This window comes from Pyrus communis, chromosome 7 (genome assembly GCF_041283825.1).
Source record: "Pyrus communis isolate YQ-2024b chromosome 7, ASM4128382v1, whole genome shotgun sequence".
Lineage (NCBI taxonomy): Eukaryota > Viridiplantae > Streptophyta > Magnoliopsida > Rosales > Rosaceae > Pyrus > Pyrus communis.
Window position 1 is genome coordinate 9248388 of NC_142571.1, and position 62121 is coordinate 9310508.

At 38.1% G+C, this 62121-nt stretch overlaps 4 protein-coding genes and 1 pseudogene across 6 annotated transcripts; 3 read left to right on the forward strand and 2 right to left on the reverse strand.

The window, feature by feature from the left end:
• Window positions 1–1755: 1755 nt before the first annotated feature.
• LOC137733374 (phospholipase A(1) DAD1, chloroplastic-like) lies at window positions 1756–2823 on the reverse strand. The gene has a single exon (XM_068472527.2). It carries the CDS (start codon window positions 2782–2784, stop codon window positions 1756–1758), a length of 1029 nt encoding a protein of 342 aa, XP_068328628.2. The 5' UTR covers window positions 2785–2823.
• A 10265-nt stretch (window positions 2824–13088) lies between these two features.
• Window positions 13089–15483, forward strand: LOC137733139 (glycine--tRNA ligase, chloroplastic/mitochondrial 2-like). Of its 2 annotated transcripts, XM_088697990.1 has the most exons (5): window positions 13089–13443; window positions 13586–13638; window positions 14078–14145; window positions 14972–15053; window positions 15196–15483. In XM_088697990.1, the coding sequence occupies exons 1-5, from the start codon at window positions 13182–13184 to the stop codon at window positions 15262–15264; spliced, it is 534 nt and encodes a 177-aa protein (XP_088554116.1). In that variant the 5' UTR covers window positions 13089–13181; the 3' UTR covers window positions 15265–15483. The 2 variants fall into 2 exon arrangements, 1 of the variants encoding a protein (XP_088554116.1); XR_015964887.1 differs by lacking the exon at window positions 14078–14145 and having other exon boundaries at window positions 13089–13465; window positions 13588–13638.
• A 2685-nt stretch (window positions 15484–18168) lies between these two features.
• Window positions 18169–19412, reverse strand: LOC137733341 (phospholipase A(1) DAD1, chloroplastic pseudogene; annotated as a pseudogene).
• Window positions 19413–35919: 16507 nt separating this feature from the next.
• On the forward strand, window positions 35920–50986 carry EDD1 (glycine-tRNA ligase). 2 transcript variants are annotated; one of them, XM_068474142.2, is made up of 36 exons: window positions 35920–36286; window positions 36429–36479; window positions 36919–36996; window positions 37680–37761; window positions 37943–38006; window positions 38718–38773; window positions 38929–39006; window positions 39089–39163; window positions 39240–39310; window positions 39553–39669; window positions 39764–39865; window positions 40714–40840; window positions 41096–41179; window positions 41312–41398; window positions 42105–42206; window positions 42419–42482; window positions 42605–42660; window positions 43464–43535; window positions 43993–44075; window positions 44978–45026; window positions 45172–45234; window positions 45350–45439; window positions 45517–45603; window positions 45955–46026; window positions 46135–46193; window positions 47230–47323; window positions 47509–47727; window positions 47866–47960; window positions 48365–48455; window positions 48532–48636; window positions 48905–48943; window positions 49321–49410; window positions 49746–49847; window positions 49988–50069; window positions 50166–50251; window positions 50599–50986. In XM_068474142.2, exons 3-36 carry the CDS (start codon window positions 36980–36982, stop codon window positions 50695–50697), a joined length of 2859 nt encoding a protein of 952 aa, XP_068330243.2. In that variant the 5' UTR covers window positions 35920–36286; window positions 36429–36479; window positions 36919–36979; the 3' UTR covers window positions 50698–50986. The 2 variants fall into 2 exon arrangements, with proteins under 2 accessions (XP_068330243.2, XP_068330240.2); XM_068474139.2 differs by having other exon boundaries at window positions 35931–36286; window positions 36919–36986.
• A 1063-nt stretch (window positions 50987–52049) lies between these two features.
• LOC137733509 (RGG repeats nuclear RNA binding protein A) lies at window positions 52050–56664 on the forward strand. Its single transcript, XM_068472657.2, has 7 exons — window positions 52050–52709; window positions 53627–53945; window positions 54038–54103; window positions 54237–54369; window positions 54941–55099; window positions 55201–55254; window positions 56145–56664. Exons 1-7 carry the CDS (start codon window positions 52511–52513, stop codon window positions 56328–56330), a joined length of 1116 nt encoding a protein of 371 aa, XP_068328758.2. The 5' UTR covers window positions 52050–52510; the 3' UTR covers window positions 56331–56664.
• Window positions 56665–62121: the final 5457 nt, after the last annotated feature.

Genomic DNA, 62121 nt, shown 5'->3' on the forward strand with positions numbered 1-62121 from the left:
TGGACATCCAAGATTACCGATTTTGTGATGTCAATTTTTTGAGACCATATATCTCACTCGTGTTTGATGGTATCTTATGTCGTTGGAAAGGTCAAATTACAAAAACTGACTCTAACAGCACGAAAAGGGGGTCACAAAACTTGAAAAGAATCACATTTTTCTCCAAACAAACCTTTTCTAGCAAACGGGTCGGAATTTTTTCACCAAAGTTCATACACAAGTTCATATAACCATGAAGAACATATACCAAGCAACAAAATCTAGAAATTTCAAAGGAAAAAAAACGTGAATAGCTCAAGCAATCTTCCACAGTGGGTCTCATTCTTACGACTTGTTTCACGAACCATGAACAAGAGCATTACAAAATTGAGAATTGGGTTGCATCCAACCCGGCTAGATTGCCTAAGTACCTTGCGCCAATGCACAAACATCAAACTGCCATAGTTCTTATTAGCTTTTTTATACTAGGGTCAAAGGTGATACCACAGAGGGTAAACTAAGAGAGAGAAAGATTACTAGAAGAGTGAACAAGATATTTTCCTCTCATCTCCTCTAGAGCTAAGAGAACTGTTTCTCTTGTAGGTGTGTCTTTTCCCTTCCACAAAGTCTCTTTATATAGTGGCTAGTAGGTAAGGAGAAAATGAAACGGTTGATGTTTTTTGTTGGTGTGTCTTTTCCCCTTCACAAAGTCTCTTATATAGTGGCTAGTATGGAGGGTGAAAATGAAACGGTTGATGTGGGACAAAGAACACACACACGTACACAATATATATATATATATATATATATATATATATATATAACACATCCATATTGGATGACTAATATTGTATTTTATACAATGTAATTATTATATAAATCCTACATATATGTTATTGAAACTGGTTTGCTATTTAATCCTATGTATCAATTATTTGTTTTCTTTTCTTGTTACTCATCACTTATGTCATCCTTTATCTTTCTTCCTAACCAAGTCGTTAACAGAAACACAACAATCCAAATAAAAAAGTTATGAAGTTTATTGTCATATACACAAGTATGACCACAATTTTATGTTGGTGCGTTGAAAAGCTTTAGCTCCGAAGCAGTTAAAATTGGCGCCGACGGTTACTCCGGTCATTTTCGCTTAAACCTACTGAGAAAGTGTTGGGTATGGACGGCGCTACCCACGTCCCGAGTCGGTGCAGTCAAACGGAAACCGCAATGCGTAATAATGTGTCGGTACCAAGGACACGCGTCTTCCGAGACCCCTCCAATAAGAAACAGACAATATTAGCCTTTTTAGGGTTTTAGTCACGCTCTTACGAAAACACGGGCCCCGGTGGTTTACGTATAAAAAGAATCCCACCTGCTTCTGCTGTGAATCTGTGATTGCTCAAATGCTGTATTGCTGCATGTTTTTGGGGAGAGAGTAAAACCATAAGGAAAAGAAAATGGTTCGGTAGCTACTTCAGACTATTACAAATCAAACGTAACAATGACATGTTATTGTAACTGTATCTCAAATTATGTTTTATCAGTCAAACATGACAACGAGATATTATTGAGTGAGTCAATCATCTCGCTTTCACTTCCACTTAGAATAGTCAAACAAAAACCCGTGATTAATTAGTTAATTTATCTCGTTTAGTGATTACAAATAATTGAGACCCCTCTCCTCCAAGATTTGGCGGGAAAAAATTACGTTTATATGGACAAATGAGATGGACGAAACGATGTCGTTAGTGGCTACTCTCTACGGGTTCTTTTTGTTGATTAGTGTTTTTTGCTGAATAATCTCTTGGCCGTGGCTTTGAACGGACATTTTGAGCTCTGGAAATTGTCGACGAGGTGGAGGTACGTGCTGAGCTCGTGACACGTTGACACGTTGGTGCCCATCAGGTACGGCGAGTCCTTGCTACTTAACCTGAGCTCCTTCCCAACCTCCGCGTACGACAACTGCGTGTCCTCCACCTTCTGGTGGATCCAGTTCTGGAACTCCACCGCCTTTCGGAACCCGCTGTAGCACGCCAAGTGGCGCCGTTCATTGTCGTCGACTACGAAACCAGGTACTTTAGTTATTACATCGTCGGAGTTCACAATGCGTAAAACTTTTGGGCCTTTCTTGTCCAGGTTCTGGCGGAAGCTACCGTTTCCTACACGTGGCCCGGCAAACGAAAAGACGGTGACTAGCGGCGACCGGTTAAACGTAGTTTTTATGTCGTAAGCTGTGAGCGTTGCAAGCGCGGCGCCGAGGCTGTGCCCGGTCAATGTTATGCTGAGAGGCTCGGTTCCTGAAGTGTATAAGCTCAAAAATCCACTTTCGACCATTGGCTCACAGTTGTCCAGACCTGAGTTATTAGGGCTGGACGGAAGCTGGGTGAAAGTGGCTCGAAGATTTTCAAGCCACTCCAAGCACGTGGCGGTCCCTCTAAAGGCAATCACTACGTCCCGTCTTCCAAGCCTTGCAATTTCCTCCTTGTCTTGACAGACCGCCACGTAGCCAATCCAGCTGGACTGCGTTGCGACCCAGCTCGGCGCCTTTTCTATCCAGCTTGGAAGCTCGATTCCCGACGTGGCACGTAAATTTTTTGTAATCCGGTAGCCAGTTCCCGGAAGCTCGGATTTTTCAAACAATGAGGCTTTTGAGTACTTGCATGTTGCGTAAAAATTGGAATCTGGATCAAATTCAAACGCCTTGTATGCGGCATCGACAAACTGACCATACCGGATAATCTCACCCCGTAAATTGTCGTCTAGAGGGTCGAGAAGGTTTTCCCAGTTGTTGAAGCCTTGGTAATCCATCCAACTTTTGTGAACGGGTTGTTTACCGGCGGTGGGGTTGGTGGTTATAGGGGTGACAGGGGTGAGTGCTAGGGAGCTAATGTCAACTGGGTTTAGCAATTGCTGCCAGTTGGGAAGGTTGTGAGTCAAGGTCATGTGATTGGGGCTTAGAGTTGGTAATTGAGTGAGGGTGCATGAGGTGATTGTTGCCTTGTGTGAGAAGGGTCTGATAGAAAGCTTCATTGTGATCGGTTTGTGAGAAGTTCAGAGAGAGCTAGCTCTTCACTGAGTCTCTCACTTTGTAAGTGGGTGCCAATTTGTAGTTGCATTTCGAAGGAGCTAGGGATGGTCCTTTTATAATAACAAAAAGTAGAGCCTGTGTATGGATAGAGAGAGAGAGAGACAGAGAGAGAGTTGGTATGACGAAGAGACAGTAAAGAAGCTGAAAGTGTTTCACAATTGGTACTTTAAAAGAGGAGAGAGAACTTCAACATATAGGTCCACTTTTGAGAGAAAAATTTCCACGGTCCGGCTCATTGGCTGACTTGAAGATTCACCCATAATGACTTGACATCTGAAAACATTTTTTACAGAACATACCATTTGATAATTAAAAAAATAAAACATATTGGGGTTTAGGCCCCACTAGTCTCTTCTTCCTCTCTCCCTTCTTCAAGAAAGGGCTTTCATCACTATAGCACCGGCCTTCTCTCTTCCCTGTGGAAATTTGCAGGTTGACGGGCCGAGGGCCCACTCCAACAACACCGATACTGTCCCCACTTAACCACCTGCACAATCCTCAGGTGTGGGGTTTTATCACAAAAGGCCTCAGTGTTAATTAGAGAGGGGTATTTCTATTTAAAGCACTCTTCTCTTCCCCCTCTGTCCGATGTGGAACTGGGGGTTCCAACACTCCCTAGCACGTGAGACCCCACTTATGGGTCACACGTGAATTTCCACACATCGGCAACCACGTGGAGCCATGTCGGGACTCACCCAATCACGCGGGGCCAATGGGGACCCACCCAAACACGTGGCATCTTTGGCCTACGTGGACAATCACGCGAGGCCAATGGGGATCCACCCAATCACGTGGCAGTACGGGCCCGTCCCCTGGCTCTGATACCATGTGGAAATTTTCAGGTTGACGGGCCGAGGGCCCACTCCAACAACACCGATACTGTCCCCACTTAACCACCTGCACAATCCTCAGGTGTGGGGTTTTATCACAAAAGGCCTCAGTGTTAATTAGAGAGGGGTATTTCTATTTAAAGCACTCTTCTCTTCTCCCTCTGTCCGATGTGGGACTGGGGGTTCCAACATTCCCCTCCATCTCTATGCACACCAGCAACAAAGCAATCTCCAACCAAAGCGTCACCACCACCTGCATCCGAACGTCCGCTATTGCCACCACCAAGGTCACCCACTCGATGTTGATGCCTGCCACCCAACAACCACATCATGCCCACCACTATGAACACACACCCGAAACTCCAGTCTTTATCTCCCAATTGAAATATGAATTTGATACCATCTTCTTCTATAGTCTTTCCCAACTGAAATGTGATTTTAAAAGAGATGGCATAATTTTGAAATTAATTGTTGAGTTATAATTTTGAATAATGTAAATGCAAAAATCTTGGATGTTTTCGTCTCAGATTGCTTGGTTGCCGGTGTGCATGGAGATGGCAAAGGGAGAGGAAGAGAAAAGGTTGGCTGGTGTTGAATTCATAAAAAGCCTTTCAGTTTCCCGAAGAAGGGAGATAGGTAGGAAGGAGTGGGTCCAAGCCCCAATATGTTTTTTTTTATTTTTTATCTTTGAATGGTGGGTTGGTGTTAAAATATGTGTAGGTGTCAATTTAAAGTTGGTGGAACTCCAAGTCAGCTAATGAACCCGGAACCTAGAAAAATTTCTCCACCTTTGAATTGGCGGGGAGCAATGAAAAGGTAAGGTACTTTATTAGAGAAAGGTAGGGAGATGAATGATATATATGTTGGTATATGAAATCTAACGCAACGCGTTGGTTTGTCATGTAGTATTAGGATAAGACATAAGTATCTTACTCATTACATTTAAGTAGTTCATTTTTCCTATGTAAATTACAATTTTATTTGTGTGTAACATTTTCCTTTTGACTTTAATGAGTGTTGGCGGGTTTTTGTGTCGAAGGCTTTAATGGGGTTGTGTTGTAAATAGATGAGCTAAAACCTTCACGTTCCTCGTTTCTGAGTTAGCATGGACTAGGTCCAAAGCATCCCAAAGGAAAAGCGAGTTCTAGAGAATGCTTTGTTGTTCTTCCAGTGTAAAAATGAAAAAGAATATGTTTGCCACAATACCTTTCTCTGTTATTGATAGAGGAATATAAACAGCAGTAATTTCTACAATTATGTTTATAGACCTATAATCTAAATTAACAATACAAGACAGAAATCAACTAATAAAAGGGTTAATCAATTACATATTCGCACAGCTAATTATACTCCCAAATACATGGGATATCATTGACTTTCCAACTCTCCCCCTCAAGTTGGATATTGAATGTCAAAAACACCCAACTTGCGTAAGATTCCATTGAATGCAACTTCACCCCAAGGCTTTAGTAAATACATCTGCAAGTTGCTGAGATGATCCGGTGTGCTTAGTTACCATTGAACCATCCTGCACGTTGTCCCTAACAAAGTGACAATCTATCTCAATGTGTCGAGTGCATTCATGGAAGACAGGATTGACGGCTATATGTAGGGCAACCTTATTATCACAATAAAGTGTAACACGTTTAAGATAAGGCAACTGTAATACTCGTAGCAAATAACGCAACCAAGATAATTCATAACATGTCCCTGCCATTGCGTTGTATTCCGCTTCTGCAAAGAAAAGTGAAACGGTCTTCTGCCTCTTTGTTCACCAAGAAATCGATGAATCTCCCAGAAAAATACAATAACTAGTTATCGAACGTCTTATAGTTAGACAACCAGCCCAGTCTGAGTCACAATAGGCCTGAAGTTTTAAATTACTTTGAGATGGAATGAAAACCCTTGTCCAGGAGTATTGTTAAGGTATCCCAAAACGAGAAGCACTGCCTCCATGTGAGGTTTTCTTGGCTCATGCAGAAACTGGCTAAGCATTGCATACATAATGTCGTGTCTAGTAATGGTTAAATAAATTAACCAGCATGCTAACCTTCTGTATTTTGCTGGATCAATAAGCAAATCGCCCTTATTAGATAACTTCACATTTTGCTCCATAGGAAAAGTAGTTGGCGTGCTCAAGTAAGCCTCCATCTTTAAGTATTTCAAGGGCGTATTGTCGCTGAGAAATATTGATTCCCATCTTGGAACGAGACACCTCGATGCCCAATAAGTATTTGAGGTCACCAAGATATGTGATTCGAAGACGAGAGTGAAGGAACTGCTTAAGATAAGTGATAGCAGCGACATTGTTTCTGGTGATCACTATGTCATCAACATATATCAACAATGCAGGGAATGATGTTCCTTTCTTCCGTGTACAAATATTTAGTATATTATTATAATATTCGTCGCTACGAATACGTAAGCGCAAGAGGAACAACATTTGACTTCAAATAAAGTTTTTACGGGACTTTGAATTCATAGGTATTTTCTTAAATTCGTCCCGCCTCTGGAGAACTTTATTGGTTGTTTAGAGTTAGTGGGAACCAGGGGGTATTTTCTTCTCCCTTCCTTTCCCCCCGTGCCTTTTTGGGGATGGGACTCTCACTCTCTCTTGGTTATTCCTCCACCGACACACAACACCAATACCACCATGATTTCAAAATCATCGACGAACCGAGTTTCTAAAATCACCATCATCTTCCTCTCGCAGCCACAGGTTCAACAATAGTTTCCGTTTCTTGAACTTCGAAGTTTGGACACCGTTGCACAAAGCTCCGTCACGGGGCTTTTTTTCTGGTCGAGATAAGGCTTAAAACCATTTTCTTTGTGTTCATCTCGTCGAGTACATGAATTTTCATTTATGGATTGCATGGTGTGGTTGAGAATCAAGTGAGATTGAAGCCGGGATATTCAGAGAAATTTTTGGCAAATTTTGCAGAATCCGATGAGTTTTCCGGTGGCTCGGGTCCTCTCCGACGGCTCAACTCAGCTCGCGTCAACTTTGACGGTTGAATTTTTTTGATTTTTGGCTGGGACCCCCATATATTATTTCAACGCGTTGAATCCAAATTCACATTCCGTTTCTTCAAATTTGATCATTTGAGCACCGTTCCATGACTGACCGCCATTTGAATTTGTAATAGACGGAGATTCGACCGTTTGATTGTTATGAAATTGTAAAGTGTTATTTTAGAAGTAATGTGTTGACCTTAGAAACTCATAGATCGGAAATTTGATGTGCAGATCTTTCAGAATGAGAATAATTAGGGTGATTGACTTTAACAGAAACCATTTTACTGAGGGTTGACTTAGGGCCAACATGTTCGAATAATTCTCGAATATTGACGTTAGTATCACTAGAGGTCTGATAGACTTAGCGGCCAAAATCTTCCCATTGTCACTCTATTTTGTATTTAAGTGAGACATTCATTTCTACTAAGTATGATATTCAAATGTTTCAGAAGTATTTGTTGAAATTTTTTATATGAAGGAACAATTACGATTGGCTTGATCATTTCACACAATACATAGACGGTCTAACTTGAAAGTCTTAAGATTAAATAAACATTAAATATTTCATTCGTCTCGAAATTCAGAATGAGACAATATTATTGTGTCTCGGTCTAGATACAAACTTTACTAGATTTTTCATGCGGGTGATCGGAATTTTTTCTTGATGTGTCAGCAATTTCAAATATTAAGCGGGCTTAGATAAATATGATTTTAGTTACGTTTATGGGGAAAATAGATTTTATGAATTAGAATTAGACCTTATAGTATATGATCATATAATTCAGCTTACACGTGTGTGACATATATACTCAGCTTGTCTACAAATATGATATCCACCTTACACATGTATGATATATCCTCAACTTGTTTGCGAACATGATATTCAGTTTACATGTGTATGATATATATTTAGCTTGTCTACATGCATGGTATTCAACTTACACATATATGGTTATATTATTCAGCTTGTCTACGGACGTGGTATTCAGCTTACATCTATATGGTTATATATTTAGCATGTCTACGGACTTGGTATTCAGTTTATACATGTATGGTTATATATTTAGCTTGTCTACGAACATGGTATTCAGCTTACACGTAAATGGTTATATTAATTATCCAGCTTGTCCATAATACTGACATGGTATTCAATTTACAAGTGTATGATATACTCTCATCTTGCCATTATGTCGAGATTACTTCGTAATGACATGGTTATATAATTATATTCTCATTTGACATTACCTCGAGATTAGGCGACAATGATATAATTACATAATTATATTCTCAATTTGTCATTGCCTAAAGATTACTTGGCAATAACATGATTATATTATCTAGCTTCCGCTAGTTACGGTTAGTGGATAATATCGTATGCCATGCTACTGGTGAATATCAGTTCTCTATATATGTATCTATCAGCTCTTAGTGCATACATGATTTAGTGGACGTAGCAATCCTCACATTTGGAGTTGAAGCCTCTTCCCAAAGCTCTGAGTCTCTAATACATTCTTACTATGTTATATACTCAGCTTTACTAGTAAAACTCGTGTTTTGATAATTATGCTTTGAACATATTACGAGGCATGTAATAGAAGGTCAGAGAACCATTAAGCGTGGCCCTTCGGGATATGTGGATATAAACATGATTACTTGCATTTGTTTTAATTTGGGCTTATCCCTATTTTATGGGAAGTTCTGCCGAATTTTCGGTAGATTATATTAGTTGATATTTTTAGTTATGACTTCATGCCTATTATGGTTTTGTCACCCATCTGAGTGATGGCTAGCACACCTCGATTTCAATGCCTACTATACATCAAGTTGTGGTGTGTCACCCAAACCCACGATGCCCTGCTTCCTTTCTTTGCTTCCAAGAATAAGGTGTTAGGAAAATATCTATCTTTAAGGACTCTGGCCTATAAGCAGTCTGGTTCATGAATGAGATGCCAACATTGCTTCGCAATTAAAGCTAGATTAAACTCCTGTAAGCTTCTAAAACCCAACCCATCTTACTGTTTTCGCAATCTCAAATATTCCTAACTCACCAATGCATTCTCCTTTCCTCATTTCTTTAACCCCAAAAAAGTTTTGCTAACATGGAATCAAAATCTCTACAAATCGACGGTAGGAATTTGACCTGGTACCGCCCGAGCCACCGCTTTGATAAGAACTTATATGCCCACTTGTGAAAGCAAATTTCGTAACCCTGAAATTTCCTCATTAAATTTTCTTTAACATATGTCAAAGCTTCTCACTTTGACCTCCCCCAAATTGTCGGCATATCGAGATAATTCCCCGAGTCTTCAACCATTGGCATCCCCAAAATTTCACATAATTCTTCACCAAGGCCATTAGAATTGTTTGCATTGAAATAAACGCTGGATTTCTGTAAATTCACCTTCTGTCCCGACACTAAACAGTAGGCATTCAGCAACTTGATAAAATTCTTGTAGTTCTATTGAGTAGCTTGTAAGAAAATGAAAGTGTCATCTACAAAAAGCAAGGGAGAGAGACTTGGCCCATGAGAGTTGATTCGAATTCCTTGGACATAATCCATCTCAATGGTTTTGTGAATCAACCAAGATAAAACTTCACTAACTAGTAAGAAGAGATACGGTTAACAGTGGATCCCCTTGACGTAACTTCCGAGATGGTTGAAATTTGTGACCCGACTGCCCATTAATAATAGGAAGTTTTAACGAAAAGCCCGTAGTATTGTTCACTTTAACGAAAAACCACATTTTTACACTAAAATAAAAAAAGTCAATCCTGATACTATTCACTTTACCCTTTATTTTGTCCTTATAGTTAAAACTCAAAGTTTTTAAGCCATTTTTATTAATTTTCCTTTAATAATAATAACAAAGTCCACTAATCTAACACATTTCACCAAGAAGTTAATTCAAAATATGTGAAACCCCATCCTTACCACCACAACCTCTAAAAAAATCTCACTTGATTCAATTATACGCCTTACTCATATCCAGTTTGATCCCCAACTCCAATTTTCTTCTTGTTTTCCTTAATTTGAGAAAATGGAAAACTTTGTGAGCGATGAGAATATTATCCTGAATTTATTGTCCAGTTACAAAAGCAATTTGCATTAGAGAAATCAAATCATGTAACAAATGCCTAAGTCGATTGGCAAGAACTTTAGATAACACCTTGTATGAGTAGTTGCAACGACTGATTTGCCTGGACTAATCAACCTCCTTTGGAATCTGGATTCTAGATTTCTGGTACCAATGCTATGAGTGGAATTAACTTTCTTGGGGCTCAAGGGCGGAGCCAAGTACAAGGCTCCCCTAGGCTATAGCATAAGGAGAGTTTGGTTCTTCAAGCTTAAAAATATTAATTTTTAGGTTAGTTTATGATTTTTAATTGTCATATTTCACATAATAAATGAAATTTTTTATTAGTAAGCCTATTTTTAAGAATAATAAGAGCTAATAGATGTTAAATAAACTCATCACTTTAACCAATATTATATTTAATAGTAATAAATTAAAACTTCCATACCACAAATGGTTCCTTATTTTATTCACTTGAAAGCTTTGAAAGCTAGAAACCTAGAAAACATAGCATAAAATTCTTGCTTCAAATTACTACTTTCAAGTTTTTACTATTATATAACTTTATGTAGGCAACATATGATTAAAAACTTGATTTCGTAGTAATAATTTTAGCTTAGCCCACCCACCGAATAATTTCTGACTACGCCATTACTGGGGCTGGACGCTCCATTTATGAAATCCTAAGTCATTCCTCAAACTTCCTCATAAATAATAACCCAATAAGACTGATAAAACATTCATTGAAAACCATCCAACCATGATGCCTTTAAGCCTCCCATTTGAAAGATTGTCTCCTTAATCTCTTGACCTGTAATCTGGCATAGGAGACTATAGTTCATCTCAGTTCTAACAGATAGCTCAATGCATTCAAAAATTACTCCCCAGTCTCGAGGCCCCTTAGTAGTAAAAAGGCTTGCGATGTGAATACCACAATACCTAGGGTGCGTTTGTGTAATGGATTATCTCTGATCGGATTAGCTTTAAAGATTAAGTTGAACTGACTTAAAATAAACTAAATTGGACTAATTTAGTAAATCATTTGGTGTAACATCGGACTAAAAACAAGATTATCAAGAAACTTTAAAATTATATTTATTATTTAATCTATATCTATAAAAATTTATTATTAATTCTTTTTTTTTTCTTTTGTTTGTGGACCCTCCTCTTTCTCTCGAGAAATATCAATCCTCTCTGCCAGCATCAACCATGCTTTTGAAAGCTCTTTAATTCAGACACATAATTTTTTTTTTTTCTTCATCAACCATGCTTTTGAAAGCTCTCCAATTCAGACATGCAAATCTGTTTTCCTTCATGAACCATGCTTTCATGGAATTCCCATCTGCAGAGAATTCCCATTGGCAAAAAATCACATTTCAAAATCCCCAATTCCTACTAATGCCATTCCATTTTCTTTCGTTCTCTCTCTTAACTTTTTCACCAACCAAACACCTTTGAAAATTCCCAATTCCTACTAACTACTCACCTTATATGTCGCATAGATTGAGATCATAGTTGGCTAAATTTTCGCGATGGAACACAACTTGTGGGAGAATCAGCAGAAACGGGTGTTTGGCAAGGGAGAAAATTTAGGGTGTTTGTGAGGTTGAGAGAGCGATGTGTGCGTGATCTGGGATAGCAAATGGCCCATCTTTGGTATGTTCGGGTCAACGCAGCTGGCGGAAAACCCCAAATTGGGGCTGGGTTTGAGGGACAGTGGAGATCGGCGAAAGTTGTCTCTGATTTGGTCACTGGAGAAGGTGACTGTAGTTGCTACTCATGTAAACTGGGTCGCTGCTTGCAGACGAGGGAGACGGGACTAACAATCCTGTTGTTATTGGAGGGTCTCTCTAATACCTCCTACTGAGGGACTTAGTTGAGGAGTCCTTGATCCTATTATTAAACTTAGTTCTGCTTGTAACAAACACATGCTTACACTAATATCTAGCTCAATTCAGTCCAATAAAACTTAACGAGGCCAAACAATCGCGCCCGTAACGCCCTCACTGCATTTAGATCCCCTATGTTTTGTGGGTTTTTCCTTTTTGGTGGGTGGGCCCATTCCCAGTTTATTAAGGGGCAAAAAAGGCATTTTGCAAAGGAAAGGGAAGAAAAGTAACACTATTTATCAAATAGAGAGCTGTTAGACCCACCATATTGTCTTATTTTCCTACCCACGTTATATTTACACCCACTATAAAAAGTTAAAAAATTAAAATGCTATTTTTCCACCCACTATTATTCCTAAAATAACCCTTAATATATATATATATATATATATATATATATAATTAGAGATAACAAGTCACAAAGCTATGCTTCAATTATACGATGTCGACAAATCAAAATGACCCACATAAAATTATCTTTTACCTCTTCGATGGAAATATAATGATCTACTTTTTCCATAGAAACATCATTTTCTAATTTCTTTTTTTTTTTTTTGCTTTCTTTGAATGAAAGGAGATGGGAATGATGAGTTAGGCTTTAAGGAAGACAAATTGTCTAAACATAGTGTGAGAGTTATCACGCCCAAACTTTTCTTTTTTATTTTTTTATTAAAAAAAAAGTAATGCAAAAGGGGGTAACTAAGGTCCTTATTGGTCATTTTACATACTGACAAATTTGTAATTAAAAAATTCATAAAAATGTGGGTGGGAAGATAATATATTGAGGTGGGAATAACAGCTCTCATCAAATATAGCCAAAAATTAACTCTTAATTTCAAAAATGTCATTTTTTATAAAAACTTTCAAATATATCCAAACTTTCACTTAAATAGACACAAATACCCTCAAATTTAACAATTAAATAAATTAAAGGTTTTTTAGCTTCTATCTGCTCAAGCTCCGATCCAACTTCACCTTCGCTTCTACACTCCACCACCACAACCCTATCCCCTTTGACCCCCTCATCATCGACATTGAGCGCCACTATAGATATCGCAAGTGGGAGCAACATAATTTCAATCATGCCTTCAAAACCTTTTTTCTTACTAATATCATTTTTAGTTTTAAATATATTTTGGATATATTTAAAAGATTTTATAAAAAATAACATTTTTAAAATTAAAAGTTAATTTTTGACTATATTCGTTGAATACTCGAAAAGTAAAACCCTTGTTCGGATTCAGTTGCTGATAAACCCAAGTGGGTACGGCTGTGATACAAGCCTCACACTCAGAGAGCGGAGCCGGCCATGGCTATCCTCGCTCTCCCACTAGTCATCTCCTTTCTCAAGCCCCACGCTTCCCGCCTCCGCCTCCTACGCCCCGGCAACCCCAATAATCCTACCTGTCTCTACAACCCACTCTGCCACCGCCACTGCCGCCGCTTCACGAAAACCACAGTCTCCGCAGTTAGTACCTCCGCGGTTCCACAGCACGACTCGTCCACAAACCCCAATGATGAGCCCTGGAAAGCCTCTGTCCTTACTTTCCAGCAAGCCATTCAGCGGCTCCAGTTCTCACTCTTCAGTCCAAAGTCGTTTCCTTTTCACTCTGTGTTGCCAATTGCTTGTTATTTGCTTGATTAATTTTGTTGGGTAATCTCAGTTTTCATGCTTTGATATTCCATTGATTGCATTGTCGTTTTCTACTTTGTAGGAATATTGGGCTTCAGTTGGATGTGCCATAATGCAATGCAGCAACACAGAGGTAATGATTAGTGCTTAACTTTTTCACTTGGGTTTACTTATAAGGTTATGCTTTGTTTAATTCTTTCCCTTTTAGTTGTTGCTTGATTTGGAGAAATGTGTTTTTCTGTGTTGAATTATAAACTCTGATCCCCAAAGTGCACCTTTCGCCCTACTGTATGTTCAAAATTGTGTTTTGCGTGTTGTTCTTTATCAAATTGGACTGAAAAGTTATTTTTCCCTTTTGTTGTTTTAATAAGTAAAAAACTCGTGATTAAGAAGAAGAAAGGTTCGCCAGGTGGACGGGGAATGCTGCAAAACTTAATGGGCAAAATAAGCACATATTTCTCTTATAGTTGTTTAGGTGGTTTGAGGCACTAAGCGTCTTAGTTTTTGTCTGGCTGTCCCAAATTTATGCCTAGTTACATATTTTTCTTACTGTGGCTTTGGTTAATGATCAGGTTGGAGCTGGGACTATGAATCCCTTGACATTCTTAAGGGTTCTTGGTCCAGAACCATGGAATGTTGCGTAAGTATGCGTAAGTTTGTAAATTACTACAGTAACATGTATTCAGAGGACTACGGTATTGATTTCCCTGATGTGTGGGGTTTTCTGGTCATAGTCATATTTATTACATTGCCGTAAGTTTCCTTTACCAACTTGGCCTTATAGAATGTTGCCTACCCACCCATGTAAACCCTGTCAGTTCTTATGCGGGATTCTTGTTCTTAACCTTCTCTCCAACTCAAACACTTTATGCCCTCATTGTGGTTGGAGCGCCGGCCTACCCACCCCATCAGCAGGGGATCAGTTATCTATGTGGACCCTCTGTTTAGACGATTCGTGATATATTGGATAAGGAACTAGTCCTGTCGTGATCTTAATATCACAGGTTGTGAGCTTACTGTACTACCTAAAGTACGAACCAAAGTGATAGGTGTCTACCGACCCTTATGAATCCTATATCGAATCTGTTGTGTCAAGGGCTAGACTCCATGAGTGTCCACGACTAAGGCCACCATGCACCGAAATTGTCCCCACTTAACCACCTAGGCCCAATCCCCTAGGTGTTATCAACCCCAATGGACCTCAGGTGTGGGGTTTTATCTCAAAAGGCATCAGTGCAATTAGAAGTGGAACACCCTTCTCCGATGTGGGATTCTCTTCACATCCATCTTGGCTTATATTGAGCCAACCTTTTACACCAACGAAATCCACTTCCTATCTGATGTGGAATTCTTCTTTATGACATTTGTTCTTTGTTTTTTTTTTCATTTTTGTAATTATTACCACATAGAGCAGCTGGTCCTTCAAGTTTTTCGTTTAACTGCCAATGTGGACTTCTTGATAATAGGTATGAGGAGCCTAGCATCCGACCAGATGATAGTCGTTATGGGGAAAATCCAAACAGGCTCCAGAGACACACTCAATTTCAGGTTAAGTTTACTCTTTCTCTCATTTTTTTTCCCCAAGCAAGTTAATGCAATTTTGGATGACACTTGGTTCTACTCTTTTTTGGTACAATTCTTTCATATTACCTGTTGTCATGGACAGTTCCTTTTCATTTATCTATCTCAGGTTATATTGAAGCCTGATCCTGGAAACTCACAAGACCTTTTTCATCCGCAGCTTATCAGCTTTAGGTAGTCAATAAACATCTTTTTCTTTGAACCATTCAAACAAACCATAAATGCGTATGTGTATTGTGACTCTGTTCAAGTGATGGAAAGTGGCCTTGCAAATTGTGTGCACATCACTTCAGTGTTTTCACACATATCTACCTGAATACATTGTATGCGTGTTCATATCTCTTACCGTACAATTCGAACTTCAATTCTGGGTGGATAGTCAACAAATTATTTAATATGCTTAATCTCAGAAAATAAATAAGCACCATAGGAATCCATGCTTATACACATAGTTCATATATATTATTTTAGGCTGCCCATTGCATACACGCCTTTAACTTGGCTTGTGCACCCTAGAACCTTTTATTAATGTTTTTACTTTCAAAGAAAAGGTAAACAAAAAGAGAAAATACTAGTCTTAGATCCGATAAAGAATTGGAACTGATCTTTATCATGGATCAAAATAAGAAAGAGGACTCTCACGTTGTTTGGTACTCAATATCGTGAAGGAAAGAACTCACGAAACAAGAAGATAGATCGTGGAAGTCACACGTAAGGGCCATGAATTCACCTTCAGCTGGCTCTTGTTCTATATCTATGGTTGAGAACCAATCAAAATATGTGTTCCCACACTTAAAAAAAACTTGGGGCATATCGCTCAAATCATTGGTCCGGTACTAGATGTAGCTTTCCCACTGGGCAAGATGTCCAATATTTACAACACTCTGGTATATGAATGTACTCGAGAAAAGAACTAGATTGTGTCCTGACAAGACTAAAAAAGAATACTCACAAAAAATATATGATCCTTTCTTCAATGGACCCTACTATGAACAAATCAAATTGTCCAATTTCAATAATGTGCCGCTCGTTGACATCTAGTTTCCATAATCACGTGCAAGTTACGCGCCAGCCTCTGGTTGTTCATTGACGCCCCCTCCGCCATTCGATTCATCTCCCAAGGACAAATCCAATAGTGTAGATAAACATTCCCAAAATCGTTAGAGATGCAACTGTGAGGCCAAGAGTGAAATCATGACTCACTTTTATCTTCCTCCAAGAAATATGGACATCCAAGATTACCGATCTTGTGATGTCAATTTTTTGAGACCATATATCTCACTCGTGTTTAATGGTATCTTATGTCGTTGGAAAGGTCAAATTACAAAAACTGACTCTAACAGCACGAAAAGGGGGTCACAAAACTTGAAAAGAATCACATTTTTCTCCAAACAAACCTTTTCTAGCAAACGGGTCGGAATTTTTTCACCAAAGTTCATACACAAGTTCATATAACCATGAAGAACATATACCAAGCAACAAAATCTAGAAATTTCAAAGGAAAAAAAACGTGAATAGCTCAAGCAATCTTCCACAGTGGGTCTCGTTCTTATGACTTGTTTCACGAACCATGAACAAGAGCATTACAAAATTGAGGATTCGGTTGTATCTAACCCAGCTAGATTGCCTAAGTACCTTGTGCCAATGCACAAACATCAAACTGCCATAGTTCTTATTAGCTTTTTTATACTAGGGTCAAAGGTGATACCACAGAGGGTAAACTAAGAGAGAGAGATTACTAGAAGAGTGAACAAGATATTTTCCTCTCATCTCCTCTAGAGCTAAGAGAACTGTTTCTCTTGTAGGTGTGTCTTTTCCCTTCCACAAAGTCTCTTTATATAGTGGCTAGTAGGTAAGGAGAAAATGAAACGGTTGATGTCTTTTGTTGGTGTGTCTTTTCCCTTCCACAAAGTCTCTTCATATAGTGGCTAGTAGGTAAGGAGAAAATGAAACGGTTGATGTTTTTTGTTGGTGTGTCTTTTCCCTTTCACAAAGTCTCTTATATAGTGGCTAGTATGGAGGGTGAAAATGAAACGGTTGATGTGGGACAAGGAACACACACACACACACACGTACACAATATATATATATATATAAAACACATCCATATTGGATGACTAATATTGTGTTTTATACAATGTAATTATTATATAAATCCTACATATATGTTATTGAAACTGGTTTGCTATTTAATCCTATGTATCAATTATTTGTTTTCTTTTCTTGTTACTCATCACTTATGTCATCCTTTATCTTTCTTCCTAACCAAGTCGTTAACAGAAACACAACAATCCAAATAAAAAAGTTACGAAGTTTATTGTCATATATATACACAAGTATGACCACAATTTTATGTTGGTGCGTTGAAAAGCTTTAGCTCCGAAGCAGTTAAAATTGGCGCCGACGGTTACTACGTTCATTTTCGCTTAAACCTACTGAGCAAGTGTTGGGTATGGACGGCGCTACCCCTGCTGCCAACAAAGTAGCAGGACGTGCCACGTCCCGAGTCGGTGCAGTCAAACGGAAACCGCAATGCGTTATAATGTGTCGGTACCAAGGACGCGTCTTCCGAGACCCCCCCAATAAGAAACAGACAATATTAGCCTTTTTAGGGTTTTAGTCACGCTCTTACGAAAGCACGGGCCCCGGTGGTTTACGTATAAAAAGAATCCCACCTGCTTCTGCTGTGAATCTGTGATTGCTCAAATGCTGTATTGCTGCATGTTTTTGGGGAGAGAGTAAAACCATAAGGAAAAGAAAATGGTTCGGTAGCTACTTCAGACTATTACAAATCAAACGTAACAACGATATGTTATTGTAACTGTATCTCAAACTATGTTTTGCCAGTCAAACATGACAACGAGATATTATTGAATGAGTCAATCATCTCGCTTTCACTTCCACTTAGAATAGTCAAACAAAAACCCACGATTAATTAGTTAATTTATCTCGTTTAGTGATTACAAATAATTGAGACCCCTCTCCTCCAAGATTTGGCGGGAAAAAATTACGTTTATATGGACAAATGAGATGGACGAAACGATGTCGTTAGTTGCTACGCTCTACGGGTTCTTTTTGTTGATTAGTGTTTTTTACTGAATAATCTCTTGGCCGTGGCTTTGAACGGACATTTTGAGCTCTGGAAATTGTCGACGAGGTGGAGGTACGTGCTGAGCTCGTGACACGTTGACACGTTGGTGCCCATCAGGTACGGCGAGTCCTTGCTACTTAACCTGAGCTCCTTCCCAACCTCCGCGTACGACAACTGCGTGTCCTCCACCTTCTGGTGGATCCAGTTCTGGAACTCCACCGCCTTTCGGAACCCGCTGTAGCATGCCAAGTGGCGCCGTTCATTGTCGTCGACTACGAAACCAGGTACTTTAGTTATTACATCGTCGGAGTTCACAATGCGTAAAACTTTTGGGCCTTTCTTGTCCAGGTTCTGGCGGAAGTTACTGTTTCCTACACGTGGCCCGGCAAACGAAAAGACGGTGACTAGCGGCGACCGGTTAAACGTAGTTTTTATGTCGTAAGCTGCGAGCGTTGCAAGCGCGGCGCCGAGGCTGTGCCCGGTCAATGTTATGCTGAGAGGCTCGTTGCCGTAGGATTGAAGCAACCGCGCAATCTCTTGGCGTAACATTTGTTGCAAGCTCGGGATTAAGTCGGTTCCTGAAGTGTATAAGCTCAAAAATCCACTTTCGACCATTGGCTCACAGTTGTCCAGACCTGAGTTATTAGGGCTGGACGGAAGCTGGGTGAGAGTGGCTCGAAGATTTTCAAGCCACTCCAAGCACGTGGCGGTCCCTCTAAAGGCAATCACTACGTCCCGTCTTCCAAGCCTTGCAATTTCCTCCTTGTCTTGACAGACCGCCACGTAGCCAATCCAGCTGGACTGCGTTGCCACCCAGCTCGGCGCCTTTTCTATCCAGCTTGGAAGCTGGATTCCCGACGTGGCACGTAAATTTTTTGTAATCCGGTAGCCAGTTCCCGGAAGCCCGGATTTTTCAAACAATGAGGCTTTTGAGTACTTGCATGTTGCGTAAAAATTGGAATCTGGATCAAATTCAAACGCCTTGTATGCGGCATCGACAAACTGACCATACCGGATAATCTCACCCCGTAAATTGTCGTCTAGAGGGTCGAGAAGGTTTTCCCAGTTGTTGAAGCCTTGGTAATCCATCCAACTTTTGCGAACGGGTTGTTTACCGGCGGTGGGGTTGGTAGTTATGGGGGTGACAGGGGTGAGTGCTAGGGAGCTAATGTCAACTGGGTTTAGCAAGTGCTGCCAGTTGGGAAGGTTGTGAGTCAAGGTCATGTGTTTGGGGTTTAGAGTTGGTAATTGAGTGAGGGTGCATGAGGTGATTGTTGCCTTGTGTGAGAAGGGTCTGATAGAAAGCTTCATTGTGATCGGTTTGTGAGAAGTTCAGAGAGAGCTAGCTCTTCACTGAGTCTCTCACTTTGTAAGTGGGTGCCAATTTGTAGTTGCATTTCGAAGGAGCTAGGGATGGTCCTTTTATAATAACAAAAAGTAGAGCCTGTGTATGGAGAGAGAGAGAGAGAGACAGAGAGAGAGTTGGTATGACGAAGAGACATTAAAGAAGCTGAAAGTGTTTCACACTTGTACTTTAAAAGAGGAGAGAGAACTTCAACATATAGGTCCACTTTTGAGAGAAATTTTTCCACGGTCCAGCTCATTAGCTGACCTGAAGTTTCACCCATAATGACTTGACATCTGGACATATTTTTCACAGAACACGCCGTTTAATAATTAAAAAATATATATATATTGGAGTTTGGGCCCCACTAGTCTCTTCTTCATCTTTCCCTTCTTCAGGAAAGGCCTTTCATCACTACAGCACCGCCCTTCTCTCTTCCCCTCCATCTCTATGCACACCAGCAACCAAGCAATCTCCGACCAAAGCGTAACCACCACCTGCATCCGAACGTCCGCTACTACCACCACCAAGATCACCCACTCGATGTTGACGCCTTCCACCAAACAACCACATCATGCCCACCACTACGAACACCCACCCGAAACTCAAGTCTTTATCTCCCAATTGAAATATGAATTTGATACCATCTTCTTCTATAGTCTTTCCCAACTGAAATATGATTTTAAAAGAGATGGCATAATTTTGAAATTAATTGTTGAGTTATAATTTTGAATAATGTAAATGCAAAAATCTTGGATCCTTTCGTTGGAGATTGCTTGGTTGCCGGTGTGCATGGAGAAAGGGAGAGGAAGAGAGAAGGTTGGCCGGTGTTGAATTCATAAAAAGCCTTTCAGTTTCCCGAAGAAGGGAGATAGGTAGGAAGGAGTGGGTCCAAGCCCCAATATGTTTTTTTTTTTTTTTTTTTTTTTTTTTTTTATCTTTAAATGGTGGGTTGGTGTTAAAATATGTATAGGTGTCAATTTAAAGTTAGTGGAACTCCAAGTCAGCTAATGAACCCGGAACCTAGAAAAATTTCTCCACCTTTGAATTGGCGGGGAGCAATGAAAAGGTAAGGTACTTTATTAGAGAAAGGTAGGGAGATGAATGATATATATGTTGGTATATGAAATCTAACACAACGCGTTGGTTTGTCATGTAGTATTAGGATAAGACATAAGTATCTTACTCATTACATTTAAGTAGTTCATTTTTCCTATGTAAATTACAATTTTATTTGTGTGTAACATTTTCCTTTTGACTTTAATGAGTGTTGGCGGGTTTTTGTGTCGAAGGCTTTGATGGGCTTGTGTTGTAAAGAGATGAGCTAAAACCTTCACGTTCCCGTTTCTGAGTTAGCATGGACTAGGTCCAAAGCATCCCAAAGGAAAAGCGAGTTCTAGAGAATGCTTTGTTGTTCTTCCACTGTAGAAATGAAAAAGAATATGTTTGCCACAATACCTTTCTCTGTTATTGATAGAGGAATATAAACAGCAGTAATTTCTACAATTATGTTTAGAGACCTATAATCTAAATTAACAATACAAGACAGAAATCAACTAATAAAAGGGTTAATCAATTACATATTCGCACAGCTAATTATACCCCCAAATACATGGGATATCATTGACTTTCCAACTCTCCCCCTCAAGTTGGATATTGAATGTCAAAAACACCCAACTTGCGTAAGATTCCATTGAATGCAACTTCACCCCAAGGCTTTAGTAAATACATCTGCAAGTTGCTGAGATGATCCGGTGTGCTTAGTTACCATTGAACCATCCTGCACGTTGTCCCTAACAAAGTGACAATCTATCTCAATGTGTCGAGTGCATTCATGGAAGACAGGATTGGCGGCTATATGTAGGGCAACCTTATTATCACAATAAAGTGTAACACGTTTAAGATAAGGCAACTGTAAGGCAACCGTAATACTCGTAGCAAATCACGCAACCAAGATAATCCATAACATGTCCCTGCCATTGCGTTGTATTCCGCTTCTGCGAAGAAAAGTGAAACGGTCTTCTGCCTCTTTGTTCACCAAGAAATCGATGAATCTCCCAGAAAAATACAATAACTAGTTATCGAACGTCTTATAGTTGGACAACCAGCCCAGTCTGAGTCACAATAGGCCTGAAGTTTTAAATTACTTTGAGATGGAATGAAAGCCCTTGTCCAGGAGTATTGTTAAGGTATCTCAAAACGCGAAGCGCTGCCTCCATGTGAGGTTTTCTTGGCTCATGCAGAAACTGGCTAAGCACTGCATACATAATGTCGTGTCTAGTAATGGTTAAATAAATTAACCAGCATGCTAACCTTCTGTATTTTGCTGGATCAATAAGCAAATCGCCCTTATTAGATAACTTCAAATTTTGCTCCATAGGAAAAGTAGTTGGCGTGCTCAAGTAAGCCTCCATCTTTAAGTATTTCAAGGGCGTATTTTCGCTGAGAAATATTGATTCCCATCTTGGAACGAGACACCTCGATGCCCAATAAGTGTTTGAGGTCACCAAGATATGTGATTCGAAGACGAGAGTGAAGGAACTGCTTAAGATAAGTGATAGCAGCGACATTGTTTCTGGTGATCACTATGTCATCAACATTTATCAACAATGCAGGGAATGATGTTCCTTTCTTCCGTGTACGAGTATTTAGTATATTATTATAATATTCGTCGCTACGAATGCGTGGCAGAAGAGTAACAATATTTGGACCTAAAATAAAGTTTTTACGGGCTTTGAATTCAAAGGTATTTTCATAAATTCGACCCGTCTCCGGAGAACTTTATTGGTTGTTAAGAGTTAGTAGGAACCAGGGGGTATTTTCTTCTCCCTTCCTTTCCCTCCGCGCCTTTTTGGGGATGGGACTCTCACTCTCTCTTGGTTATTCCTCCACCGACACACAACACCAATACCACCATGATTTCAAAATCATCGACGAATCGAGTTTCTAAAATCACCATCATCTTCCTCTCGCAGCCACAGGTTCAACAATAGTTTCCGTTTCTTGAACTTCGAAGTTTGGACACCGTTGCACAAAGCTCCGTCACGGGGCTTTTTTCCTGGTGGAGATAAGGCTTAAAACCATTTTCTTTGTGTTCGTCTCGTCGTGTACATGAATTTTCATTTATGGATTGCATGGTTTGGTTGAGAATCGAGTGAGAATGAAGCCGGGAATATTCAGAGAATTTTTTGGCAAATTTTGCAGGATCCGATGAGTTTTCCGGTGGCTCGGGTCCTCTCCGACGGCTCAACTCAGCTCGCGTCAACGTTGACGGTTGAATTTTTTCGATTTTTGGCTGGGACCCCCAGATGTTATTTCAACGCGTTGAATCCAAATCCACACTCCGTTTCTTCAAATTTGATCATTTGAGCACCGTTCCATAATTGACCGCCATTTGAATTTATAATAGGCGGAGATTCCACCGTTTGATCGTTATGAAGAAACTCATAGATCGGAAATTTGATGTGCATATCTTTCAGAATGAGAATAATTAGGGTGATTGACTTTAATAGAAACCATTTTATTGAGGGTTGACTTAGGGCCAACATGTTCAAATAATTCTCGAATATTGACGTTTGTATCACTAGAGGTCTAACAAACTTAGTGGCCAAAATCTTCCCATTGTCACTCTTATTTAAGTGAGACATTTATTTCTGCTAGGTATGATATTCAAATGTTTAAGAAGTAAATGTTGAAAATTTTTCGTATGAAGGAACAACTACGATTGGCTTGAACCTTTTACAAGGTACGTAGACATTCTAACTTGAAAGTCTTAAGATTAAATAAACATTAAATATTTTATTAGTCTCGAAATTCAGAATAAGACATTATTGTGTCTCGGTCTAGATACAAACTTTACTAGATTTTTCATGTGGGTGTTGGAATTTTTTCTTGATGTGTAGCGGTTTCAAATATTAAGTGGGCTTAGGTAAATATGATTTTAGTTACGTTTATGGGGAAAATAGATTTTATGAATTAGAATTAGACCTTATAGTATATGATCGTATAATTCAGCTTATACGTGTATGACATATATACTCAACTTGTCTACAAACATGATATCCAACTTACACATGTATGATATATCCTCAACTTGTTTGCGAATATGATATCCAGTTTACGCGTATATGATATATATATATATATATATATATATATATTTAGCTTGTCTACGGGCATAGTATTCAACTTACACGTATATGGTTATATTATTCAGCTTGTCTACGAACATGGTATTCAACTTACATCTATATGGTTATATATTTAGCATGTCTACAGACTTGGTATTCAGTTTATACGTGTATGGTTATATATTCATACGAACATGGTATTCAGCTTACACGTATATGGTTATATTAATTATCCAGCTTGTCCATAATATAGACATGGTATTCAATTTACAAGTGTATGATATACTCTCATCTTGCCATTATGTCGAGATTACTTCGTAATGACATGGTTATATAATTATATTCTCATTTGACATTAGCTCGAGATTAGGCGATAATGATATAATTACATAATTATATTCTCAATTTGTGATTGCCTAAAGATTACTCGGCAATGACATGATTATATTATCCAGCTTCCGCTAGTTATGGTTAGTGGATAATATTGTATGCCATGCCACTGGTGAGTATCAGTTCTCTATATATGTATCTATTAGTTCTCAGTGCATACATGATTCAGTAGGCGTAGCAGTCCTCACATTTGGCGTTGAAGCCTCTTCCCAAAGCTCTAAGGGTGCGTTTGTTTGCCCTCACTAGCTATCACTGGACTAGACTGGACTAACACTTAGTCCAGTCTCGTGTTTGGTACTGGCAGGGACTAGTTTTAATGAGATTAGATGGGACTCGCAAGGACTAGGGACCTCGCTAGGAGGTCTTAGCGAGACCCCCCAAAATGCTTCGGACTACTAAGACCGTCTCTTACGTTCGCCTTCAACTGGTTTTGACGGAAACAAGTCCAAGAAATCCAAGTCTATCTGGAATTTCTACAAGTGAAGTCGGAACGGCCATGACAAAGACTTCGAAGAGGGTCATGTAGCCCCACAAGAAATCTAAGCGTTCCAACCCCAAGCCACCGTTGTCTTTCACTCCCCCAACTCCACAAACCCCGACTCCCCACCAGTTACCTCACCAAGCCTCTGAGAATTGCAAAAATCCCAAATCTGGGAATTGCAAAAATACCATATTTGGGAATTGCAAAACACCCAAAGAGAAGGGCAAGAGGTGGAAAGGGAAAGAAAAGGTTTGACAAAGCTTGAAATTGGGAGAAGAAAAAGGAAAGGGAGAGAGAGAGGACAGAGATGCAGAGTAGAGTTTAATTCGAGGGAAACGATGGGATACTGAAAGGAAAGATACATGGAGTGGAGAGAGGGTGAGTGAGAAAAAAAAAATTGTAGATTAATAATTGTAAAATATTAGTAAATATGAATTAAAATTTGAAAAACAATTGAATTTCAAAAAAAAAAGAAAAAAAAAAAGAAAAAGGTTCATGTCTTAGTCCGACACTGCACCAAACGCTTCACTAAGCTAATCCAGCTTAGTCTAGTCTAAGCCAGTCCAGCTTAGTCTAGTCTAAGCCAGTCCAGCTTAGTCCTTAAAGTTAGTCCAGTCCGAGACAGTCCGGTGCAACAAACGCACCCTAAGTCTCTAATACATTCTTACTATGTTATCTACTCAGCTTTACTAGTAAAACCCATGTTTTGACAATTATGCTCTGAACATATTACGAGGCATGTAATAGAAGGTTAGAGAACCATGAAGTGTGGCCCCTCGGGTTATGTGGATATAAATATCACTTGCATGTGTTTTAATTTGGGCTTATCCCTATTTTATGGGAAGTTCTGCTGAATTTTCGATAGATTATATTAGTTGATATTTTTAGTTATGACTTCATGTCTATAATGACTTTGTCGCCCATCTGAGTGATGGCCAGCACACCTCGATTTCGGTGCCTACTATATATCAGGTTGTGGTGTGTCATCCAAGCCCACGATGCCCTGCTTCCTTTCTTTGCTTACAAGAATGAGGTGTTAGGAAAATATCTACATTTAAGGACTCTAGCCTATAAGCAGTCTGGTTCATGAATGAGACGCCAACATTGCTTCGCAATTAAAGCTAGATTAAACTCCTGTAAGCTTCTACAACCCAACCCATCTTCTTGTTTTGGCAATCCCAGATATTCCTAACTCACCAATGCATTCTCCTTTTTCTCATTTCTTTAACCCCAAAAATTTTTTGCTAACATGGAATCCAAAATCTCTACAAATCGCTAACATGGAATCAAAATCTCTACAAACCGACAGTAGGAATTTGACCTGGTACCGCCTGAGCCACCTCTTTGATAAGAACTTATATGCCCGCTTGTGAAAGCAAATTTCGTAACCCTGAAGTTTCCTCATTAAGGGGGTGTAGTCAAATGAGGATTTTAAATGATTTTAAAAATACTTTAGAATCATGGTGTAGTCAACTAGGATTTTAAAAGATATTAAAAGAATCCATTCAAATACAGGGATAGTCAATTAAAGGATTTTAAAAGACTTTAGAATCTTGACGTAGTCAACTGAGATTTTAAAGGATTTTTATAAAGTCCATGCAAATCTATAGGTATTAAAAAATTCCTAGATTTTGAAGGATTTCTTTCAATAAGAGATTTTGTAGGATTTGAGAATGGATTATAAGCGTAACAAAATCCTACCTCCACCCCTAGGATTTCTTTTCAACCCCTTTGCTCTATCCCTCTCTCTCTCCATTCTGCAACTCGATCTTTCTTTCTCACTCTCTGTTTTCTTTCAGACATGGAACCTGCCAACCTGATTTCTTTTCACGTTCATCTGTCACTGTCCCAGATGCAAACTTGAATTTTTTGAATTGTACAATACTTTTTGAAATTTGTATTTCCTTTATTTTGGACTGTGTAATAGTATTTCTTGTAATGCTTTGATGGGAAGTGTTAATAGCTACTAGCAGTTCTTGTAATGATTATGTGTTCTATCTGAATGTGTTAATTTTTTACCATGTTAATTGAACTCTTGGAAATTACTACTAAGAATCTTATTGTCAATTCAAGCTTTCTGTTCTTTTTCGTGTAATCATGTTAGCGTAAGAGTGCTAGCATCTTCCAAAGCTTATTTATATTGGTAACTGTACTTAGACTGAATAACACATTATGAACTAATCAATTGTTGAGGAAAAAATGGTTAATTTTGAGACATTTGATTTAAGAAGCACTACTTGTTTTGATTAGTTAAGATTATTTTTCGTAAAGAAATCACAATTCAAATGATAAAGGGAAAGATAAGACATATTTGATTAGTTTATACTTCTATATCAATATACATATGCTTATGTCTTTTTTAGATTGTGCACTGAGAAAAGAATTTATGACATTTATGTTGTAGGAGTCAAAAAAGAAATCCTAAGAAATCCATAAAAGAAATCCATACAAATCCATAGAAATCCATAATAATCTGTCAAAATCCATATGGAATTGTAGAATCTATTAAAATCCTTTGAAATCTGTCACTCAAAAAAGTCCATTAAAATTATCTGAAATCCAAATTGACTACACCCCTTAAATTTTCTTTAACATATGTCAAAGCTTCTCGCTTTGACCTCCCCCAAATTGTCGGCATATCGAGATAATTCCCCGAGTCTTCAACCCTTGGCATCCCCAAAATTTCGCATAGTTCTTCACCAAGGCCATTAGAATTGTTTGCATTGAAATAAACGCTGAATTTCTGTAAATTCACCTTCTGTCCCAACACTGAACAATAGGCATTCAACAACTTGATAAAATTCTTGTAGTTCTGTTTGGACCCCAAAATTCCACCATCGACCCGAGTAATCGAGGCCGTTGAGTAAGCGTACTTCCACACTGTCGATGAATTTGTGAAGATAATTTTATTAATATTAAAAGATAACATTATGATTTTTATCATAATTATCTCTTAATAATGATTTATCTTGACATTTTCATGTGAAAATAATATATCTCCAAGCTAGCAAACAGGCGGCACAATTCAAGATAATTCAAGTTGATGTTGATGTGGATGTTTGGCATATAGGTGTGTGGTTGGATCAGTTTTTGGTTAACAGATATGCACGGCATCAGATAATGAAGCATGCAGAACAAGATGATATTATGAGGTCATTTGGAACTACTAATGGGATTGGATTCTGAACAGATTATTATCCATTTAAATATGGTGATAATTAAAAATGAATTTAATATTCATAGGGTCAGGATGCATGCGGCAGTTTTGGTAAAAGATGATGAGAGCCTAGGAAAGCTAGGTTTTTGGTGATGATGTGGTGATGTGATAAGCCTAGGATTTGATGGTGATGGAGTTATGATAGGAAGCCTAGGTAGGCTAGGTCTTTGGTCATGATGGGATAAACCTAGATGAGTTTTCATTTGAAAAGTCAGCCACACGGATCATATTTCATTCTGCATAGAGTTGCAGTGGGACTCCACAATTATCTAGTCGTGTCAAGCAAATATCAACACTATAAATACAGAGCTGCATCTTCAGTTTGATGACCTCCAATTCAACACACAATTGCCCTGCACAAAACCTCTCAAACCTCTTCAGATTTTTTTTAATTTTATTTTATTTTTCCCGCCAACACACCTTCAGTTTAGATAAATAACACTGTGAAGGCAACCGGCGAACATCTTCAGTTTGGATAAACAACGTTGTTGCTGTAAAATCAGCCATTCCCGAAGCACTTTCAGTTTGGATAAACAGCACTGCGTCGAGGCCGACTGGTTATCTATCCAAGTCTTGGTCGAGAAGGATTTTCGAATCCTTGTTGGCAGAGGTCATCTCATTAGCCTTCTCGGCGAAGTGAGGTGTTACCAGGTTACTACATTCGGCACCCTAAGAGCCGAATTTGATAATGAATTTCGCAGAACTAGCAGCCTTGTCTTCAGGCTTGAGAATCCAAAGGCCGAGATTTGTTCCTTCCTCGACCGCAATCGCAAGATCAAGAAGTCAGTAGCGCACTCAACGTAACATCAACAAATTTTACTCCTTGGCCGAGCTCGGCCGACGAGTTGGCACGCCTGACATTCAACTGAAGGACGTAGTTAGCTTATTAGTTACTCAGCCTGCGCGCCACGTAGGCTTTGTAATTTTTAGAGTCAACATTTTGGCACGCCCAGTGGGACACAGTGCTAAAACTACGAAGTTCATATGATATATTAAGATTCCAATCCGGCTCAACGTAGCCGATTGGACGAGCTCCTAGAGGAATTGAAAAAACACAATAAGGAACGAAAAAGATCTTTGGAAGTGGAAAAAATTCTTCGTTGCCATACAGAGATGCAAAAGTCATTCGCTTACATGTTGAGAATAAAAGCTCATGTTACTCTGCAAGAGCAATAGGTAAATGAAGACAGGGCTCGATTTAATACCTGGCTGGATGGAAAATATTTTCTTTACGTTTTCGACTACAAATTGATTCCATCTGAGGAATGGTTGGTTGAAAAGACCAGAGGGCAATTTTCCGCTCCGATCGTAATTAGACATCGGCCTAAGAAAATTGTTACTTTGGCCGAAGAACAAAGGCCACCTATTTTTTCGGTCGAGACTGAAAATATGGTCGGCCAAGAAGAAAAACCTAGGCCATCTATTTTTTCGATCGAGGCTGCAAGTGTGGTAAGAGAAAATGTTCAAGTTTCTGAGCCAAAATTTGACTCAGAAAATAATTCGTCAGAAAAGTGTTCCAATGACGAACAAGACCAATTCATGGTTTCAGTTGAACAAACCACGCCAATTGACATGGTTATTGGTGAGAAAGCTGATATAGAGAAATCCCATTTGGCTAAATTGTTTGAATTAAAAGCCGAAATTATGCCTGGGGGGCATAATAATTGTTCAACACATTCAATAGCCGAAAATGAAAAATTTTTCGCCAAGTTACAAATATTTGGAGAAAATCCTTTATTCGGCTTAAAGCGAAATCAATTTGAAAATGTTGATATCAAAAGATCTCGACTTGGAATGAAGCATCGATGGCCTCCTCCTTTTCATGGATCAGCCATTTTTATTCCTATATATTAGATTTCAATTTTTTATGTATTTTCTTATCCATCTGGCTGTTTGAGCCGATGCATAAGAAAGTAGGGGGCAACAAGCATCCTGACCACGGACTAAAAAAAAAAAATATATATATATATATATATATATAAAGTTAGCATACATCAGGATGCCATTACCAAGAAGGAAGGTAGTAGGCTTCAACCTATGAACGTGTGGTAACAGGTGGGGAGTCATGACCAGTTCCAAGTTATGTTAGAATATCATTGGTAAAGATTAAAGGTTTGTCGATACCAGTTCCAAGTCATGACAAGATGATGCGGCAATCTAGAAGATAATGTGTTCAGTTTAAAAATTGTTTCTAGCCGAGCCAATTTTGGACTTATAAGTCTATTTGGTAAAATCGGCGGTTATTGCCGAGAAAGATTATTCGCCACATGCTGCGTATAAGAAGATAAAAGCCGTGTTGTAATTTTTGGCAAGCCACTGATGGATTTCCTTAAAACTGAATGATGGTGGTTTTGATGGTGTTACTTCCGCCATGGTTCTCGAAGTCGGCTCATTTTTCTCGACCCCATATGGTTCACTCACTTTTATTAGTCCCTAACATATATACACACACACGCACATGCCGAGCTCGGCGAGGTATTATTAGCGAGTGCTGGTGCTCCACCATGGGGTCGTTCGACCTGCTAGTGCTCGACCATGGGGTCATTTGGCCTACCATGTATATATATATATATATATATATATATATATATACATACAGAGATGTTGCCGAGGGATATCCCGTGCGGCATCAAATCATTTGTTGATATTCAGGACAAGCCCCTCGAGATATGGTTCAGGCAATCCCGTCCTCTACCTATGGATACATATATATGTATGTATGTATGTATCTATATATATATATATATATATATATATGCCAATTGCATGGCCGACAAGTCTTATCAGGCAATGACATATATATATAGATACATATATATATATATATATGTATATATATGTATCTATATATATGTATCTATATATATATCCAGAGTACCAGTAGAAGCAGTGGGCAAGAGTCCTCGAGACTTTGGCCTCATTTGGTTTTTCTTCCACGTGAGCTAGCCTTCTCATTCGGTGATGTAGTGATTCGGTGGAATTTTTCCAGGAACCTTGCTTCAAATACAAGTCCATCTGGGGACTCTTTAACAGCATCACATGTTATTCTTTGGTTGAGAAAGAATTTATGACTAGAGCAAATGGTCTTTGTTGCAAAACAAATGATAAGAGAAAATTCGGCTGGGATCCCTCTAATGGAGATTTGGCCGAATAAAAGAAAATTTGGCGAGCTCAGCAAGAAGCATTATGGGGCGTTTTTGTTGGGCGAAGTCGATTTGTCACAATTCGGCCCAGGCAGGCTGAGCTACCCCCCAGTTCTTCTCGACCTCGACACAATTTACCCTCAACTCTCCAAATTTTTCTCGACCTCGGCAGCCGAGAGTTGTGGCATTTCTCTCCGTTTTTGCTCTCTGCTATCCACTGCAGTTTTTCTGCCATCACAAATGGGCTGCTGAAAACAAATGGTATCCATCCAAACCAAAGGCCACGGAATGAGCCAGAGGATTCTCCTGGTTGGATTTTCCACCTTAACAGTGATGTGGACAGGTGGTTGCAGATTTTTTCAACAAAAATGGTTTTACCATTTTCTTTTTTGGTACAAGTGAAAAGTTAGTAGGAGTTGTCTAGTTGTCTTCGGTGATGAGACGTTGGTAGTAATTCAAATTCAAGAGCAGCGAGGACGCCTATTGATACTCGACCAACTGCCGACTCCCCTTGTGCTCTCCGTTATCACTGGGGGTGAAAGAAACGGCAGTCTTGGCTCATTTTGCTTAAAGAATGAAACATCAACCAATATGCCGCAGCAAATTCGAGAGTTCATTGCCTTTACAAGCCATTTTGGGTGCTATTTGAAGGATTCGTTTGGCGAAGTTGTTCTTGGCTGAGTTATGTTTGTACTCGGTGAACAAATATTATTTGCGTGGTTGGTGGGTATGAAGTTTTGACCAAGGTCATTGGCTAAAAGATTTATATACAAATTCCGATCAGCTTATGTGGAGCTTTTGTATAACTTAGATCAACGAACTTGTTCTTCTCACCTCAGGCAGGTTCAAGGACGTTATCAATTCGGCAGAAGTACTCAGTAGTGGCCAAGTTCAACTGCAAAATGCTTAGTTTCCTTAACCATTCGGCTTACGAGCCGAAACTCCAGAAAACTGGAGGGCAATGTTTGGACCCAAAATTGCACTATCGGCCCGAGTAACGAGGCCGTTGAGTAAGTGTACTTTCACACTGTCGATGAATTCGTGAAGATAATTTTATTAATATTAAAAGATAACATTATGATTTTTATCATAATTATCTTTTAATAATGATTTATCTTGACATTTTCATGCGAAAAATAATATATCTCCAAGCTAGAAAACAGGCGGCACAATTCAAGATAATTCAAGTTGATGTGGATGTTTCGCATATGGGTGTGTGGTTGGATCAGTTTTTGGTTAACAGATATGCACGACATCAGATAATGAAGCATGCAGAATAGGATGATATTATGAGGTCACTTGGAACTACTAATGGGATTGGATTCTGAACAGATTATTATCCATTTAAATATGGTGATAATTAAAAATGAATTTAATATTCATAGGGTCAGGATGCATGCGGCAGTTTTGGTAAAAGATGATGAGAGCCTAGGAAAGCTAGGTTTTTGGTGATGATGTGGTGATGTGATAAGCCTAGGATTTGATGGTGATGGAGTTATGATAGGAAGCCTAGGTAGGCTAGGTCTTTGGTCATGATGGGATAAACCTAGATGAGTTTTCATTTGAAAAGTCAGCCACACGGATCATATTTCATTCTGCAAGTTAGAGTTGCAGTCGGACTCCACAATTATCTAGCCATGTCAAGCAAATATCAACAGTATAAATATAGAGCTGCATCTTCAGTTTGAGGACCTCCAATTCAACACACAATTGCCCTGAGCAAAACCTCTCAAACCTCTTGAGATTTTATTTTATTTTATTTTCTTCTTCCCGTCGACACACCTTCAATTTGGATAAACAGCACTGTGAAGGCAACCGGCGAACATCTTCAGTTTGGATAAACAGCGCTGATCCCGTAGAATCAGCTGTTCCCAAAGCACCTTCAGTTTGGATAAACAACACTACATCGAGGCCGACTGGTTATCTATCCAAGTCTCGGTCGAGAAGGATTTTCGAATCCATGTTGGCAGAGATCATCTCATTAGCCTTCTCGGCGAAGTGAGGTGTTACCAGGTTACTACATTCGGCACCCTGAGAGCCGAATTTGATATTGAACTTCGCAGAACTAGCAGCCTTGTCTTCAGGCTCGAGAATCCAAAGGCCGAGATTTGTTCATTCTTTGGCCGCAATCGCAAGATCAAGAAGTCAGCAGCGTACTCAACACAACATCAACAAATTTTACTCCTCGGCGAAGCTCGGTTGACGAGTTGGCACGCCCCGCATTCAACCGAATGACGTAGTTAGCTTATTAGTTACTCGGCCTGCGCGCCATGTAGGCTTTGTAATTTTTAGGGTCAACAAGTTCTATTGAGTAGCTTGTAAGAAAATGAAAGTGACATCTACAAAAAGCAAGGGAGTTGATTTGAATTCCTTGGACATAATCCATCTCAATGGTTTTATGAATCAACGAAGATAAAAATTCGCTAACTAGTAAGAATAGATATGATTGACAGTGGATCCCCTTGACGCAACTCCCGAGATGGTTGAAATTTGCGACCTGAATTCCCATTAATAATAACAACAAAATCCACTAATCTAACACATTCACCAACAAGTTATTTCAAAATCCGTGAAAACCTATCCTTACCACCACAACCTCTAAAAAAATATCACTCGATTCGATTATACACCTTACTCATATCCAGTTTGATCCCAACTCCAATTTTCTTCTTGTTTTCCTTAATTTGAGAAAATGGAAAACTTTGTGAGCGGTGAGAATATTATCCTGAATTTATTGTCCATTTACAAAAGCAATTTGCATTAGAGAAATCAAATCATGTAACAAAGGCCTAAGTAGATTGGCAAGAACTTTAGATAACACCTTGTATGAGTAGTTGCATCGACTGATTTGCCTGGACTAATCAACCTCCTCTGGATTCTGGATTTATGGTACCAATACTATGAGTGGAATTAACTTTCCTGGGGCTGGACACTCCATTTATGAAATCCTAAGTCATTCCTCAAACTTCCTCAGAAATAATAACCCAATAAGACTGATAAATCATTCATTGAAAACCATCTAACCATGGTGCCTTTAAGCCTCCCATTTGAAAGAATGTCTCCTTAATCTCTTGACCTGTAATCTGGCATAGGAGACTATAGTTCATCTCAGTTCTAACAGATAGCTCAATGCATTCAAAAATTACTCCCCAGTCCCAAGGCCCCTTGGTAGTAAAAAGGCTTGCGATGTGATCTTCCACAATACCTAGGTGCGTTTGTGTAAAGGACTATCTCTGATTTGACTAGCTTCAGAGGCTAAGCTGGACTAACTTAGAATAGACTAAATTGAACTAATTTAGTGAAGCATTTGATGTAACATTGGACTAAAAACAAGATTATCAAGGAACTTTAAAATTATATTTATTATTTAATCTATATCAATAAAAATTTATTATTAATTCTATTTTTTTTCTTTTGTTTGTGGACCCTCCTCTTTCTCTCGAGAAATATCAATCCTCTTTACCAGAATCAACCCAATTCAGACACACAAATCTCTTTTCCTTCATGAACCACGCTTTCATGGAATTCCCATCTGCAGAGAATTCCCATTGGCAGAAAATCACATTTCAAAATCCCCAATTCCTACTAATGCCATTCCATTTTCTTTCGTTCTCTCTCTTAACTTTTTCACCAACCAAACACCTTGAAAATTCCCAATAACTAACTACTCACCTTATATGTCACATAGATTGAGATCATAGTTGGCTAAATTTTTGCGACGGAACACAGCTTGTGGGAGAATCAGCGGAAGCGAGTGTTTGGCAAGGGAGAAAATTTAGGACGTTTGTGAGGTTGAGAAAGCGATGTGTGTGTGATCTGGGATAGCCAATGAGCCATCTTTGGCATGTTTGGGTCAACACAGATGGCGGAAAACCCCAAATTGGGGCTGGGTTTGAGGGACAGTGGAGATCGGCGAGAGTTGTCTCTGATTTGGTCACTGAAGAAGGTGACCGCAGTTGCTAATCATGTAGACTGGGCCGCTGCTTGCAGACGAGGGAGATGGGACTAACAATCCCGTTGTTATTGGAGGGTCTCTCTAATACCTCCTATTGAGGGACTTAGTCGAGGAGTCCTCCTTTATCCTATTATTAAACTTAGTTATGCTTATAACAAACACATGCTTACACTAATATCTAACTCAATTCAGTCCAGTAAAACTTAACGAGGCCAAACAATCGCGCGCGTAATGTCCTCACTGCATTTAGATCCTCTTTGTTTTGTGGTTTCTTCCTTTGTGGTTGGTGGGCCCATTCCCAGTTTATTAAGAGGTAAAGAAGGCATTTTCGAAGGAAAGGGAAGAAAAATAACACTATTTATCAAATATAGCAAAAAATTAACTCTTAATTTAAAAAATATCACTTTTTATAAAAACTTTCAAATATATCCAAAATTTCACTTAAATATACACAAATACCCTCAAATTTAACAATTACATAAATTAAGGGCTTTTTAGCTTTTGTCACCTCAAGCTCTGGTCCAACTTCACCTTTACTTCTACACTCCACTACCACAACCCTATCCCCTTCGACCCCCTCATCACCGACATTGAGCGTTGCCGTGGATACCACAAGTGGGAGCAACAACATAATTTCAATCATGTCTTCAAAGCCTTTTTTCTTACTAATATCATTTTTAGTTTTAAATATAAAAACAGTTTTTAAAGTTAATCCACATGTCGTTATATGATTGTATTTGTGAGACTCACGTGGCACCACATTATCACACTAATAGAGCAATTGACAGATTTTTCACGAAAAAACTAAAATGATCATGATGGACAAATTCAAAGAAAGACTAAAATGATTAACGATAAACAAATTCAAGAACACTACTACTGATTATCATTAATTGTTAAAGACCAGATAAAGGAGTTATGTCAATATCACGAATCATTTTGGCTAAAAATATTTTAATTTATTTGATTGTTAAATTTGAGGGTATTTATGTGTATTTAGGTGAAATTTTGAATATATTTAAATTTTTTTATAAAAAGTGATGTTTTTAAAATTAAAAGTTAATTTTTAGCTATATTTGATAAATTCTTGAAAAGTAAAACCCTTGTTCGGATTCAGTTGCTGATAAACCCAAGTGGGTAAGGTTGTGTGATACAAGCCTCAAACTCAGAGAGCGGAGCCGGCCATGGCTATCCTCGCTCTCCCACTAGTCATCTCCTTTCTCAAGCCCCACGCTTCCCGCCTCCGCCTCCTACGCCCCGGCAACCCCAATAATCCTACCTGTCTCTACAACCCACTCTGCCACCGCCACTGCCGCCGCTTCACGAAAACCACCGTCTCCGCAGTTAGTACCTCCGCGGTTCCACAGCACGACTCGTCCACAAACCCCAATGATGAGCCCCGGAAAGCCTCCGTCCTTACTTTCCAGCAAGCCATTCAGCGGCTCCAGGTCTCACTCTTCAGTCCAAAGTCGTTTCCTTTTCACTCTGTGTTGCCAATTGCTTGTTATTTGCTTGATTAATTTTGTTGGGTAATCTCAGTTTTCATGCTTTGATATTCCATTGATTGCATTGTCGTTTTCTACTTTGTAGGAATATTGGGCTTCAGTTGGATGTGCCATAATGCAATGCAGCAACACAGAGGTAATGATTAGTGCTTAACTTTTTCACTTGGGTTTACTTATAAGGTTATGCTTTGTTTAATTCTTTCCCTTTTAGTTGTTGCTTTATTTGGAGAAATGTGTTTTTCTGTGCTGAATTATAGCCTCTGATCCGCAAAGTGCACCTTTCGCCCTACTGTATGTTCAAAATTGTGTTTTGCGTGTTGTTCTTTATCAAATTGGACTGAAAAGTAATTTTTCCCTTTTTTTGTTTTGATAAGTAAAAAACTCGTGATTAAGAAGAAGAAAGGTTCGCCAGGTGGACGGGGAATGCTGCAAAACTTAATGGGCAAAATAAGCACATATTTCTCTTATAGTTGTTTAGGTGGTTTGAGGCACTAAGCATCTTAGTTTTTGTCTGGCTATCCCAAATTTATGCCTAGTTACATATTTTTCTTACTGTGGCTTTGGTTATTGATCAGGTTGGAGCTGGGACTATGAATCCCTTGACATTCTTAAGGGTTCTTGGTCCAGAACCATGGAATGTTGCGTAAGTATGCGTAAGTTTGTAAATTACTACAGTAACATATATTCGGAGGACTACGGTATTGATTTCCCTGATGTGTGGGGTTATCTGGTCATAGTCATATTTATTACATTGCCGTAAGTTTCCTTTACCAACTTGGCCTTATAGAGTGTTACCTACCCACCCATATAAACCCTATCAGTTCTTATGTGGGATTCTTGTTCTTAACCTTCTCCACAACTCAAACACTTTATGCCCTCATTGTGGTTGGAGCGTCTGTCTACCCACCCCATCAGCGGGGGATCAGTTATCTATGTGGACCCTCTGTATAGACGATTTGTGCGATATTGGATAAGGAACTAGTCCTGTCGTGATCTTAATATCACCGGTTGTGAGCTTACTGTGCTACCTAAAGTACGAACCAAAGTGATAGGTGTCTACCCACCCTTATGAATCCTATATCGAATCTGTTGTGTCAATGGCTAGACTCCATGAGTGATAGGTGTCCCCTTCTCCGATGTGGGATTCTCTTCACATCCATCTTGGCTTATATTGAGCCAACCTTTTACACCAATGAAATCCACTTCCTATCTGATGTGGAATTCTTCTTTATGACATTTATTCTTCTTTTTTTTCATTTTTGTAATTATTACCACATAGAGCAGCTGGTCCTTCAAGTTTTTCGTTTAACTGCCAATGTGGACTTCTTGATAATAGGTATGTGGAGCCTAGCATCCGACCAGATGATAGTCGTTATGGGGAAAATCCAAACAGGCTCCAGAGACACACTCAATTTCAGGTTAAGTTTGCTCTTTCTTTTCTTTTCTTTTTTTTTTTATTTTTTATTTATTTATTTATTTATTTTTTCCCCCAAGCAAGTTAATGCAATTTTGGATGACACTTGGTTCTACTCTTTTTTGGTACAATTCTTTCATATTACCTGTTGTCATGGACAGTTCCTTTTCATTTATCTATCTCAGGTTATATTGAAGCCTGATCCTGGAAACTCACAAGACCTTTTCATCCGCAGCTTATCAGCTTTAGGTAGTCAATAAAAATCTTTTTCTTTGAACCATTCAAACAAACCATAAATGCGTATGTGTATTGTGACTCTGTTCAAGTAACGGAAAGTGGCCTTGCAAATTGTGTGTGCATCACTTAAGTGTTTTCACACATATCTACCTGAATACATTGTATGCGTGTTCATATCTCTTACCGTACAATTCAAGCTTCAATTCCGGGTGGATAGCCAACAAATTATTTAATATGCTTAATGCTCAGAAAATAAATAAGCACCATAGGAATCCATGCTTATACACATAGTTCATATATATTATTTTAGGTTGGCCATTGCATACACGCCTTAACTTGGCTTGTGCACCCTAGAACCTTTTATTAATGTTTTTACTTTCAAGGAAAAGGTAAACAAAAAGAGAAAATACTAGTCTTGGATCCGATAAAGAATTGGAACTGATCTTTATCATGGATCAAAATAAGAAAGAGGACTCTTACGTTGTTTGGTATGCTACTCATCAGGTCATGGGGTTTAAGTAAATTTTCCATTTCCAAGGGAAACTGGAAGAAAAAGAATTATTGGGCGGTGTGTAATTCATTGTTAAGATGTGCAGATCTTACTTACAGAAAAAAGCAAAGAATAGAAAGATTTCATCCATATAACAAAATTTATAGCACTTGTTCCTGTAACTTCAGCCATTTAACTTTGCCATTATCATTTTATGTTTGTATGCTTTGTAGGGATTGATGTCCGTGCACATGATATACGATTTGTGGAGGACAACTGGGAGAGTCCGGTAGTATTCTGTTAATTGGTGCTCAATCAGTTTTTCCTGTTAATTTTATGCAGTTTTTCTTTGAGCCTCTGGGTGAGATGCAATGTAATACGTTGGTTAGATTTCCTTTCAATTGGCTGATATGCTATATACTTACTGATCATTAATGCTTTTAGGTGCTAGGAGCTTGGGGTTTGGGTTGGGAAATCTGGATGGATGGAATGGAGATTACACAGTTCACCTACTTTCAGCAGGTTTCTTATTTTACGTCAAATTGAAATATCATACACAGAATGTAGATTCAGTTTTTTTTACTCTCTCTCTCTCTCTCTACAGGCTGGAAGTCTTCCCGTATCACCAGTATCGGTGGAAATCACTTATGGTCTAGAGCGTATCCTCATGCTGCTTCAGGTCAATTTATATGTCTGATATTCTGCTTCTTTCTTTGTTCTTCTGTCCACTTAAGTTTTCCTTGACTAATTTGCAGGGAGTTGATCATTTTAAGAAAATTCAGTATGCTGATGGAATTACATACGGAGAGCTATTCTTGGAGAATGAGTAATGAACTACTTGAACTACTGATTACGATCTCTTCTGTTGACATATACATATAATCTTTTTCCCTGTGGAAGAGTGTGTTAGATTGATAAGGATCCCAAGAATTTATATTTGTACTGCACAGTATTTTGAGTTGGAGATTCAGTAATGTTATGAATATGATACTATTCTTCTTCTTTGTTCATCTTATTTCTCATTTTCTAGTAAGAATGTAAAATAATATACGTTGTATTTCTCTTCAGGAAGGAAATGAGTGCATATTATCTAGAGAATGCTGAGGTGCATCATCTTCAGAAACACTTTGATCTTTTCGAGGAGGAAGCTCGTTCATTGCTTGCTTCAGGCCTCGCAATTCCTGCGTATGACATGCTTTGTTACTTTGTCTTATTTTTGGAATTGTAACTAATGAGTTTTTGGTTCACATTTCTTTACATTTCCCCTATTACTTTCTAGGTATGATCAGCTTCTGAAAACATCACATTCCTTCAATATCTTAGACTCTAGAGGCTTTGTTGGGGTAACAGAGCGTGCTCGTTACTTTGGTCGTATGCGTAGGTAAGATTTCTTTCCTGATAGCAAAGAAATTTGCTTGAAAACTTGTAGAACAGTTTGTGTAGTCAAAATCAACGCTGGAAACTTTTCTCTGCTGTGGAATAGTCTTGGGGAGTATAGTTAGAAAAGAACAAAGCCAAGCCATTTTTTCTTTGTTCAATAATATACATCTCGGTATATTTATGTGAGAGTAGTGAGTACACACCCAGATTTGTTGAACCTAAATTGTTTTTTGGATTAATGTAGAAAAGTTGTAGAAAATATTATAGGTCACTGGTGAAATTCGGTAGAGTACAAAGCATTGCTATTTTAATTACCTATTGGCTGCTATATATTGTAAACACAATCAGTCAATGAATATCAAGAAATTCTAATAAAAATGACCTGGTTTGACAAAAAATTGAGTATTACGCCAACATCAATTAGGAGAATATATTGGGGGCTTTGTCATATGGGTGTAGGTGAAGAAGGAGGGCCCTTGGGACTTGGCAACCATGAAAGGTCTGCTGGGCAATTTGTTTTTTTTTTGCTGGGCTCTTGGACGGTGAAAGATGAAGGGATAAACATACAATAAAATCATAATCATCCTCATTAAATGAATTGGCACCATTCATTACAATTTGATCTATTTGAACGGCCAAGATAAAGGCTCCATATGAGCAGGGGCGAAGCCAGAAATTAACTAAGAGGGGGCACCTTAAAAATGTTGAGTTTTTTTTTGTGAGAAATGGAGCTAATGTTTACAAATGTTGAAAAAATTAGTTATAAAATACCTAATTTTGTGACTCTATTCCCCAATTTTGTGCCTATGCTTATTACTTCTCTTTGTTTCTTAAAAATACTTTTATCAGTTTAGCTCGTCAGTGTGCACAACTTTGGTTAAAGACCAGGGAGTCCCTTGGATATCCGTTAGGCGCAATTTCTGAAACTGTTAGTCTTGTATGTCCTCAAGAGCTTGTGGAGGCAGCGGTTAAAAAGGTCAGCTTTTGTATATTGGAATTTGCAAGCTTATCCGGAATGGTTTTACTTTATTTTGTTTTCAATTAAATTCTGTTTCTTTAAGAATAAAATTGGTTTTGACCAATAAAGAAATACAAAAATTTGGTTGAATTGAGGTTTTCAGAATTGCTACGTGTTCACCATTTCAGATGTTTAGGTTTATGTCAATTTGTTATACATATGATTATTTCTTATTATTTAGTGTGCTTTTTTGTTTGTTGACTTATGTCCCAGGTGCATGATGATTCAAGGTTATTTGTTCTTGAAATTGGAACTGAAGAGATGCCACCACAAGATGTTGTCGATGCCAGCCAGCAAGTACAATTAATTTCATATGATCATTTTTTTTACATGCATTTTGTCCTTTTTGAAATTCCATGAGCATTTTGAAAGTTATGTGCCTTTTCCATTTGTGTTCTTTCTCTGATTGTGTTCAGCTGATCATTGCAGCTGAAAGATTTAACCGCTCAGTTACTAGCAAAGCAAAGACTGAGCCATGGTGAGATACAAGCTTTCGGCACACCTCGCAGACTGGTGGTAAGATTAGAAATTTTGTCTGTGTATGCATTGGCAATTTATAGATTTATTCCTCTACTCAAACATTTTAATTTCGAAGATGAATTTTTCTCATTCCATTAGGTTTATCACTATAATTGGCTGATCAAGATATCCATTTCTTCTATTCTGTTTCTTCCTTTTTCATTTTAAAGTGTTTAGATATTTTTAGTAGCCATATTCAGTTCACCCTTTTGTTGTGTTGAACTTCCATTGCATAATTCAGGCTTATCTTTCTTTGATATACTTACACAGTTTTATGGTTGGATATGTCTGGGCCCCTTTCTTCCTTTTTGCTGGGTTGAAATTTCTCGTTCTCAGGATGTCCATTTCTTCTATTATATCTCATTTTCTTTTTGAGTTTTAGATAGTTTTAGTGGCTTGTTTTATCATTTTGTATGTGTTGAACTTCCGTTACATAATTTAAGTTTCTCCTTTTCTTCAATATCAGTTATGATGGTTCTCTTTCTTCCTTTTCCTTTATGAAATTTCCAATTCAAGCCTTTATTTTATTTCATTGAGATTGCAAATGTTTTGACTTGTCATGTTACACACCTTAGATGCACTGTTTTATATAATTACGACATATTTATGCACGACTTGGAACTTAAATGAAGTACGTTGGGATTAGAGAATTTGTGGACGTAGTCTTATGATCTTGCTTTGAATATTTACTTTTGCATTCTAGGTTTCTGTCGAGAATCTCTGCACTAAACAAATTGAGAATGAGGTTGAGGTTCGAGGACCTCCTGTTTCAAAAGCTTATGATGATCAGGGAAATCCTACAAAGGTGATACCTGAGTTTCCATTTCCTTTCTTTCCTGTATGGCCTCTCCTTGAAGGCTTGTGGGCCTTCTCCATTATACCTATTTGGTTTATCATGCTTATTGATGTCATTACTTTTTCATATTAACGTAGTATAAGGATTGCCCATGTCATTAATTGTTATATTATAATGGATATACAAAGGTATTTAGTGTTGAACCTGCTATTTCATGTCAGGCTGCTGAGGGTTTCTGCCGGAGATACTCTGCACCATTGAACTTGTTATATAGAAAGTCTGATGGTGAGACCTGGGCTGATTCACACTTTAGATGTGTTTTGAACCTCGTATTTCATGATTTAGATTTTGTTGCTGCTTTGTTCTAGTTGCAAACACTCATTAGGAGCTTGTTTCTCACTTTTCAGGGAAAACAGAGTATGTCTATGCTCGAGTAACAGAGTCTGCCCGACTTGCTGTCGAGGTTCAAATTCTCATCTTTTCCTGTTTGCTAGAAGAATTGAATTTTCAGATTTCTCATCTTTATTTATTTATTTCCTGTGGAAATTTCATCTGTACTTCAGTAGAAGCTGATGCCCTTTTAAAATGCTTATGTTGCTGTTCTGTGTGCTTATTGAAGTCATAAAACTGAAAGTGTTGACCTTTTCAAATTTATTAGCTAGTATATCATTGGTAAGTTTGTTCAGTCAACTATTTGCATATGATGACAAAAGGAATAAGAAAAAACTCAAGGGTAGGAGAACATCTTTGGTTTTTTATTTGAATTGGATGGGATCGTTGCATTATTATTATTGTTGTTTTGTTAGTATCATCATTCTTCATCTTATTATTACTATTGTTGTTATTGTTAATATATTTTCATTTAGACAGATCACATAAATAACTCTAAAGCATGTTTGGATATCTTTGTCTTGTATGTCATCCTGTATGTTGGTATGCAAGTTAATATGAGCAAAAAATTTGTGAACCCAACTAGTTGAATGCTATTTATGATTGTTATTCTTATGAATTAAACTGTTGTCCGTGAATGAATATGATTGCAAATGCCTCTGTAAGTACATATGAACCCAATTGTTGGAGAAAGTTAATATGAACTGAAAACTTGTTCCGTGGTTTCCCCTTCTATGGACTTGATGGCTAGTTACTTTGGCTGCTGGTTTAATTGCACTGGGGGTGGACCTCTGGTTCACTCTGTTTCCTAATGAAAAAAGTTGTCTATACAGTTTCATTGCAATAAAAGTGTTTTTTTAATTCTCTCTTGATTAGGTTTTGTCTGAGGATTTTCCCAATATGATTGCTAGACTTTCATTTCCAAAGTCAATGCGCTGGAACTCTCAGGTATATTGTATTTTAATTTTATGTTATATCTATGTGGACACATACTGGGCTGTGGCTGAGGTGGAGAACTAGCCCTACCCACCCTGCCTCGTTGCCATCAGTATAAGTGTACTTTCATGTTGTCGTGCGTGAACATACCTGTACTTGTGTTTTCATTTATTCATCTATACTATTATAGAAAGCCCCTTCTGTGCCTGCACATTCTCCTATATTAAGACCCCATCTCAACACTAAAGAAACATTATTATATCAGGACATTATGTCTTTTGATATAATTTCAGAAATTGTACAGTGCTCCATTGTCCCACCTGAACACACTAGCCTAAAACTCCTGACTTTGCTTACCTTGTTTCTTTTTATTATTGCCACGAAGAGGAGCAAGCTAATATCCTCAGAGCACTTGTAAGAGTATCGTTTAGCTAATGTGTTATTTTTGTGTTTCTTGCATTGTATCTAGGTTATGTTTAGCAGACCTATTCGTTGGATTTTGGCACTCCATGGAGATGTAGTAGTGCCCTTTACTTTTGCTGAAGTTTTGAGGTAATAAGGGTTACGTGCATATCTCTGAAATCTGATTGTGTAGTTGAGTTGTAATTTACATGGCTTGCTGAGCTGGACTTGTTTTGGGTTACTTGAGGGAGAATGATCCCATAGCTCTTGAGTGGAAGTCCTTAACTCATTTGAGTTCATTTATCCCATAAATTATCTCTGTTGCTAACTTGCTACTCACTAACCCATGTTAGTGGCCACATCAATGGCGTGATCAACAACTCCTCTTTCTAACCCAAAATGCATGACCATTCTCCTTTTTATTGTTTAAAGAATAATTCACTAAATGTGTTTCAGTTCTCGGATTAATACATTGCACTTGGTGGCATATTATACCCGCCTCAAGCTTTAATTTGGTTGTACAACTTAGGTCTCAATTGGGAATTTGGGAGTTAAATAGTACTGCATGTCAATGCTCACAATGATGAAACAATTATTTATTATGTGCTATAGCAATTCACGATGACATTGATCCAGTCACCGAAGGTTTTGTTTTTTACCACCAGTTATGTTATTAATTGATTTTCTATCCAGTTTCTAGCTAATAATATGTTCGCCAGATGTGTATATTTACAGGTGTCAAGATGTGGTCTTGATAAGGTTGTTTTGGAAGATTCGTGTGGTAGTGTTGAAAATTATTCTTTATGTTGGCATATGCATATCTACCAAGTTTTGTCATTGTCTCTCATATATGCTATTTTGATAAGTCCTCTTTGATATCAGCCAGTGCTCATTTTCTTTTCCTTTGAATTTGTGCATCTTACTGAAAAAATAATTAATAATCCCAAATTTACATTGTGCATTGTCGTACCATTGTTATTTGTTGTTGATATAACCGTGAACTTAATTATTTGGTTGTTCTATTACTCTTTTAATTTTTTTTTTTTTTGCAGTGGAAACCTGTCACATGGTCTCCGTAACACGCCTGCATCTACTGTCATGGTATGTGTTGTCTCTCTCTCTCTCTCTCTCTCTCTCATGCGCTCTCTCTATATGTAAATATAAATATAAAATGAGAGAGCATAAAGGTCCTTAGAGCTTGCTAGTGATCTTCTGACGATGCTAAGCTGCACAAGTATTGTCACAGGTTGATAGTGCTGAATCTTATGCTGGTATAATGAGGAAGGCTGGGATCAATATTGAAATTGAGGTATCAATATCATATTGCAATCTGATAACTTTCTTCTTAGGAATAGCTCTTTCACATGGAATGATTAGACCTTATTAATAGTGACTGCTTACTTAAACAAGTACTCTACTCGCAGGAACGTAAGAAAACAGTATTGGAGGGGTCTAATGCATTAGCCAGAAGTGTAAACGGACGAGTGTTTATTCAGGAGGGCTTACTTAATGAGGTTGGTAAATTGTTGTCTGTGGTTGGCAGTGCCAACGATAAACATGTTTTTAACCATTTTCCAACAAATTATGATAGGTTGTAAATCTTGTTGAGGCACCTGTTCCGGTCCTTGGGGAGTTTAAAAGGTCCTTCTTAGAGCTTCCTAGTGATCTTCTGACTATGGTAAGCTGTTTAATCTTTGTAGACTATCAAGAAGTCCTTGTGAAGCTTAACTATATTTTGAAAGGGTAAACTAGGTATGGTTGGGATGCTTCCCATTGGGAAGGCTATTCCAAGTAAGGTGGAATTGCCTAGAAAATAGCAATGGCATCTGGGTCAATTAGATACTTGGCTGTGAAAATTTGTCCCAGTACTGATGCGATTCTTTCAGAATTGGATAGAATCTATTGTTGTTTTGTTCTTTCTAATGGTTAGTTTTCCAATATCTAAATGGCAGGGATGATGTAAGATTTTTCTGTCATTTTTTTTAGAATTGTTTGTTTTTATTTACTATATTATGAGGTATCCCTGCAGGTTATGCAGAAGCATCAGAAGTATTTTGCCGTGAAAGATGAAAATGGAAGGCTGCTGCCATATTTCATTGCTGTGAGACATGCTTTCCAGTCATATATGACTCTTGACCTAATATTTTGCTTTATGGTGGCAGTTAATATATTCATATTTTGTTTTGCTGACGTGAGACCCTTTTTATAGGTGGCAAATGGAGCAATTGATGAGATTGTGGTCAAAAAAGGAAATGAGGCTGTACTGAGGTAAGCATGCATCTTGCTAATTCTTTTGTATTCCTTGTGCACTGGAAAGTTCATGATCTGCTGGATTTGCATTTTCTAATTGCTATTTTGGCGGACAAGTAAAGAAACCATGAGATATTTGTTCAGTGAAATGGTTTTAAAAATCTCTCTAGTGTGTTTCGTTGTACATATGCTAGCGCTCTCATACCTGGTTTTGCACATTTGTCACATTTGTCACATTTTTCTCCTTTGAAAAGCAAATAATGGGTGTAGTGGAGATGAGAATGCTTCGTTGGATGTGTGGGCACACGAGAAAGGATAAGATTAGGAATGAGGATATCTGAGGTAAAGTAGGAGTAGCCGAAATTGAAGGAAAGATGAGAGAAAATCGGTTACGGTGGTTTGGACATGTGAAACGAAGGCCTACTAACGCTCCGGTTAGAAGATGCGATTACGGGACAGAGGTTCAGGGCCGAAGGGGTAGAGGAAGACCTAGGAACACTTTGGAGGAGGCTCTAAGAAAAGACTTAAGAGTACTTGGATCTAACGGAAGACATGACACAGAACCGAGTGCAATAGCGTTCTAGGATTCATATAGCCGACCCCACTTAGTGGGAAAAGGCTTTGTTGTTGTTGAAAAGAAAATAATAAGTTTTAAGCCAAAGAAAAATATCATAGGATAGATAGCCTGTTGTTGTAAAGCCATTATGCTCCCAAGATTAATTTTCATATAATGGGTGATATGGAATTTTAAGCTTAGGAGAAAAGTTCATGAGCTAATTGGCGTAACATGACACTGAACCTGTGTCTATATATGTTTGTTTCCAGTTATGTACTCTTTTCTTTTTCCCATTTCTGATATTCAGTGGCCACTGTTACCAAATATTAAATAGTGCAGGAGGGTAGATTTGCATAAAATCTTGTTCTCGAACACTTTTTTCTGATGGGGCTGCTCTCTGCTCTCTGGATTACATGCTGGCAGATTCTCTTCTTCAATTCAAGTTCTCTGGCTTTTATTAATCTTGAAAAGTGTCTGAGCATTTCACTGTCTATGCAGAGCTCGCTATGAAGATGCTAAGTTCTTCTATGAAATGGATACACGGAAAAGGTTTTCAGAATTTAGAATTCAACTGAAAGGGATTCTTTTCCATGTAAGCCTTTTATTTTGTCTTATTTAAGAAGAGATTATCTTACCTTTTCATATTGATAAGAAAAAAAGAATGAGATGGTTATCAAAACTTAATGTTAGCGCAATAAAGAACAATTAGACAGTTTCAATATTTTATTTTATAAAGGATTCCTGATAATAGCTCCTTTATTTTGACCATATTAATAGGAGAAGTTAGGAACAATGCTGGACAAGGTGCTGCGCATACAGAATACGGTTAACAAGCTAAGCTTGGCCCTTGGAATGGATGAAAATACGAACAAAGTTGTCCAGGATGCTGCATCACTCGCTATGGCAGATCTGGCTACAGCGGTTGTCACAGAGTTTACTTCCCTTTCAGGAGTAATGGCTCGTCATTACGCTCTTAGAGATGGCTATTCAGAGCAGGTTTGTCTTGGTGTTGGTTATATTTTTCCTGTGTATTTGTGCACTCGAGCTTCTTGTGGGAATTGACAATAATAGTACTCTCACTTCTTGCTCAGAAGTAACTGCTCCTTACCCCACCTTTTTGTTGATATGTTTCAGGTTGCAGAAGCTTTGTTTGAGATCACACTTCCGAGGTTTTCTGGAGATACGCTTCCTAAAACTGATGCAGGCATAGTTCTGTCTGTCGCTGACAGGTAATGCTGAGAACTGAATAGGTCCATTTTAGTTTGCGTTGAAGCATCGCAGTTTGTCAAATAGTCAACAGTACACACACGAATATATAGTACGAAGGGGGTGTATAATGCATGTTTATTTGCTTTTATTGGGGATAATTCTATGTGAAGACAGTTCACGTTTTTAATATGCTATGTCATTTTCCATCATGCTGCTTCCAGAAGAAAATTATCAAAATGAAAAACCCCAAAGAAGTTCGGGTTGTTTTGGTTTGACCTCTCTCATATATGCATAGAATAATCATTTTTGCAAATGTTATGGGTATGCCCTACCATATCCTTTCAGGCTAAGTTGCTGATTGCATGTCTATCTTTCATAGTGGAACTCTAGTTGCAAATCTCTTGACTTGATATGTCTTTTGCAGATTAGATAGTCTTGTCGGCTTATTTGCTGCTGGTTGTCAGCCCAGTTCTGCTAATGATGCATTTGGCCTGCGACGAATCTCATATGGTCTTGTAAGTTCCATGGTCATTCTGATGTTTTGAGGCTCAGCTAACTAAGATTAAACAAGTTCAAATTTGTTTCCTCTAGGTCCAGGTGTTGGTGGAAAAAGATAAGCATCTGGACTTACAACAAGCATTGGAACTTGCTGCAGATGTCCAACCCATTGAAGTAGATGCAAGTACTATAAATGATGTATGAACTAAACTTCTTAGTTATGCTTGGAAACTAGATTTTCTTTTTGGACACAATTAGCATTTCAAATTAAAATATAATGTCGACATGAAGTTCTGAAAGGAAGGGTAATGATGCAGAGAGGGTTATCATGAGTCATGATGTAACCTACCATCTAAAGGTTCCTTTAGAAATATTTAATTATATTAATGCTCTTGTTATCTTGTTTAAGTCAGTATGGGCATCAAGTGATGTTGATTGCATCTTTTTTCTTTGCCCCTCCACTCAGGCACATCAATTTGTTACACGGAGATTAGAACAATATCTGGTACGTATACATCTCCTGCATCCATCTGAATCCTGTTCTGTAATATTGTAGAGTAGAAAATATGGAAACAACCCCTAAACATGTCTTGTATTTTGGTTTTCTCCCGTTCATATGCTAGACTCTCCGAGTTTGCATGTTCATATGCTAGACTCTCCGAGTTTGCATGTTCATAAGCTACTCTCCAAGTTTGCATGTTCATATGCTACTCTGTCAGTATATTAGTTCTTTATTTTCTTCATTTATGTTCCAATATTAGATTTTGTATAATTCATGTATTATAGTTTAGCCTTATTATCTTTTCTTCTCATGGTATCTTTTTTGTTGTGTTACTTGTCTTATTCTTGATTTTATACACTCTGGTTACATTATGTTTACAGGTTGATAAGGGAATAAGTTCAGAAGTGGTTCGTTCTGTACTTGCAGAGCGTGCAAATTCACCTTGCCTCGCAGCAAGATCTGCCTGTAAAGTAAGTTGCTTGATTGTTACTGCTGATCCTGCTGCAAAGTGTTCTGTGAATATGTTGACAAGGCCGTTAGATTTCTCTGAGAAATAATTACTGGTTGTACTACCTTGAATTTGATGATGCTTGTAATATCATGACATCTAGATGCCTAAATCGTGAACCCATATTACTCGTGTTTTCTTTGGGCAGAACATTTTGACCAAAAAAGATGAATTATTTTCTGGTTCTATAAAAAAGGATATATTTTTATTCCTTTTCATGTTTTGTAGTATTTTTTTTTCCTCACTTTTACATCTTGAATCATGTAAATTCTTTATGGTGTATATGATTAACTGTAGATGGAAGCCTTGTCAAAAGGCGAGCTTTTCCAAAAGGTTGTTGAAGCATATTCTCGTCCTACAAGAATAGTTCGAGGGAAGGATGTGGATCCTCATATTGAGGTACTCTTTCTATGTAGTGAAGATTAATTTCTGTCTTTAGGACCTGAAATTGTCTGGTTGAATGGCTATTATGATTTCCGTACACTATTATTGCCTATCTTACTCTTATATCCTCACAACGCATGTAATAAACTTCTTAGGTGGATGAGGCAGCCTTTGAGACAGACGAAGAGAAAGCATTATGGAATTCTTTCTTGTCCGTTCAAAACAAAATATGTCATGGTATTTCTTTCTCCAAAAGATTTCCAATCTGTTTTAGAGTTGAATAACTTTGTTAGCATATTAAGTAACCTTGAACTCCTTCCTGGTGGCTCCTAGGTATTGAGGTTGATGAGTTTGTTGCAGTATCGTCGCAGCTACTACAACCCCTCGAGGATTTCTTTAATCATGTGTTTGTAATGGTGGTATGAATCCTCCTTTACCATTTGCTTGTACCACTTGCATCTTCACAGCTCGTACCTTGTACCTTGAACGTGTGTTTACTTGTATGTGTGTGTAAATTAGGATTAATTAGGCAAGTATCCCCCTTGAGGTTTAATACATTCTAACAAAAACCTTAGAACTTCCAAAACTTACAGTCCGACTCTAAGAGTCGTTAGATCAGGGAACTGAATATTAGACTCCTTGAGGCAGCTACGTCATTTGAAACTGCATTTTGATAATTCTCAAGTCCTAGTTCATTTTTATCGTCAATCGAGTTGAGACAAGAAAACAAAACTCAATTTGTCTTTTTGACATTACTTGTACACAGGAAGAAGAAAGAATTCGGAAGAACAGGCTTGCTTTGCTGAAGAAAGTTTCCGACCTTCCAAGAGGAGTAGCCGACCTGTCAATTTTGCCTGGATTTTGAGTTGTCTGTCTTTCTTCTTGTCATTTAATAGCGAAGGGACATCATTTTTTCGCTGAAGTGAAAAATACGAGGGAAAGAGAAGAGTCTCAAGGTTGTATTTGTCTTCCAATTTGTATGTTGATTTGCATATAATGTTATAGTTATCAGATATCAAGGCATGTTAAATACTTTTTTTTTTTTTTTTTTTTTTTTTTTTGTGTAAATTGGATGAGTAGGAAATTCATTGTAAAGAAGAGAAAATAGTTTTAGAATTCAAAACCATAAAAATATAATTCAATGTTTTGAGCCACTGTCATCGTTCTGGACATTATGAACGGGTTTAATTTGATCCGCGCTATATGTTTGGTTTTTCTTTCGATGATATTTGATAACCGTTTTTTTTATTTTTTATAATTATATATTTTTTCTTAGAGATGTAGGGAATATAAAAAGGAGAGACGAAGATCACTAATATGATATATATTACCACTGTCTTGAGTTCAGTCATCAATTTTCAAAAATTGAAAAGTTTTTTACTTAACGAGTTTTTAATTTTGAAAATAATAATTAAAATAAAATAATTATCAAACGATTAATATGAACAATATGCAAATTATTAATTGAAGGAGGCAGGCAAGAAAACGACATATCTCAGTCCTATCCATTTTTGCTAAAAATACAGAGAGACAACGACACCATTCACTTGTTGATTGAGTGGAGCCCACCGAATGCCTAATCCCAACGACATCAACGGCCCTGATTAATGATGCCACGTTGTTGCCACCGAGCATTGTGGATATACATGCTTCCTACATGCTTCCAAGTCATGTGCATTTATTAAAGAGTTTCGATGTTGCAAATTATTTGTAATTCAGTTAGTTTCTTTTGCTGTTTTTTGTGAGGGACGAAAGATTAAGTTTCTGTTCTATTATTTATTTCACCTTACATTTGTAATTCTTAGAGAAAAGAGAAAATAAAAAAATTAGACAAATTAATTGTTCGACCAAAAAAAAAAGTTAGATAAATTAATTGACAATGAATGATTTCATTCCAATTTGTCCATGCTATTTTTACCTTCTTTATTAGATGACGACTCTTAGTCGCTACTATACAATCGACTCTTCTGTTGCACAATTGGATTGTTGAAGATTGATTCTTCTCCAGATTTGTCCATTGTTCTACATATTCTTCTTAGCTAGATGCCGCATAATTTTATGTGGTGGTGCAACTTCAATTTGTGGTGATAAACAAATTGTTATGATTTAGATTTAATTAAGATTTGGTTGTTTCAGGGTTAGGTATGGGTTTTTAATACAATAATAAGACCTTTCATGAATGCTACTAAACTTCGAGCTTAAGTGACGTACTATGTTAGATTTTATTATTGTAAATTTTTGAATTAATGTTAAAATTTGTATCTTGTACACACGTCTACTTTGTTTTAGTGAATATCATTGATGTTTGTTAACAAAAATTGAAAATGAAATGTGTATCTTGGTTGGATGTATTAGGCGCCGCATGTGCATATAAACGAGACTAAATAATAATAAATTGAGCATTTCAGATTAGGTTCCCAGAGACACGCGTACTCTCACTCTATAAGTTCTTTACTCAATAACTGGTTGCGGCTAGGGTTTTTCTCTCTCCTTCTCTCTTTCTCTCTCCCTCTCTGACCCCTAAAGCCGCAATCTTTCAGATCTCTCTCCCCTTAGTCTCGATATTATCTTCGTCTCAGTACATCCATGGAGATATTGGTAAGGTAGGGTCTCTTTGTCGACTCTGACAGCAAGCATCTCGCGGATTTTAGGGTTTTTGTGGTGGGTTTATTGAAGAAATGGCGACCATGAACCCGTTTGATTTGTTGGGTGACGATGATGCCGAGGACCCGTCGCAGCTGATCGCAGCTCAGCAGCAGAAACTGGCTGCGGCGCCCAAGAAGGCGGTCCCGGCTCAGCCGGCCAAGGCAGGGGTTCAGGGTCAAGAGACCAAGCCGGCCAAGCTGCCTTCCAAGCCTGCACCTCCTGCTCAGGCTGGTGAGCTTCTGATTGTCGCTTTATATATAGTTCTTTAGTGAATGAGTTGTGTTCTTGTTTGTTTGGTTTTTGTGAGGTTTCTTGGCACTTTGTTTATCAACTGGAAGTGGTTGCAATGGTGAAGTTATGATTGGAAATGGTTTGCCTTCTGTTTCTGTTGGTTTTGGGTAATCTTGGATTCTTTCCTTTTTCTTCATTGAGATTTAAGTTTCCGGTTTCGTTTACGTCTTTGAATGTTCCATGAATTTTGAATGGTGGGTTTTTGTGGATTCTGTTAACTATGGATTGGATTGTTACTTGGTACATACGTTTATAGTCATAAGATTTTATACATTCACACCTACTCAAATGTATGTAATTGTGTATGTTTGCGCGCTTTTGTATACGTGTGTTGATAAAATACACCCATGTATATTTTATTAAATGCATAATGTACTTTCATTTAGGGATGCATCTTTTTCTCAGAAAAATGCACAAAAGACATCACTCAGAATGATACTTTTGTATGTATGTACACGCATAATTTAACAGTGGGCTACTTTGACTTTTGATTTTCTTCCTCAGAATGGTACTCGTTTTTGTTATGACTATGTATAGGAGTATTTTATTGTGTTTGCATTTATAAACACTTTTTGAATCAGGGAAATTTTTGTTTTATTTTCTTTTGTTCTCTTTCCCTGAAGCTTGGAAATTGTGGGAAATAATAATTTGGAAAGTTGTACTTCACATTGTTGCGATTTATTGATTTATGTAGAAATATACAAGATGAAACCTTTTCTGTGCCTATTATGACAATTTAAATTTGGTTGTATCATATACTTTTTCATGGGAACCAAGTTTCAGACTTTCAGTGATACTTTTTTGTGAAATTGCTTTCTGTTACTGTTTGTTTTAAGTAGTTGTTTCTTCTTGAGCAGTGAGGGATGCAAAGAATGAAGCTGGCCGCGGGGGAGGTCGTGGAGGTGGACGTGGATATGGTTATACCCGTGGGCGTGGTCGTGGTGGTGGTGATGGGGGTTACAATCGCGAATCAGCCAACTATGAGAATACATTCAGCAACAGTGGAGCTCCTGCTGGTCAAGGTGCTCATGAAGATGGTGATGAGAAGGAAAGGCATGGCTATGGCGGACCTCGTGGTCCTTACCGTGGTGGTCGCCGCGGTGGTTTCGGAAATGGGGAAGTTGGTGATGGGGAACGCTGCAGGGTATATGAACGCCGTAGTGGGACTGGACGCGGGTAAATGTTACTTTTAGCTTTCCATTCTATTACATTATATATTCATAAAGTTCTGAGGCTCAATGTATTTTAATTTTTTGTTTTGTTTGCAGAAGTGAAGTCAAACGCGAAGGTTCTGGTCGTGGCAACTGGGGAGCACAAGCTGATGAACTTTCTGAGTAAATGCACCTCTCTTGCAATCCAGTTGCATTATCACACTAAAATCCATTTTAATACCTAGTTTTATTTGGTTGAAATACATTTTAATTATGTTGGCGACCTTGATGTCTAGCATTATTTTTTTGTACATAGGGTGACCGAAGAAGTTGCTAATGTAACTGAAAAGAATTTAGGTGATGAGAAGCCTGTGGAAGAGGGAGATGCAGCAGATGGCAACAAGGATACCCCTGCTAATGAACCTGGAGAAAAAGAACCTGAGGATAAGGTGAGTGTCTTCTTTTTTATTTTGCATTTTTGTTGCAGCATCTCTCAATAGTTCTGCCTTTGTTTCCCTCCAGAATCAAAGCTATCTGAAATGTCTCACTGTGGGTTTATTTATTTTCTGTAGGGCGTCTAACATTAGTGCAAAGTAACAACTATTGGCTGTTGTAATCTTTAATGTAAATGCTGCAAAAATTGGTGTTATATGAGAATTTCATAATAGGAACCCAAATAAGTGTTTTTTTCTGTCTTGCTAAAGAAAATGTCTGATTAGTTTAATTTGTTTCTATGTTGAACTGTGAAAATTCTCCTTGTTTCCTTTGTGTGGAACATTTACTTTGTCTCGTCAATTATTTTGTTGAACAATCTTTTGTCCCTGTAGCTAGCTGCAGATTTTTATTAAATGCAGTCTTTTATCTGAAACCAGCTATGGTTGATGATTAGTTTGATGAACATAAAAATTTGTTATTAGATCTTTGTCTTGCCTTTTATTCAGTCAATAACTTAGTATGCTACTCTAGCCTTTCAGCTTTGTGTTTATCTGCGGTTTGTGATTTTTTATGGTTCTTGAATAGGAAATGACACTTGAAGAGTATGAGAAGGTGCTCGAGGAGAAGAGGAAGGCCCTTCAGGCACTTAAGACTACTGAGGAAAGAAAGGTTGATGCTAAGGAATTTGAATCATTCCAACAGCTATCAAACAAGAAGGCCAATGATGAAATCTTCATTAAATTGGTGAGATCCTCTAGTCCTTTGTAGGAGTATCTAAGGCCCCGTTCGTCTTGTGGAACTTAGCATCACGTAGTCCATTCCACTTGACCTTTTCTTCTTCATAGGGCTCGGACAAGGATAAGAAGAAAGATGCTGAGAAGGAAGAAAAATCCAAAAAGGTACTACTGCCTTTACCTTTCATGGGAGGCTCTCTCTATTTATTAATTTTATTCTCAATCCTGGTTACCTTCTATGCACTCTGGCTTCTAGGAAGACTAGTTTTCTTCACCACTTTTCTGTATCTGTATTTCTATTACACACTCATTGGGATTTTGTGGCCTTTGAATGTCTAAGGTGTACCAAATTCCTACCCAGGTATGACGCTATTGGATTTTCCCCCTCGATGTCTGCACTGCTGCTTTTTTTTTTTTTTTTTTAAACCCTTTTCAAATAGAACCCAGTCCTCGTATTTCTGTGTAGTTATGGTGGGTGCGTCTTATGGTTTAGTTGCAGGATGTGTATCCTGACCTACTGATCGGTTGCTTTTGACGAGATCACTCTCACATCATGCAGCACTTATCCCGTGTTGGAAAATGTTCTTTTTTGCATTTGTAGTTGAAGGGAACATGGGGCAACTCTATTCCTCTCCCATCCTTCACTGTCAGTTCACCCGAATAACTAACTAGTTAATGAATTATTCCCGGCAATTCCTTAGTCCCTTTAGCAATCATTGCACCAGATCTCTTGAATGCCATAACATGTTTGATCTCGTTGAACTATATGGGGTGGACAGACCACCATGATGTCTAACATTGATTTGATATGTTAGCTGGTATGGCTCAAAGAATTTTTTTGGTGATGTAGTCTCCAAATTTCCTGATACATTTGTTCTGCATGAAATTGTTTTTCCATTGACATGCCCTAGGTTGTGTTCTCTCTGGTCATTACGAGAACATCCATGTTTGTTATGTATGTGACACATGTGCTACTCTTTCAATTGATTTACTTTGTTTATACTGTCCTCCATGGATCACACTGAAATGCGGTTATCTTATTCTTTTGGCCCTAGTCTGTCAGCATCAATGAGTTCTTAAAGCCTGCTGAAGGGGAGAGATCCTACAACCCAGGTGGTCGTGGCCGTGGCCGTGGTCGTGGTTCCAGAGGAGGAGGGTTTAGCAGCAATTACTCGCATAGCAGTGCAGCAGCCCCATCCATTGAAGATCCTGGGCAGTTCCCTACCTTGGGCGGTAAGTGAGTTTCATAAGAACCCTACCTGCATTCTCAGTGGCATTCGATTTTTGGGTTCTTTCCGTTCATCTGAAGCAGGAAATTAGCTAGAATAATTGGGTTTCCTGTATTAATTTTTTTTTTAAAAGAAATTTAATGACTTAAAACTGTAAATTTCAATTTCATATGTCCCCATTAGTTTTTTTTTTTTTCTTTTTCTTTTTTAATTGTTGTGCAATGTGACTTGGTTTTATGACTTTGGGGCATGTGAACATCCTTGACCAGTTTTGCTTTCGAATAGATTGTATTGACTTGTCGTCTCTGGAATTGGCTATTATTTTTCCTACTTGGTAACCCAGAAATTGCGTTTTGCGTTATTCCGTTCTATTTTTGTAGTGGTGATGAGATATTTTAATCTGTATGGTCTGCAACAGTGCTCGGGAGATGAGCACTGTCACGGACCATTACACTAAGCTTGCATGCTAAGTTTGTTTGTTGTAGATGGCATGTACTTATCGCTATGATGTGTTAGTGGAAAATGCTGCTGTTGGATGTTATATGCTTATAATTTACATGTGATGTAGATTTAGGGTTCTGTATCGCTTGATTTAGGTTTTGGGTTTCAGAAAGAACGTACTGATATCTAAACTCGGTCGGGAGGATCAAATCTATCATCTTAATTCCGTGACATTTGAAGTTTTGTTAGTATTCTACAAACCCGGAAAATGTCAGCTTTCTACCACCGGTTTAGGGTCCGTCTGGAAATACATATTTGGGACACTAATGCTAAAAGCGCTTCCAGTGCTTCTATTAGAAGCGTTTCAAATTTTTTATATAGAAATGCAAGTGCTTTTTGAAAAATATTTGAATTGCTGTTTTGAAATACAGGAACACTTTCAACTTTTTGAAAAAGTATTGAATTACAAATGCGAAATCTATAGAGTATGGTTGGGTTTTATTCAGTGGAAGACAGGTAGAATCCTTATTTTGAAGAGATAACGTGACATCCCCCGACCGAAATCGAGGCATGCTGGCCCTCTCGTGAGGATGATGTAGCCATGTGCGCAATGTGGAAGTGATGGTAATATGTAAATGTGGGTGAACAAAAATCAAACTAGCTAACTTACACTAGACAAATATATAAGTGCGAGTGAGGGTATTTGAAGTGTAAGTACACATATTCAGAGCATAGGTAACCTAAGAGCAATCCAACAGACTAGACTAAGTATTAATTATACAGGTTATGAAATAAAGTTCCTACATTAATTGAAGTTTGTCAGAACCGTCGTAGAGTCCTCGTAAGCCACCAACACGAACTTCTAAATAGAACCTGGAGGGACACAAAACAGAAAACATAAGTGGGCAAAAACAAAGCTTTTTAAAACCATTTCTCTTTCCAAAAATAATAACCTCTCACCGTAAAACCTGTATAATTTCCCATAAAATAGTAATACATACGTATGTAGAAATCATGCTCAAGAGTGGTGAAAACCAAGTATATGCCATGTCAAGTATCTCAATAATGAAATAAGTAAGCCAAGTGAAATAAATCAATGTAAACTGATATGTCAGCCAGAGTCACCTAACGTGACATGTACGGTTGAGCCTATAACTCATCTACCAACTCCTCCACATGAGTCAGAACCGCCTAATATGGTCTGTACGACAGGTTGGGTGTAAATAGATACGCTCAAGTGCTACGATCACGTGAAAGCTGTGTGAAGTTTTGCAAGTCACCTACGAGTCGGAACCACCTAATGTGGTTTGTATGACAGGCTAGCACCTGCCATGGATCCAAGGTGAGCATGTGGTGCAGGAGGTGAACGATCACGTGAAGGCTAGACCTTGGCCTCGAGCGGAGCACTAACACCGCGGTGCAGGATAATGAGCACTAAATGCATCTAAACATAACCACACACTGCAATTACTATCGTCAATATACACTCACCTGAAGCTTACTTGGGCGTTCGCAGCGTTATGCAATAATATGCATATCATACTAATGCATATACTAAAATGTAATGCAATTGACATGACATTTAAAAACGTAAATCCATTTAAAATCATTTCTGGGAAAATGGAAAACATATATACGTATATATAGAAAACCAAAAGCCCACTCACTGGTATGTAGTAAGGTCGTAACCCCCGAGTCTCGCCTGGCTAAGCTCGTCTTCCAAAAACGTCTCACTTATATGCGAAACAACTAATTTAACGTTAATTTTAAGCACATAACCAAAACCGTGTAATAACTTCTCATATGTTGCTCAATTGGGGTGTTTGAATATACCATCGTGGCCAACTCAACACCACGATCATCTCCATATTTTTAGAAAAAATTTTTGGTGTCTCACGCGCCGGCCATAAAACCATTTCTGGGAAAATGGAAAACATATATACGTATATATAGAAAACCAAAAGTCCACTCACTGGTATGTAGTAAGGTCGTAACCCCCGAGTCTCGCCTGGCTAAGCTCGTCTTCCAGAAACGTCTCACTTATATGCGAAACAACTAATTTAACGTTAATTTTAAGCACATAACCAAAACCGTGTAATAACTTCTCATATGTTGCTCAATTGGGGTGTTTGAATATACCATCGTGGCCAACTCAACACCACGATCATCTCCATATTTTTAGAAAAATTTTTTGGTGTCTCACGCGCCGGCCAAGGCACGGCCACACACGCCAACCACGCGCAGGCACGTGCTTGGCACGCTGACGGAATCCCTAACGGCATTAGGGAATATTCCGTTAAAATTACCTGACGTCGTCAGTATATTTTGTCAAAGTTGACGGAATATTCCCCTTCTTTCTCCGATGACTCGCCAAGAACCTTCGCCGGCCACCGTCTCCAACGCTGGTTTCTGGAAAAATTTAAAACTTCATTTTCTCATTCATTTTTCAACCAAATTCCACCAATCTTATATGGATTTGAAGCTTTCAACAAGGAGAACATAACCTTACCTATTTGAAGTCCTAAAACCGACGAAAAGTTGTTGGAAAATCCTTCGAAATGCCGGCAAGGTATGCAACTCTACGAACTAGCCTATTCCGATGTCCAAGTCACTTCAAAACTAACCTAGGGTCCCAATAGAGTTGGTTAGGACCTTTTTTGGACCTTAAAACCTTAAAAAAAATCTTGACGATCACGTCAGAGTAACTTCTACCCCACCAGAACTCACGAGTTCTCGGGTTCCCGACTTCCTTTCTTCAAACCAATGGTACCACCAGTCTTGTGGAGTCAAGAGAAGAGTGATGATGGTCTTAGAAAGGTCGATCCGTGAGGTTTGGAGGGTTTTCTGCACAATTGGTCTACGGTTGTAAGGACGAGAGAAAGGGTTCGAGAAAGAAGGAGATGAGGAAGGGTTTGGCACGTGTGTATGTGTGTGTATGTCATGGGATAGGTCATAAATAAAAGGGTCTCAAACCCTAGTTGGGCTACAATGTTTAGGGCTCAAACAATTAAGTCCAACTAAAAAGAAACTAACCCAAATTTCACTTATTCCTTAGTAACATTTTCGCTACGAACCCGATTCGGCCCTAACTCGAGTCAACGCTCTCGTGGGGTCAAGTAAAATTTGGTCACATTAGCAGGAAAAATAATTTAAAACTATATACGTACATCCACGTCACCAAGCAAACGAGGGCATAATCGTCATTTTCACACATTCAGGGAGAAAATATATATTTATTCGAGACGAGTCGTCACATAACAGAATAGTTTCGTCCCTCCAGGAAAATGAGTATCATATGGATACAACAACAAAGTCTTATCTCAATAAGTGGGGTCGGGTGTAAGAATCTTAAAACATCAATGCGCTTAATTTTGTGCCAAGTCTTTCGTTAGCTTCCACTCATCCATGTCTTATCTTAAAGCCTCTTTCCAAGTCTTTTTATGTTTTCCTCTACTCTTTTTGCCCCGAGTATCTGTCTCATAATCGTATTTTCAAATTAGAGTATTTGTAGGTCATTGTTTCACATATCCAAACTACCTTAATTGATATTTTTTTTTCTCATCTTATCTTCAATTGCGGCTACTCCTACTTTACCTAAGATATTCTCGTTCTTAATCATGTCCTTTCTCGTTTATCCACACATCCAACGAAGCATTATCATCTCTATTACACTTATTTTTTGCACATGTTGATGCTTGACAACTTCAACATTCGGTGCAGTAAAGCATTAATAGCCTTATTGTTGTCCTATAAAAATTTTCCTTGAGTTTTAGTGGCATACGACGTTGCACAACACACTCGATGTACTTTTCCACCTTATCCTTCCAACTTGTATATGATTGAGATAATCATTCAATTATGCGTTCTTTTGCAAGATAGATCCAAGATAACGATAGCGTTCACTCTTTGGTACTCCCTAATCTCCAATCCTTACCCCTATCTCATTTGGACCTCCATTCCCACTGAACTTGCACTACATGTATTCTATCTTTGACCTACATAAACGAAGACCTTTATATTCTAACACTTCCCGCCAAAGGTTAAGTTTCACATTTACTCTCTTGCTTTATCTATCAACACTATACCATTTGCAAAAATCATACACCAAAGGATATCATCTTGAATATGTGCCGTTAACTTATCTATTACCAATGCAAAATGGTAAGGACTTAAAACTGAAACTTAGTGTAACCCTATGATTATGAGAAAATTTTTAGTTTGTCTTTCATGAGTTCTTACTCATATCCTTACTCCATCATACATATCTTTTATTGCTTGGATATATACTACTCGTGCTCCTCATCCAAATCTATGGATACCTCACAAATATTATTGGATGGATTACACTTTAATCCATTATCAATTCTTTTGATTTGCTTAAAAGCATAAATCATTAGCCACTTAGTGTTACAGTTTAGTGATATCCTTTTTTCACTTGTAAGTGAGATGTCTTACATTCGATTTTCATCAAAAGCGAATTTGAATCATATTATTACCAACCCATTGTGAAACTTAGCCTACTTTCTAAACTCCTTAACGTAAATAATATCGTTTGTTAAAATAAAAAAACATAAATCATATGTATAAAAAAAAAATAATAATAATAAAATAATAAAAAATAAATGTAGAGTTGCTCATCTACCCTACTATAAAAAAGGAACATCCCATGGGGAAAAGTTTGAGTTCCTGCTGAATAATTTTCTCATATAATGGCATCAAACATGGACTAAAGTCTAAAATATTTAATTATTATTGATTCTCTCGCAAACACTTTGATACCAAAAAATAAAAAGAAATCCAATTGAAGATTCCCAATCACCCATAATTTTTGCAATAAAAGTTAGACACCCATCTCAGCCGGCCGTGGCATGGCAAAATGCAAATAGTAAGAAAAGAAACCCTTCAACTCCCAACTCAATCACATCATATATAACATCAGTGCAAGTGGCTCTCTACCAAAACAGTGGAAATGAATGTTGTCTTTGCACCACGACATGATTTTAAACTCCGTGAACTCTTTAATCTAACAAATCTATCGATTGACAAAAAAAATAAAAATAAAAATAAAAATAAAATAAAATAAATATATATATATATATATGTGTGTGTGTGTGTGTGTGTGTGTGTGTAACAACAGAAAACTCCACAAGTAAATTAACGCAAACTGCAGATTTAATTCATAAGTTCGCCAAAAAGGGTTGGTTTAATTCAAAAGTTGAGAAACGAAACCCTCCAACTCCCAACTCATTCACATCATACATAACAACAGAAAACTCCACAAATAAATTAACACAAATTGAAAATTTAATTCACAAGTTAGCCAATGAGGGTTGGTTTAATTCAAAAATTGAGATTCCACAGC

Excerpts from the sequence above, each read along its gene's own strand:
- LOC137733374 (XM_068472527.2), bottom strand. The coding sequence starts at position 2,784 with ATGGATTACCAAGGCTTCAACAACTGGGAAAACCTTCTCGACCCTCTA.
- LOC137733139 (XM_088697990.1), top strand. The coding sequence starts at position 13,182 with ATGGCTATCCTCGCTCTCCCACTAGTCATCTCCTTTCTCAAGCCCCAC. Across the intron at positions 13,639-14,077 it reads TGCAATGCAGCAACACAGAG|GTTGGAGCTGGGACTATGAA; the intron begins GTAATGATTAGT and ends GTTAATGATCAG. Across the intron at positions 15,054-15,195 it reads AGAGACACACTCAATTTCAG|GTTATATTGAAGCCTGATCC; the intron begins GTTAAGTTTACT and ends TATCTATCTCAG.
- EDD1 (XM_068474139.2), top strand. The coding sequence starts at position 36,023 with ATGGCTATCCTCGCTCTCCCACTAGTCATCTCCTTTCTCAAGCCCCAC. Across the intron at positions 38,774-38,928 it reads AGGACAACTGGGAGAGTCCG|GTGCTAGGAGCTTGGGGTTT; the intron begins GTAGTATTCTGT and ends TAATGCTTTTAG. Across the intron at positions 50,252-50,598 it reads ATCATGTGTTTGTAATGGTG|GAAGAAGAAAGAATTCGGAA; the intron begins GTATGAATCCTC and ends ACTTGTACACAG.
- LOC137733509 (XM_068472657.2), top strand. The coding sequence starts at position 52,511 with ATGGCGACCATGAACCCGTTTGATTTGTTGGGTGACGATGATGCCGAG. Across the intron at positions 55,100-55,200 it reads ATGAAATCTTCATTAAATTG|GGCTCGGACAAGGATAAGAA; the intron begins GTGAGATCCTCT and ends TCTTCTTCATAG. Across the intron at positions 55,255-56,144 it reads AGGAAGAAAAATCCAAAAAG|TCTGTCAGCATCAATGAGTT; the intron begins GTACTACTGCCT and ends TTTTGGCCCTAG.